We start from the raw sequence: 72,089 nt of genomic DNA on the forward strand, positions 1-72,089 counted from the left end.
AAACATTTACAACGACAAAGAGAAGACGAGGAAAAGACTGTAAGGACCTGGGGATGCGAGACAGATGGAGGAATGCAACTAGCCTCTTAGTGCCGATTCCTGGTGAGTGGCCCTAAAATGGACCATTGGCATCTTCTGTGCTGTCTCCACTCACTGCTCAGGTCTTCAGAGGTGCCACGCGTTCCCCAGATACTTGTTCCTTTGTCCCTTCAAGCACACAGCTCAGTTCTGCCACACCTGAGCTCAGAGGTAGCCCGTATGCCACACTATTCCCCCAGCTGTCTGCGAGCCCACCCAAGTCCAGGGTCCAACCTGAAGTGCACCATTGGCGACATGGGTTTCAGCACCTAGGAGATGCATCCAGTCAAAGTGTGATTCTAAGTGGTGCTTTATAGCCAGCTTCTCTGGGGACCTGCCCCCTCAGACTGCCTGGCACCACCTCAGGATTGTGCCCCTTCTGAGGTCCCGGACCCTGAGCTCGTTACCATACCGACAGAAAAGAATGGTTTTGTGTTCAGCTTTGAAAGAAGGCACACGAGAGCCATCTGGTGGTAATGCTTTCCAAAACTTAAATGACCTGCTGCCCCACATGGACAGTTTATTCTGGGCCTATGTCCACACTACTAGATTTTCACTTAAAAACGGCATTTTTAAATTAAAATGTTCTCCGTCCATGCCACTGTTTTTACATCGTGTACAAAGTAGGTTATTCCTCACTAAAATGAGCGAACATGAATATGCTCTAAGCTGTTCACCTACACTGGGCATGTGTCATCCGTGAAGGGACAGTAACGGTGCCAGGCCATGGAACTTAACATAACCCTGTAGTGCCTTTTGTGCTCGTAAGCAGCATTCAAACTGAACAAAATGCAATTGAGGTGCCTGCAGGTAAGCAACACAAGAAACTCCATGGAAAGCAACTCCTCCATGTCTGTCATGCTGACATTTATTTTATTTCTATGAAGGTTGACCAATCAATGAGATGCTGTAATGAGTAGGAACCAATCAAGAAAGGGCTATGCAATTGGCATGAACCAATCAGAGTGCGTTTTGAGTCGACATTTTCAAAGCTCTCCATTTTCACCCATCCACACTGTAATGCCGAGCCGGAATTTCAGAAGTTAACGTCTCTGGGGAACGTCTTCAAAAATCTCCATTTTCTGGGGTGGAAAACTCCGACATTGTGGGGGTGAAAGGTGAATATGGAGACTAGTGTCTGCCTTTTTAAACGAAAATGGATAAAGTCTGAAGGACCACCAACATTCCATTGCAGCAGAGAAAGATTTCTTTGTCCGGCCAACATGAAAGTGATAACCGGACCCCCAGTTACCATAGGGGATTTGGCACACTGGTGAACCCCCCAACTCTCAAAGCGATTCTCTCTGTCCTCTTCATGCCCTGTCAGTCGAGGTGGGCAATGACTCCCTCTTGTGGGTGGCTCATGACACAAATTACTTTTCACACAGAATCCCACCTTACACACTAAACATTGGGGGCTTGTTAGTTCATTGGTGGGTGTGTGCTGTCATTTTACAATGCATCTTTGTACAGTGAACACTTTTCCATCATAATTTTTTTTGTTTGTTATGTTATGGCAGCCACAGCTCAAGCTTATTAAATGACCAGCTCAGGGTCAGCGGCAGACATTGAGAAGTCCAGTGCTTTAGACTCTGCTGTTTGTAGTTTGAACATGTTACCTTCCTGTTCTTCATTCACAGACGTATGAGCAGCAACAATTTACAATGGCTCCATTATTTTGTGAATGTTCTGTATAATATTTGTGCACCTGTCCACACACACACGCACACACACACACACACACACACACACACCTGGGCGTCATTACATGCAAAGAGAAAAAACAGAAGAGCTACTGAGGGAAGCTAGAGGGCGCCGTTACGTCAGGCACCCGCACTCCACTGAGGCTGTGCTGAGAAAACAATAAAAAATACAAACAAAGGGAAAAGCAGAGAAGAATTAGAATGAGAAAGAGTCCATGATACAACTGTACAGTACTGCGGGAACTGTACCTGTGTGAGGCAGATGGCATAACAAGCAACTGAATTACAATGAACAACACATCATCTGAAATAAGCAACGAAATAAAATAAGAATCATTCATTCATAAAGCTCAAGATAAGTCGATGTATAGGTATCTATCTATCTATCTATCTATCTATCTATCTATCTATCTATCTATCTATCTATCTATCTATCTATCTATCTATCTATCTATCTATCTATCTATCTATCTATCTATCTATCTATCTATCTATCTATCTATCTATCTATCTATCATATAGTGCCTTTTCTATCTATCTATCTATCTATCTATCTATCTATCTATCTATCTATCTATCTATCTATCTATCTATCTATCTATCTATCTATCTATCTATCTATCTATCTATCTATCTATCATATAGTGCCTTTTATATCTATCTATCTATCTATCTATCTATCTATCTATCTATCTATCTATCTATCTATCTATCTATCTATCTATCTATCTATCTATCTATCTCTCTCAGGTAGGCTTGACAGTATTTTGCTGCCCCAGTTGTGCCAATGAGCTGCCAAACAGGAAGGACTGGTTGAACTGGGACGATCGATTGATGTTCTTAAACTAAAGCCGCTGTGTGATTCTCCTTCTTTTCCCGAGTAAAGTGATTCTGTTTGTTTAAACTTGGTAGGGTTGCAGCTGGATACAGGTTCCCATTTAATTGCGTGTAAACGTTTGCCTTATGAAAGGCACGATGCGACTTGGCCGGAAGAAACCTTCTCATTAAGAGCAGATCGCTGGCCTGACGCCCAGGTAGAGGTAGGCTAGGTTATTGCTTGTAATTAAAGAACGGTTTTATGCTCCATTTTCTAGAGAGAAGAATTGAACCTTGCTGAAAGGCTCTGCCTCCACCTATTTGCAGGAAAAAGTAGAAATATTTTGGGACATTTGTATGTTTTTCACCTTGGTGTGCTTTCTTTTGTTTTTGACTCTTACACAGAAGCTCCAGATGAATCTCCGACTTAAGGCTTTAATCAAAGCAGGCCAAGAGATTTGAAGGGCCGTTCATTTGTGTTGCTAACTCCTGGTGAGGAGGAGGTGGGGGGAGGATCTCGGGTAGTATGAGAGGAATGGAGCAGGAAATGGGAATCCTGATCTTTGATGGATCTTCTCTTCTTCTCTGTGTACCCCAGCCCTTATCTTCCAGTCCCATGGTTTCCCTTGTCAGTGCTATGCTGATGATATGCAGCTGTTACCTGTTGTTCCCTCCATAGGACCACACTGGATCAGCTAGAATCTCTACATATCTTGTAACCTGGATGAAAGAACACCACGTCCAGCTCAGCTTGGCAAAGATGGACCTTCTTGTTACCCGAGCTCATCTGTCTATTTAGCACTCCATTTGTGTCAACCTGGGGGTGGTGATCGATGACCAACTGTCCTTCACTGACCTCATTGCAGATTCACCCTCTCCATCATCTATAAGATCAGACCAAATCTGATGGAGTACGCAGCACAACTCTCAGTCCAGGCTTTGGTCTTGTCACATCTGAATTTCAGCAACTCTCTGCTGGCATGAGGGACATCACGTGTCACCAGGCCATTCCAGATGTTTCAAAATGCAGTGTGGGATGTCTGGTATTCATCTAATCAAATCTAATCTAATCAAAGTGATGGACAGTGAGAGATGTCCCACCAAACTTAACTCATGAGAATAAACATTTTAGAATTACTTTTTAGAGAAAGGAACCACCAGCCAGACTTTTATCCCATTGCACTGAATTCGCTGCAAGTCACGATCTCGTTAGCCATGCCGCTAGAAACGCGGGAGGTGGCGCTAATGATGGCTACACAAAATGGCCGCCAAAATGTTCAAAAAAATGTAATCAATAATGAGTCCCCCGAATGATGACACCTAGCAAGGAAAGCTGCTCTCCATCCAGGTTGCACTGTTATGGTCACATCCGTGCTTCTGCTTTTGGCACGTTAAGAATCTCAGTTTAGAAAATGTTATTTGATTTTAACTGAGTAAAAGAATAAACTTTTCTCTGCTTTGCTGTTTCTGGGGTCAAAACGTAAGAGAAAGGAGGACGAATTTTAATCAGAGAAACAGTCAAGCTGGGTTCATCCTGATGGTGACCACAAGCAGAGCGGCAGCTACATCTCCGTGGGACTTAATGGAGAAAGAGTCAATGGCTTGGGATAGCTGGATCTACGTAGAAGGGGCAAGGATCAGGTCACCATCGGACCCTTTCATGATAAAACACCCATTTCTCCATGAAAACATAGGACTAAGTAGTTTTCCAGTCCATCACCACAAGTAACGTATAAAAAGGATGATTTGGTGGCGTATCAGGTGTAAATGTTAGCACGTAGCCTGTAACCTAAAGCTCAGAAAAACACCAAGAAAAGAAAGATGGTTGATCACTCTGTACAGCAGCGTTTCTCAACCTTTAAGTATCTGCAATCCGAGTTTTCATAACAGTTTTAATCGCGCCCCCTTAACGTTTTTTTGAAGCCCTAATAAAATTTATTCCTATATTTTTTGCTGCCGATACACCGCTACAAGTTTAAAATTTCCCTACGAATAGTGAAATTACACCACATATGGCAACATTCGCACCCCCTTTTTTGTTACTTCTTGACAATAAAATGAAAAAGTCATCAGAGACTTAAAAGTGTGTCAGTTTCCTTTTCACTCTATGTAGGTCAAAGCTAATGAAGGGCTGCAGATAAAGAAGAATCAGCACTTTCTGCTGCGGACTGAGCCTCGGGGATCTCCAGTGAGCTACGGCACTGAAATCCTGCAGCTCCACATACGTGCCCGGCGAGGGAAGAGCCGAAGAATGCTCGGTCTGTTCATCAACCTGACCCTCACAGAACTCCCAAAGGTTTCCAGAGGCAGATTTGACAAATGCAAATCACTCCAGTTTCATGTTTTTCTGGAATCATGTGACAAGAGCCGACGATGGAGAAAAGAGAAAAGTGATGTCAAAGCTAAAGCAGTAGGCGACCGAAACTGGATTTGACCAAAGTCGTCTCTGGTATTTCTACTAGAATAACACACACTTACAGATAAGCGCCTTTGCATTTGAATTTCTTGTTACTCCAATTCCTGGTTACTGAAATTTAGAAAGAATTGTGACAGCAAACAGCAGGAGCTGAGACATGACGGGGCACCTGTAGTTAACATACGGGACACACACACATCGAGCCATCTATCCGTTATATGATCATTTTATCATCTATCTGTTTTATGGCGTCTGTCTATCAGTCCACAAAAGTATCTGTCTGTTTATCCACTGGGACCGGATGCAGGAATAGCAGGTCACAAAAGGTAAAAATTGGGACCCTAGCCGAGTCGACCCCGTTTAATGAACTGAAAACGTCCCACAATAAGGAACACCACTTGGGCATTGACTTCCTTGCTCTTGGGTACAAATGCAAACCAAAAATTGATTTGGCTCTAACTGCAGAATTTGGGGTCTATCACAGGAGGTCTGTCCAGTGGGTCGCTCTGGTGGTAAAAGACACCTCCTCCCATGCAGCCAGTTTTTTATAGCTGGTGAATAGTGATAACAATGCAGGTATACAGACAGACAATAACTTTGTATAATGTTAACGTTTACCCCCCCGGGTGGAATTGAAAAGTCACATAGTTTGGGGAAGGACCGATCTCCTCAGTCTGTCAGTGGAGCAGGACGGTGACAGCAGTCTGTCACTGAAGCTGCTCCTCTGTCTGGAGATGATCCTGTTCAGTGGATGCAGTGGATTCTCCATGATTGACAAGAGTCTGCTCAGCGCCCGTCGCTCTGTACGGATGTCAAACTGTCCAGCTCCGTGCCTACAATAGAGCCTGCCTTCCTCACCAGTTTGTCCAGGCGTGAGGCGTCCTTCTTTTTAATGCTGCCTCCCCAGCACACTACCACGTAGAAGAGGGTGCTCACCACAACTGTCTGGTAGAACATCTGCAGCATCTTATTTATTTATTTATCTTACCATCTAAATCTTTGGACAATGTGTGTCAAAACCCGGACACTGGGCCTGTGAGGCTTCTGATCCCCTGTGCCACCCCTTCCATTATTAAACCTGCTGAATCCAGATGTGGCAGCATCACATTGGCACAAGCCCAATAACTGTGGCTACCATCTCCACAATGGATTTCATGATTGCTTGATGTTGCTGTTTGTTAGAAGAATATCGAATGTCTCTGTCTGAAAGGAAGGTCACTTTTCACATGATATTACAGGGGCACGGGGCTGCGCTTGGTGGTGTTATTATGCATTCAAGTAGCCGTTAGGACTTGTTAAACAAGGACAAGCAGTGGTGCCGCCGGATAGTCAGCCATTCAGTGGTGCAAGGTGGAACTAAAACTACAGTACAGAGGAAAAGAAAATAAACACCACCTAGAAATGCCCTCCCTGCCTTCATGCCAGCCCCAGCATGTCTCTGTCCTCTGTCTCTCAGAAGCGTTTAAAATGTTCAGTGTAAAGGTAAACAGAGCACAGGTGTTCATCGACGCGCACAGAGACCCCCCCCCCCAAACACTGAGCCACAGCTTTCAATGATCACCTGGCCAATATGTCATCATTGAGCCAACAAGCCGAGGCCTTTGACAGATTCCTCAGTCGGGTTAGGGTTATGAAAAAGTCAGGGTTCCTATCAGCTCCGTCCACATTGCTGCAAGTTGAGCTCCCTGGTTTTGGTCCCATGGGTGCCCAGAAATATCCGGGCCATTGCCGCGGGCTGTTTCTTTACTAAGGACCCCTCATTTTTATCCTGTTGGAAAGTGTGTTTTTACCTGGTGTAACACAGCTAGGTCCATCCATTAAAGATCTGCACTTAAAAACATTGAATAATGTGAAAAAGTAAGTGCACCCCAAGAAATGTTTTTGTGTTTTTTATTTATTTATTGTTTTTTTTATGTGGATATATCTAGAGATTCTCTCCATTTAAACAATATCTTGTCACTCGTGTGCATTAGAGGGTCACCTTTCTGAGTTCCTCCCAGGTATGTGGTGTGCCGCTGCTGCTAACTGGCTTGTCTTACTTTACTTCCACAGTGCAGAGAAACCGCCCAGTGAGGGTAACTGACTTCCACCCCTTCCAGTCTCTGGGCTATAAGAACTCCACCGCCCTGAAGGAGGCGTCACTTCTTGAACGAGCAACCAGAGCATACAAGCTCCTCGATTACATAGACCAAGAACGATGACATCCTGTCAAGCCACGTTATTCGTTGGCAGCCGTTCTGTCTCGTTTTTCACTCCACTGAGTGTTTGTTTTGGGGTTTTTTGTCCTTTAAGGGACTGTGCTTCAAAATGTATTTTCTGTTGAGTCTGTCATTCCCTCAGATAACGACAATCTGTGGATAAAAGTGATCTAATATAAGAAACATCCATCCATCCATCCATTTTCCAACCCGCTGAATCCGAACACAGGGTCACGGTGGTCTGCTGGAGCCAATCCCAGCCAACACAGGGCACAAGGCAGGGAACCAATCCCGGGCAGGGTGCCAACCCACCGCAGGACACACACAAACACACCCACACACCAAGCACACACTAGGGCCAATTTAGAATCGCCAATCCACCTAACCTGCATGTCTTTGGACTGTGGGAGGAAACCGGAGCGCCCAGAGGAAACCCACGCAGACACGGGGAGAACATGCAAACTCCACGCAGGGAGGACCCGGGAAGCGAACCCAGGTCCCCAGATCTCCCAACTGCGAGGCAGCAGCGCTACCCACTGCGCCACCGTGCCGCCCCTATAAGAAACATCAAGAATTCAAATCAATATAAATGCAAATTTCACATGTGGAAAAAGTAAGTGCACCCCTCCATTTGTGGGTACCACAGACACTTCGAATAAGAATCAGCACAAATGATTAGACGCTCACGAGACAGGATCCTGGCTGAGCCTGTCCCACAATTAACTGAGCATGAGAAAGGTGCTCATATATAAATAAAATGTATTACTATTATTATTAAACCACCTCACACATTTAGCCTGCATCCACACTACTACATTTTATATGAAAATGATCCCCGTCCACGCGGGCGTCCTCGCATCATTTACAAAAGAATCTCCATTCACGTCCAAAAATACATAAGACATCGACATTTGCCCACATCGGCGAAATAATCCTTGAGCGGACGGTAGAATCACCAGCTACAGGATTTAGCACAAAACTGGAAATGATTTTCCATTTTGCGCACATAACTGTACAAAAGGCAGCTTAGATGCATATTGGTAAGCAACACAATAAACGCCAGGGAAAGAAACTTTTCTACATCTGCAATGTTGGAAAATGGTGTCGTCCATGAAGGGTGGCGAGTCAGGGAATGAGACGTTGTAATGAGCAGGATCAGATCTGGGAAGGACAACGGAATGAGCACAAACACGTCAGGATGGATCTCTGAAACCCAATCCACCTCATATTGTAGCGGTCCGGTGCTGCTAAGATTCACACCGTCGAGATGACGGCGATTTATTTATTTTTTATAGAGGATCCCAGGGATGTTACCAGCCTTGGCCAGACCCGCACACACTCAAACACAGAGACAAAATAAAGCACACTGGGAACTAACAATTAAAGAATATAATGAAATTAAATAATATACTGTAAATGAAAACAATAATACCACCCCTGTACCCCTATGGCGATATTACATTAAACATATAAACACCAACAACTCCACACAGCAAAGTCCATGGAAACAACACCTGATGTAATGAGAGATGACGATAGTGAGTCCAGAGATCTGCATGCTGAAAGGGAATGAACAACAGTCCTACCGGTACACACTGTAAGGGTGAGAATGGACAGATGGTTCAAGGGTGCTCCTTTTCTTGTGGGGAAGCCAATGAATCCACAATCAGTCCTCAGCACACAGGTAGACAGAAGACGATCCAGATCCCAAAAACGACACAATCCAGAACACAAAAACTAAATACGGCTTAACAGAAGGCAGTCCGACAGGTAAACGAAACACAAAATACAACAACAAAACACACTTTTTTCCCTTGGCCACCTGCCCTCCTTTAAAACTCCTTTGACCACCTTTGACCCCAACAGCAACCTGCAGAGACTGCTGGGAGATGCAGTTCTCACTAATAGTAGCACTGCTACAATATATTCTTGTTTTCTAATATAGTGAGAATGTTTTGTCAGAGGTGGCTGGTATTCTTGCCCGGCCAGGATCTCTCCCAAATGGTAGGACAGGGGGAGGTAGCTTATGAAGAGCATTGCCTCCCCTGAACTGTTAGTTGGTAGTCCCCCTGGGTTGCCACAGCTCCATGGATTCTTGCAGGGCATGCTGGGAGTTGGAGTTCACTACAGCCCGGTTGGGTGCCACAGGGATTGTTGAGCCCTTCTGTACAGGACTCTTGCCTTATCTGGAAGTATTCCTGGGACACTGGAAGCAGAATATAAGGGGCAGCCTCACCAGATTTGGGAGCCACAGTTGGGAGGAAGAGGGACGAAGCTCACTTACGAGATGTGGAGATGGAAGTTGCAAGTGGCTGGGAAGAAGAGAGAGCATTTGTGTACTGCTTGGGACTGTGGGTATCGGGCCTTGGAGGCTGCTCCGCGTCTGGATAAAGGGCTTGATTGGACGGAACTGGCGTCTGTGCCAGTCTGTTATGGGTTGGGGCGGCAGGTGTGCCCCGGGTCTTCACAGTTTATATGGCACCTCAAAAAAGTGTGGCATTGTAGTTTGAAAACAATTTTGTGTTTACAAATGTGGGGCACATTGGTTATTATTTTATATAGCGCCTTAAACCTATCTATCTATCTATCTATCTATCTATCTATCTATCTATCTATCTATCTATCTATCTATCTATCTATCTATCTATCTATCTATCTATCTATCTATCTATCTATCTAAACAAAAATGAGCTTCACAAAGAAGTGACAGTACAGTTCAAAAGAATTTAGTGCTTTCTAACATGGACATGTGATTTAATATGTTTATATAGTGCCTTGAACAAACATGAGTATCTCAAACAAACGTGGCAGTGCTCTTGGAGTGTTTTTATTTAATACTATCCATTGGTTAGTATGTTTATATAGCGCCCTAAACAGACAAGAGGATCTCAAACAAGCTCGGCAGTTCAGAATGATTTAGTGTTTAGTTAGAATTTGTATATAGCGCCTTAAACTGACACAAGGATCTCAAAGACATGTGACACTACAATTCAGAATGCATAGAGTTTTCTAATACAGGCAGGGGATGTTGGTAAGTATTTGTATATAGCACCTTAAACAAAAATGAGCCACACAAAGAAGTGAGATAGGACAGTGTGAAACAACTTAGTGCTTTCTAACATGGATATGTTGGTTAATATTTTAATATAGCGCCTTAAACAAACTTGAGCATCACAAACAAACATGGAAGGGCTGTTGAGAACAGTGGTATATTTTTATTTAATACTGTCCATTGCTTAGTATGTTTATATAGCGCCCTAAATAGACAGGAGGATCTCAAACAAACTCGACAGTTCAGAATGATTTAGTGTTTAGTTAGAATTTGTATATAGCGCCTTAAACAAACATGAGCCACACAAAGGAGTGAGACAGGACAGTGTGAAACAACTTAGTGCTTTCTAACATGGGTATGTTGGTTAATATTTTAATATAGCGCCTTGAACAAACTTGAGCATCACAAACAAACGTGGCAGTGCTGCTCAGAATGATGAAGTGTTTTCACTTAAAATGACGTGGCCTACAGGGGGCGCACAGCTCCCCAAACCTCACACAGACAGACAGACGCAGGACACACGTTTTTTAAATTCTTTCTTGGGGGTAACGCCTTTCCACCGTTTCTCACCTGCTAAGCTCGGTACACAAACACAAAGAGCACAAGACACGGCACACGGCACTTTCTTTTCTTCCTTCTTTTCTTTCTTTTCCTTCCTTCCATCTCCACTCCTCCTTGTAAGCTTCGTCTCCCTTCCTCCTGACTCTCGCTCCCTGAATGAAGTGCTCTGGATGTCCCGTATTCTCCTTCCAGCTGCACTTCCTGGTGTGGTGGACGTGCTGCAATAAGGTGTTCAGCAGGGCAGCATCCCCTGGTGGTGCCCATGGAACCCAACAGGGCTGTGCCAAACTCCAACTCCCATATTGCCCTGCAGGAGTCCAGGGCACCGGTACAACCCAGGGGGGCTGCCATCTAGCACTCTGGGGGGAGATAATGCCCTGTGCCCTTCTATTATACAGGCATCCCAACCATGTAAGGGCCCTGGCCATCTGCCACATTGGTTAGTATTTTGATATAGTGCCTTACACTGACATGCTTATCACAAACAAATATGGCAGTGCTGTCGTGTTTTTTTAATTGGGGTACACAGGTTAGTATTGTTATATAACATCTTAAACAGACACAAGTTGAAACTGCAGTTCAAAACCCTTTAGTGTTTTCTAATGTGGGTGCGCTGGTCAGCATGGTATATAGTGCCTTACATAGACAGGAGTATAACAAACAAGGGTGACAGTACAGTTTCAGGACGATTTCGAGAACTCAAGGGCAGCTAACAAAGAAGAAAATGAATTACGAAATGAATTTAAAAGGAGAAAGGAGTTGACGCAAATACAACTCTCAAGCTACACGACGAGAACAAAACAAATAGCTTAGCCTTGGAAAAAGAAGTAGAAGAATACGCATCACTGCAGGGCCTAACACAAAGGACCCCTTTCTTTAATCCTTTGGGGTCATGTTTTAGGTCTCCGAATGACAAATCAGTTTTCCTGAATTTTTCTTTTTTTATGATTTGCATTAAAACACCCCTCGTTTGATAGTGGAGTTCAAAACGATGCAGTGCTTTCTTAATGTTGCTTAAAACCTTTATATAACGCCTTGAATAGACACGAGTACATCATACAAACGATACAGTGCAGTTCAGAACGTCTTCTGTGTGGATACGTTGGTATTTTTATATAGCGCCTTACCCAGACATTAGCATCACAGACAAACGTGATGGTAAAGTTCAGAACGATGTGCTGAATTCGGAACAAAATGAACCGTTAAATGAATTTAAAAGGAGAAAGGAGTTGACGCAAATGCAACTAAAGGTACACGACGAGACCGAAACGATAGGTTAGCCTTGAAAGAAGAAGAAGAAGAAGAAGAAGAAGAAGAAGAAGGTGCATATCACCGCACGACCGAACACAAAGGACTCCTTTCTTTAATCCTTTAGGTCACCTCTCAGGTCGCCAAATGACTCATCAGTTTTCTTGCTCTTTTCATTTGTATTACTTTCATTTCAACGCTCCTCGTTTGTCGGCGGCTACGTGTACAAGTTCGAGGCCGTTGTGTCCCGAGCTCCATTTACAATGAGGCCCATTCAATGAGAAATTCGAAGGTGAAAGCGGCGGGTCTGTCGGAGTGCAGAATGTCCGTGGATCTCGCCGTCTTCTGCAGAAACGCCAGTGTGTTGCCTAGCAGCGCGACGGATGAAGGTGGCAGAGCAGAGGAGGGGTTTGGCACGAGGGGCGGGGGGCGGGATGCGGGGATGGGGTTTGGGTGTTTGTCGCTGAGAAGTGAATGAGGGCGCCGCTCTGTCACCTGACGCGCGCGTGTAATTCATCAGCTGCACACCTGGGAGAGCAGAGCGCATTCAACTCGCACTCCTCACTCGCAAAGTTGTCCGCTCCAGTTTCCCCGTCTCTGTCGTTGGCTAACGCGGACTTCAGTCCTCGGGTTTTAAGTAACAAATGGCACATCTTTAGGAAATTTCGCCTGTGAGATGAGTCCAGCTACTTAGTCATTAACTGAAAAAAGAGAGAAAGAAATCGCAAGAGGATCCAACTCCGCGCTCGCTCATCGTTCTGCTCTGCCGGCTCGAGCTTGCGCTTGCGCTCCTTTTATTCCCATCTGGCGCTTTCGAGTGGAGGAACCTCGGGCTCCGAGATAACGGATCGAGATAAGAGAGCGAGCTCGCCGCAGGTGATTGATGACTGGCTCTGCTCGCCTGAACTTCCAGAGATGGTAAGGGAGAACTTTTCTTTCTTTCTTTCTTTCTTTCTTTCTTTCTTTCTTTCTTTCTTTCTTTCTTTCTTTCTTTCTTTCTTTCTTTCTTTCTTTCTTTCTTTCTTTCTTTCTTTCTCGAGTGTCGGTATAATTCACATTTACCCAACTTTCTTTTACTCACCTATTTCTAAACTTAATATAGATGTTTTCGCACATCATGTTATTGCAATAAACACTTTTTCTGTCTAAACGAGTAGCGCAAAACATATTATTATTATTATTATTATTATTATTGTGTGCAAAAGCACGGCAGATTGGCTCCATCTTCATTTCCTTGTGTCTCTTCAAATATTGCCAGGCTCTTCATCCCGTCTGGCAGCTGCGCAGGGCTCCGGATCTTTCATCTGGTGAATGATTAACGGTTATTCCGCGGAGTATTTGCTTTTGATAAAGTCGCCCCCATTCTCTTTGTTTTTTTTTCTCTCTCTCCGTGATGTCCTTTTATTATATTATAAATGACAAAAGGCACTCGTGCCCCTCAGCTGAATTGAGAGCGCTTGTGAATGTCATCCCACCATCCATTTTCTTATACCCGTTTAGCCACCAGAGGTGTCCACACACCTGCTTCTGTTTGTTTTCTTCGTTTATTGAGCAGTATGCGGGCTTCAATGTCAAAGCGCCTTACCGTTTATAGTACAATCGCGTGTGATGTCTGATGATATTACCATAATAACCGACACGGTTTCCCGTTTGTTTCCCGGGGTCAAGTGAGTGGGCAGATCTAAAGACGGAGTGAGGGTATCAACTGTGGCAGCCTGGCATCCCGTCCGGACTCCCCTTCAGTAAAGAGAATAAAACTCTGCATCTGTTTGTTATAAAGTGATCATCGTTATTTTTTTATCCTTTATTTAAAAATATTCAATATACTCAATCCCAAAAGTCAAGGTTACACGGCCGTGTTTCAGTCATGCACACTGTACAAACAGGCAGTGTTAAATAATCACTCGATTCCAGTACAAATAAGGGAACTGTCGTCAACCGAGGGGACACGATGTCCACAAAAGAAATGTTGGGGCACCAGCCCGGTGGCCCCTTTTAATAATCTCCTTTCCTATGACTGTTAATTGAGATGTACCCACTGCCAATGGCTTATGTCATTAATCCATAGTGAAGGTGATTCGGAGTGGCACCGTGGTTGGCATGGCTTTATCACAGATTCAATGATCCGGGTTCAATTCCTAGCCGAGTCACTCTGTGGAGCTTTCTTGTTTTCTCCACATGGGGCAATCTTCTAGAAGGCAATGGTGACCCGAAATGAGGCAGATATTTTTAAGGTTTCTTAAATATTAAGACCCAAAACTAAAATAAAATCAAAGAAACAAACTCAACAGCAAAGCCCCACTCAATCATAAGAAATGTGACCAACGAGAGGAGACCCCTCAGTCCATTTGTCGCTCATTTATTTAACTCATAGCTCAGCTGCCCCAACATCTCATCCAGAGCCTTCTTAAAGGTTTGTCCATCAACTCCGTGTCTCGGTTGTTTGTTCCAGATGACCACCACCCTTTGGTTCCTGACTTCGGTCTGTAATTTTCATTGGTGTCCTCAGATACGAGATTCACTGTTACGCTGTAAGAATTCTGCTGGATCTCCTTTATCGATGTCTTTGAGGATTTTGAAGGCCTGGATTTAGGTCCATGTGAAGTCTCCTCTGCGTAAGACTAAACAGGTTGAACTCCTCTAGTCTGTCACAGTTTACTTGTTCTGTCAACATAGGGTAATGTTCTAGAAGACAGTGGTGACCCAAAACAAGGCAGATATTTGGAGGTTTCTTAAATATTAAGACCCAAAACTAAAATAAAATCAAAGAAACAAAATCAACAGCAAAGCCCCACTCAATCATAAGAAATGTGACCAACGAGAGGAGACCCCTCAGTCCATTTGTCGCTCATTTATTTAACTCATAACTCAGCTGCCCCAACATCTCATCCAGAGCCTTCTTAAAGGTTTGTCCATCAACTCCGTGTCTCGGTTGTTTGTTCCAGATGACCACCACCCTTTGGTTCCTGACTTCGGTCTGTAATTTTCATTGGTGTCCTCAGATACGAGATTCACTGTTACGCTGTAAGAATTCTGCTGGATCTCCTTTATCGATGTCTTTGAGGATTTTGAAGGCCTGGATTTAGGTCCATGTGAAGTCTCCTCCGCGTAAGACTAAACAGGTTGAACTCCTCTAGTCTGTCACAGTTTACTTGTTCTGTCCACATAGGGTAATGTTCTAGAAGACAGTAGTGACCCAAAACAAGGCAGATATTTGGAGGTTTCTTAAATGTTCAAAATCAAAACTAAAAAAAAAATCAAAGAAACAAACACAATAAGAAAGCAGCACTCAGTCACAGGAACATAAGAATTGAGACCAACGAGAGGAGACCGTTCAGTCCATTTGTCGTTTGTTTATTTAGTTCAATTCATCCAGATTCTTCTTAAAGGATCTCAAGGTTTGTCCTTCAACTCTGTGTCTTGATAGTTTGTTCTCAAAGACCACCACCCTTTTCTTCCAGCTTTCAGTTCTTAATTTCCACTATGGAATTCACCGTTAAGCTGTAAGAATTCTGCTGGATCTCCTTTATCGATGCCTTTGAAGATTTTGAAGGCCTAGATGAGGACTGCATGGAGTCTCCTCTGCTAGTGACTAAACAGGTTGAACTCCCTGAGTCTGTCACAGTACATCATGTCCTTAAGTCCCATGATGCACTTGACTGCTCTCCTCTGCTCCTCAAATGCAGATCTGGATGAGGTCCCCATGCAGTCTCTTCTGCTCGAGGCTAAGCAGGTCTAATTCTGTCACAGTACACCATATCGTCAAGTCCTGGGATGCTTCTGGTTGCTCTCCTCTGCCCAGCTTCATGTGCTGCTATGTCTTTCTTGTGCGACAGTGACCAGAAATGCACACAGGACTCCAGATGGGGTTTCACTAGTGCATTAGTTAGTCTGAGCATAACCTCCCTCAAATTTGTTTTCAACAGTTTGAACAGCATAACCTAACATATTTTAATCACTTCTACACAATGTTTAGATGATGAAAACGACATGTGAAAATGAACCCCAAAATGTCCTTCAGAGGTTGTTCCCTATGGAACAGTGTCTTCCATCTTGGAGCCGTGGATGTTCTAGCCAAGGCCCCGTGTCCATATTAAGACATACATCCCATCCAAAGATACCCCAGGCACAATTTTGGAAGAGGCTTCAAGTGTTTCATCCGGGGTCCTCTTCACGTGATGGTGTTGGTTGCTATGACTGGCTGTTCAGTAGCCTTGTGATCTGAGTGACTGCTGATGGCTTTGTATCACGTTCCAGAAGGAAGAAGTGACAAACGCGACTGTACATGATGGCCGAGCTCTTTAATGATCCTGTTTGAACTGACCAGCTGAGTGCCAGTCATGCTCTGCCTGAACCGTCTTTAATGTGATGTGAACATTCCATTCTTTCTCTAAATATTTGAATCGAAACCAAAGCATTGCATCAATGCACACTAACACCTCGGGTGGCACAGTGGTTAGCATGGCTACCTCCCAGATCCAACCATTGTCTGGCACTTGGTCTTGTGGAGTCTTCACATTCTCCCCTTGTCTTAGTGGGTTTCTCTTCTACCCCCCTCCGAAATGTGCAGCCTACCTGGCAGCCCCATATTAGCCCACCTGAATATGCAAGTTAAATGATGAAGTGTGAACTACGAGTCTGCAGCATTCTCATCTTCTTATCATTTATTTGGCAGACGCCTTTATACAAGCCGACTTACAACATTTTAGTCCCCGTCGGTTGCGTTCCTTTTGTTTATCCAGTTCCAGTACAGGCAGGTCACTCAGTGTCACTAGTGGGAACTCACAACATCAGGGTGTGAAGTCCAACACTGAAAAAAGTATAACATTGATGTTGTTCAGTCAATGTAAATTTTCTCTTTCAAGCAACTTAAGATTAGTCATTTAGTGTTGTAGCTTGAAATATTTGGTTTCAGATCTCAATCAAAGTAAAAAAAATTGTTTGTACCAAAGTAAGTTATGGTGGACGGAATAAACATAAAAATCCTATTTCAGTTAACCTAATATTTTAGGTTGTTCATGTGCTGTGTGAGGGGCCGTTTGTATTTTCTTCCGGTCAAACTTCCCAGCATGCTGGCTTTCCAACTGCCAAAAAAGAAGAACACTTTCCCGAGTGGAGTGGACGTGGTGGCCATACAGGTCTGGTCATTTTCAGCAGCAGACTTTTATAACGGAGGATTTCTGGTAAGTAAACCCTGTTTATCAACTGTTAACTTTAAGTATAAGAACTCATAATAAAACGTACTTTCAAGAAAGCTGTAGAAATGTTTAATAATTTTTTGTTGTATATTTAAGATTTACACTGCAAAATGCTTATGTATTTGCACTAGATTTTAAAATAAATGTAAAAAGTACAGCATTGGAATGTGTTATCATCTTTAATAAAATCCCTATGTGCGTCCAGGTGTCCGTGTGTGGGTGTCTTCTGGTGAAGTGCGCATGCGCGGGGCACGGTGCGATGCACGATATTACTGTCAGAGAAAATTACAGGAGTTTTACGGAAATACAAACCAGTATTACTGCGAGAGGAAAGTAAAGGTACACAATACAGTGACGCATATTACAGCCACATACAAGCCAGTATTACTATCAGAGGAGATTAAAAGCATATTACCGACGTGCACGCCTGTATTACCGCCAGAGAAAATTAAAGGTATATTACGGACGTACATGCCAGCGGACGTACAAGACGGTATCCTTCAATAAGGGAGCGCACAAAAAGGTGAGCCTCAAAAGATCTGCACCTTTGTTGCTCTTCACATATTCCAGAGCCATTTTAACTAAATTATCTACGAACGCCTTTATTCGCCGCGCTCAATTGAGGTCGCCCTTTTGAAGCTCGCCTTTTTGTGTGCGCCCTTATTGAATAGAGCCGTACAAGACAGTATTACTGTCACAGAAAATTAAAGACACACAATACACGGCGGCAGCCCACGAAGAACGGTCAGCTCAGCAAGTAAACATCAACAAAAGAAAGGCTGAAAGAATGCGACCAACAAACAGAATGAGGTCAAAGTCCCTTGCCGTTTAATATCGACTGTTCCTACTAATGTTTATGCACTACTGTTCTAGCGCCCATTATTGTAACGGGCTAAATGACTAGTGTTGATAATATTTCTAATAGCATAAAAACAGGTTATGACCAATAAACCATTTTAAATTGTAACACCTTAAAAAAATACATTTATTTCAGTATAAAACAAGTGAATTACACCCAATCAGTCTAAATGATTTGCCTCAACTTAAAAATTGTAGGTTCAATTAGATAAAAAGAATTATATTGGTTCAGATTGAAAATATTAAATGTGAATCATTACCTTCATTATTATAAGTTGAATGGAGGTTATACTTTTTTCAGTGAAGGCTGTAACCGCTGCCTCATCTCAACATCTAACACTACTTCTCCATTTGAAGGTTGTGGCGGTAGCCCAGGCCTTTCTGTCCGCAGCTGCCGATTCCAACACTTCCTGAGGTATTCCCAGGCATTCCCGAGCCAGCAGAGAGTTATAATCCTTCTTGCGTGTCCTGGTTTCAGTGCATCTCTAGGAGCCTGGTGGTGATCCTCATTTCCGCATGCCCAAACTCCCTCCTCTCAATCCAGAGGAGCAGTGACTCTCCTCTAAAACTCTCCTGAATGTCTGAGCTTCTCACCCCATCATGGATTGTCAGCCCACCCACCCTGCAAAGACGCCTCATTTCTGCCACTTTTACTCAAGATCTCGCTTTTTGGTCATTATGCCCAGCTCTTGACCATAGCGGAGGACAGGCCTGCAGATCGACTGGTAAACCGAGAGTTTTGTCCTTAGAGTTTGGCGCTTGCTCCACCACCATGAACTGAAACAGCTGGCACTGATGGAAGAAGGGATAATGAGATCTGCCACTCTCTTAACTGGAAATGAATGTAACATTAGAAGAATAAATAAAACTAGCCGACGCCAGCCATAGCATAAGACGGTGTAAGAATAGGAACGGAAAATGGTGAGATAGGAATTCAGAAATCAAGAAGAAATAAATACTTCTTGAAAGACGGAGTTGTGAATAGGTGTTTTGGTGGAGACGACAGATAATGAGTCGAAAGATCTAACCGTAGAAAAAGTCACGTACAACTGACTGCGGCTGAAGACTGTTGTTGCAGATCAACGCAAATCTTTGCAAACATTTGTCCTTGGGACTTGTTGATAGTCATGGAGAAGGCGAGTCTGAGTGGAAATTGTGTCCGTTTAAATTTAAAAGGGAGATTGGTGTCGGAAGGAAGGAGAGAGATTCTGTGAATGAAGATTGTTTCAGAATTTTGGATAGCGATCAGTTTGCACTCAATAATATTTGTATGTATTCGGGTAACGATGAGTCTTGCTCCGTTGCAAAGACCTTTTGATGGCATAATATTTCGGAGGAGCATAACTACAGCTCCCACCATCAGATGAATGATATGGGGAGACATGGCAGTTGGTGTGAGGGTTTGTAAAAACTCCTGTGGGTACGTTAGTTGATCATTAGGATCGTCACTGACTACTGTATCTGCACTCTTGAAGGTCACTTGTATAAGATCAACAAGTTTGTTATTAATATCTAGAGAATCGTCGTTTGTGACGCTCAGTATTGCTCTTGGAGCAAGTTCTTGGGGAGTCACAGTCGAGAAATTAATATCACCGTAAAGTTGAGCAACTGGGTTTTGTTGTTGTGGTAAACATTGAGAAGGAAGTTCTGCCATTAGTTTTGTTGCATGTATCTTGGACTTCCTGGAAATGTGGACGGTAATCTGATCATTTCGCCTACACGCACGTTGCTATTTTCAACGTTTGCTTGCAGTGCGTCTGTATTCAAACATTGTATTGTTCCACGCGCAGATCTTGTTGATGTAATCTGAGATCGTTGAGACGTACGCCCTCTGTTATAACATACGCATCTATAACGTACTGTTGGAATAATTTGTCGCTGGAGTGCAAAATAATAAATGTATTTGTCATTGCTAATCTGTATGCGTAAAATTGGCATTGAGCAAGCCTTATTCGCTTGGCGGATCTTTTATCGGGAACACGTTGTAAATCTTTGTTCCAGCCAATGTCTCTGTAAGGGAATAAAAGTGGGTAATCCATAAGATGACGTTGTACAAAAACCCATTGACAGAGAAGATACTGTCATTTATTTTATAACAAAGGCTTGGGAAACAACCGTCACAGTATAACAAAAATAGCAAGGTGTATGGGAGACCACAGGCAGCGTGGGGAAGGGTTTGGAAGAAGACGAATAAGAATCGAGAAGTGCCATGCCAGCTGTGTGTGGGCGGGACCACTTTTGAAGTGGAAGCAGGACGAACCAGAAGAGAAATATATATAAGAGATAATTTAGAGTCACTAATCAGACTAAATGATTTGAAAAATTCACCTAAAATGGAATCAGTCCCCAAAACATCTGAATTAGCACAAGTCACCTGATTTCGGGGTGTGTATAAGAAATGTAATGATTTACATCATGAGGGTGGAGTACGTAATTAAACACGAATAGTTGTGTCACCTGCGGTGGGTTGGCACCCTGCCCAGGATTGGTTCCCTGCCTTGTGCCCTGTGTTGGCTGGGGTTGGCTCCAGCAGACCCCCGTGACCCTGTGTTCGGATTCAGCGGGTTGGAAAATGGATGGATGGATAGTTGTGTCACATATTTAAAGTGTTAAAAAGTGTGCCTTAATTTAAATGTTTAAAGTGCATATATTCTCAACTGTACTAGAAATTGGTCATAATTTACCCTTTGGTAGAGGGCTAGTGAAGGATCTAAAATCGAAAATAACCTCATATTCATAATCAGTGACCATGAAATAGTCTAAAACGACACCCCACTTGCTTATGTTTGAAATTTGTCATTTTTAACCATCTGGGAGTGGCTTGTAGGGGGGATAGGACCACTGGTAATGAATCAGATATCAAAAATACGATCATATTTACAATCGGCAACCTCAAAACAATGTCAGATGACTCTCTACATGCCGATATTACCCATCCCCATTTTTATTTTAAGTTTTGTGAAAAGGAGTAAATTTTACCCCTCATATTCCTTTATGGGGGTCCATTGATGTGGCATGCAGATCTTCAAGTCCTTCTGATCCTCTTTGTCACAGACACTTATTCATTTACTCTTCATCATAAGGGGGTTATTATCTGTACAAATTATGGTCCAAAAATGGCCTAAAAGTGAGGGTTTATCGGGTCTAGAAAGCCAAAAATCGGGGGGACACCAGGAAGCCAGATATCTTGTGTAATTAATCATCAAGGTGGTGGTATATCATATCTGGGGGTTTTCTTCTACTGGTGAGTCAGGAGACGCTGGATGAAAACAAACTCAAGTGATTTCCAAGTGTTCAGAGGTAACTCTGTTGTGAGTGGTCTGCTGCCCCACGCTGCCAGAGTCTGCTCCCATGACGCTAAAATGAATGAAGTGGTTGGAGAATGCAGTCTTACGTTTTGGACGTTTCCACCTTTGCCTTCACCAGGTTGGGGTTGGCACTCCTACATTGTCTCAGAATTAATTTTTATTGTGAATCCACGCCGGCGCAGTCCTTAACCTCCAAAGAATCACCGACGGCACACATCTGAAGAGTTGACAAGGTTACTAAAGAACACAGAAATGGAAATTCATTAGCACAAGAATAGCATCATTAGTTGAATTAATTTGGCACTCCACCTGAAATATTAAAATTGCCTTGAAGAAGTAGGCCGCTGCTAAAGGTTACTCGACACAAACCCGATTTTATATGAAAACCAGATTGCACTTGGGATGTGTCCTGGAGGAATACGCCGAGTTCTGTCAGCTTCTTAGGGGAAGTCAGAAAAATAGGAAAACCCAAAGACGCAGTCCTCACCTGAATGTGTCCAGAATGAACAGGAAAAGAAAAATCGTGCAGGGATTGTCTGATTTATTAACAAATATACATTGGGCTCAGAAATTCTTTAAACCCTTTCACTTTTTCACATTCTGTTATGTTGCTGTGTTGTGCTAAAGTCGTTTCAATTCAATTTTTTACCTTCATCAGCAACCCTCAAAACCACAGAATAAAGCGATAACAGGATATCAGGATTTGGACAAATGTATTATGTGGGGATGCCTGGAGGATGAGAAGACCAGCAATACCTCCCCTGGGACATGAAAGGGCGCTTGGATGAATCCGGAGCCATGGACTGCAGCACTTCTGTCACACCAGGAAGTGCTGCAGAAAGATCATCAAGGAGAACATCCGAGGACAATATAAAAGGGGCCGCATCACTCCATTCTGGGAGCCAGAGTCAGGAGGTGGAGGACAGAGCTTGTGAAGGGAGGTGTAGAGGTGACAGAAGAGAAAAAGAGAAAGAAAATAGAGAAAAAGAAGAAAAGGAATGAGTTATTGTTAGTGATTGGAAGACTGTGTAAGGCGCTGTACTAGGAAAGAGATCAAGAAATAAGCGTGGCTTTTGTAAGTGTGCCTCTTGTGTCTGTCTGTGCCGGGTTAGGTGGCTGGCACGTCCCCCTAGAGTCATCACAATTAAAAACAAAAAAAACAAAAATATCCCATTGGTATTCTGACCCGTTGCTTTGGTTCAAGAGCATCCCACTATATTGATCTCCATTGAGATGTTTCTACACTTTATTTGGAGTCTATCTGTGGACAAGAGAGTGGCTCCTGTTTGAAAAAAAAGGTTATGGCAATAAGTCGAACCACCAAACTCCACGTCACAGCTGAAGGACACAAAGTCAACTGAATTCACCTGTCAGGGTTGAACGGCGGTGTGGATGAGGACGTATGCTGAAGGACGGGTCAAGCAGCATCAGCCTTCTAGCAAATGTGTCGAGTGTGGCTGTCAACACCGATAGAACGCATGGTAAAGTGACAACTTTACAACAGCATGAACATTATGACTTCTTTATGCTCCTTTGAGACTTAGAAGATAACAAAGAGCGTTACTCATCATCTCAACATGTTCTACCAACGGTGCCTATGATGAATACACGACATCACCTACCTTGACTGCATCACCAACAACAAAGTACTCTGACAGCATGGCCTGCCCAAACTAGACAGAGTCACTGGCCATCGAGTGCACCCGACAGGACACAACCACAGAATCCCCAAAACAACCCTAACCCTAACTGGAAACCAAGAAATGGACAAACTAAATCAGGGCCATCCCTTCAAGATCTGGAGAGAAACCTGCTGCTGTGAAGACTTCAGAGCAGTTGATATCGCCGATTGCGATCGTTGGAGAAAACTTGCACCACAAGGAGTACACCAACAGTTCTTTTGTTCCATTTCAGACACGGGGTAAAGTAATTATGATCAGAGGACCATTTAAATCACTCAAATGACAGAATTTTAATGTCATGTCGATTCTCACACTTTAACCTTGATTTATTAGTAGTAATAGGCGGAGTGGTGGCTCTGAGGCTACGGATCTGCACTGGCAATTGGAAGGTTGCCGGTTCGAATCCCATAAAGGCCAATAGAGACTGTGCTGGGCCCTTGAACAAGGAAGGCCCTCAACCTGCAATTGCTGAGCGCTTTGAGTAGTGAGAAAAGCGCTATATGAATGCAAAGAATTATTATTTATGAATTTTTTACAGAAGGTTAAAGTCTCTGTAATTTGGTGAATTTCAGCAGGTTTCTCTCCCTCTGCCTGAGGAAGTCTCTCTACAGCGCGTTGTTCAATGACAGTGCGATCCTGCAGCAGAGCGTCCATGCTCATGTGACCTCGACTTGAACTAGAATAATGGCAGAGCGCTGCACTGTGCATGTTCAAGCTACCCATAAGCCATTGCAAATGTGTTGTATTGCATCAGCTTCGGTCTGTTGTGTTTACCGTGTAATTTTCAAATTGCCTTTACTTTTTGATTTACTGTCGTATTTGTGATTTTCTTCTGGAAATCTCATGAAAAGGTTTACTGTGTAACTTGATAATCTGCCAGTAAGCTTAACATGCATCACAGGAAAATTAATGGAAGGAATTATTAAGGACAAGATTGAGCAGCACCTGGCAAGAACAGGACAGTCAGCGTGAGGTCAGAAGAGGGAGGTCGTGTTTTACTAACATGCTGGAATTCTATGAGGAGGCAACAAAAGGATCTGATCAAAGAGAAGCAAATGAGATTGATGTGGACTTTCAGAAAGCATTTGATAAGGTGCCACATGAGTAGTTGGGCATCAAACTAAAAGAAGTGGCAGTTCAGGGTGTGGTTTGTGGATGGGGGCAGAATTGGCTCAGATGCAGGAGGCAGAGTGTGATGGTGCAAGGAACCTCATCAGAATTGGCTGATGTTAAGAGTGGTGACCAGCAAGGGGCAGGGCAGGGGTCACTGCTATTTTTAATATCTATAAATGATTTAGATAGGAATACAAGGAACAAACTGGTTAAGTGTGCAGATGATATCAAGATAGGTGGATTAGCAGATAATTTGGAACCCATTATATCATCACAGAAGGACTTGGATAGCAGACAGGCTTGGGCAGATTTGTGAATGATGAAATTTAATGTCAGTAAACGTAAAGAATGACATGTAGGAAGTAAAAATGTGAGGTTTGAATACACAATGGGTGGTCTGAAATTGACAGTCCACCTTATGAGAAGGATTTAGGAGTTGTGATGGACTCTAAGCTATAGACTTCCAGACAGTGTTCAGAAGCCATTAAGAAGGCTAACGGGTTATATAGCACCTTGACGTGTGGAGTACAAGTCACAGGAGGTTCTGCTCAAGCTTTATAATGCACTGGTGAGGCCTCATCTGGAATCCTGTGTGCAGTTTTAGTCTCCAAAAAGGACAAAGGAGCACAAGAAAAGGTTTAGAGAAGCGCGACTAGGTTGATTCCAGGGCTACAGGGGATGAGTTATGAAGAAAAAGAGCTGAGCCTTTACAGTTTAAACAAAAGAAGATTATGAGGTGCTATGACTGAAGTGTTTAAAATTAGTAAGGACATTAGTCCAGTGGATCGAGACGGTGACTTTAAAATGAGTTCATCAAGAACACGGGGACACCATTGGAAACTTGTGAAGGGGAAATTTCACACAAACATTAGGAAGTTTTTTTTTACACTGTGATATGTGGCCGGTCTTTCATCCCGGCCAATACCCCCAGGCCACCAGGTGGAGCCCTCCCTGCAGCATGGAGGTGCCCCGAATGCCAGCAGGGAATCCTGAACAATGTAGTTTTTATCCCCAACCCTGCTGGATACCTTGGGGCCCGCTAGAAGGCGCTGCAGGGAGGAATAAAGACTATTTGCCTTACACCCTGGAAGTACGTCCTAGTCACATGGACAAGGGGAACGATGTGCTTCCGGGGTGAAGAAAGGATTTTTATCTGACCCGGAAGTGTTCCAGGTCACATTGACAGAGAGGGCGAAACACTTCCGGGTCAAGGTCTATAAAAGGATTGTGGGAAATCCCAGACGGCAAGCTGAGTTGGGAGGCAGAGTGGCTAAGCGTCTGGGAGTGGAGGATTGTTCATTTGATTATTGATATATTGGAGTATAGTGGAGTGGAGGGTGCTTTGTGCACATTTATTATTATAATAAATTCATTTTGGACAATTTTCTTTTATCTGGTGTCTGACGTCTGGTCTGAGGGTTCAAGGGGTCGACAGTGCCTCTATCTGTCACAACACAGAGAACAACAGACACTTGGAATAAGCGACCAAGTCATGTGGTGGACAGTAAGACTTTAGGGACTTTCAAAATGCGACTTGATGTATTTTTGGAAGAAATAAGTGGACAGGACTGGCGAGCTTTTTTGGTCTGAATGGCCTGTTCTCATCTGGAATGTTCTAATGATCTGTATTTGAGTCAATACATTAAAATTAAAGATTCAAAATTTTGCTTACATTTGACCAGGGGTTAGTGGTTCCCCTCTCCCTTTTGGCTGCTTTTCAGGCCTCTTTTGAAGTATCCCGGTCTTTTCGCTGTTGATCACAACATATTTTATTTAACGTCATGTTTTCAGACCCACGTGACCCAACTCAAGGTCATACGGAGCTGGATGGAGCCGATCCCAACAGCAATGCCAGGATGGGGACACCAGCCCATTGCAGGGCCCATAAATGCCCACACCCACACTAGCTCTTTTATTAAATTTGGAATTGATTTAATTTTAGACAAATTAACACCATTTAGGTTAATTGGCAGCTCTAAATGATTTAATAAATGTTCCCTAATGTTACATTAATTTCCTGTTAAGGGAGCTGCAGACTAAAGGTTAATGCTTATTCACTTCACTCTGCTATTTTTCTAGAAGACATCACAACAGAATATTAGCGGAGCAGGATGTTATTTTCCAGTTTATAATTATGAAGATAACACTTCTGACAGAACGCTTGGTTCCATCTTGAGCTGCATGCGCGTGACACACAGAGTCACCGAAAACGTTCATTCTGCTTTATACTGTATGTTCATGGCTGGTGGGCATTAGTCGTTGTTATGTAAACGTGTCCATTCACTTTGTCACATTGTGGCCTCTGCAGAGCTAAAAGGAAGCAAAACATTTCTAATAAAGGGCCATGAAATCAAAGGTGACTGACAAAAATAGCGGTGGGAAGAGAAGGTGACTGAGGGTGACCCAGCAAATCGACGCCAAATGAGAGCAGCTGATTTAAACCGGTCGAGATTTACACTCTGACAAGATCAGATCTTCTACTTTAAAAAGTGAACGACAGAAGCAAAGCCTACAATTGGCAGAGTGTCCAGTGAATAAAGATAAATTAAAGGAAGAACAGTGAAGGAAAAGCAGGCAGAGTCAGTCTGGAGAGATAATTGGTGGGCTTGTAATATTCCCATTTCTACCACAATCTCCCATAAAGTTGTCACAGATTAATTGGAACTCTGCCCCATCCCATTTTAGTTAAGTTCCCCTCATCCTTTCCTTATTTGTTAATTCATTTCTTCTCTTCCTCTTTCGAAATGTTAAACCCATGAAGTGTCGCTTCTTATCTCTCAGTTATGGCAGCTCCCTCAGGACTAATATAAGAGGCCGCTCAGTCCTCGGTTCTTCACGGTGCTGTTACATTGATATCTGACCTGACGCCATAGGGAGGCAAAAAGGGGTGTGGTCTCCTCAACTGAACTGCCCCGCCCCTTCAGTTTTCACCTGTGTTCTACTCTATCAGTGATCAGATAACCACACTGGCCGCTGATTCACACAACACCCATAGAAGGCTTTCTGCACAATATGGAGATGATGTTTCACCAAGGCAGAGGGTTTACAAATGGCTCGAGGAGTTCAAAAATGGTTGGACAAGTTTTATGTATGAATTAGGAGCAAGACGCCCGTCTGCCTCCACTACCGACAACAACATTGACCAAGTCCATACCATGATACTGACAAACTGATGCAGTTTTTGGCCCTCAGGACACCTTCATCCCATACAAGTCCTCACAGGTGGCGCAATGGTAGTGCTTCTGCTTTGCAGTAAGGAGACTGTGGAAGATTGTGGGTTCGCTTCCCGGTTCCTACCTGTATGGATAGCGCTTTGAGTACTGAGAAAAGCGCTATATAAATGGAATGAATTATTATTATTATTATTATTATTATAACAAGATCAGAGTTCGCCGTGCTTCTCAGTGCAAGCAGAGAGCAGAGCAGCCATGTTTACTCCTAGTAAACAAGCTTGAGACTTTTGCACTGTGACCACAGACACGCTGTGTTCCCAAATGTGTGCTGGGAAAACTGTACAGCCAACCCAAACTAAAAAAGTCTGAATGAGTGCAAGCTGCCATATTTCAAGATGTTCAAAAGAAATTTAATGGTTTACTTCAGGAGGTAGAAGTTCATAGTAAATAAGAATTCTTCTTCTTCTTCTTCTTCTTCTTCTTTTGGCCACTCCTGTTGGGGGTTGTCACAGTGGATCATCTTTTTCCATCTCTTCTTGTCCTAGTCACCTTGCTCTGTCACACCCATCACCTGCATGTTCTCTCTCACCACATCCATAAACCTTCTCTTAGGCCTTCCTCTTCTCCTCTTGCCTGGCCGCTCTATCCTTAGCATCCTTCTCCCAATATACCCAGCATCTCTCCTCTGCACTTGTCCAAACCAACGCAATCTCACCTCTCTGACTTTGTCTCCCAACCTGAGCTGACCCTCTAATGTCCTCATTTCTAATCCTATCCATCCTCGTCACACCCAACGCAGATCTTCACATCTTTAACTCTGCCACCTCCAGCTCTGTCTCCTGTGTCACCGTCTCCAGCCCATATAACACAGCTGGTCTCACTACCATCCTGTAGACCTTCCCTGTCACTCTTGCTGATACCCGTCTGTCACCAATCACTCCTGACACTCTTCTCTACCCATTCCACCCTGCCTGCACTCTCTTCTTCATCTCTCTTCCACAATCCCCTATACTCTTTACTGTTGATCCCAGGTATTTAAACTCATCCACCTTTGCCAACTCTACTCCCTGCATCCTCACCACTCCTCTGACCTCTCAATCACACACATGGATTCTGTCTTGGTGGTCCTACTGACCTTCATTCCTCTCCTCTCCAGAGCAGATCTCCACCTCTCCAGGGTCTCCCTACTCTTGTTACAAATCAAAATGTCATCCGTAAACATAACAGTCTGCAGGGACTCCTGTCTAATAAATAAGAATAGTCACCTTAAGTATTGAAAATGTTAAAATGTGTGTTTCAATTTCAATTTTTAAAGTCTAAATATTGTATTAGAAATGTGTCATTCTCACTCTTTGAAGGAGGTCCATAGAGGGCTAGATTCCTAGCGTCTCTTTCCTAGCATTTGTCGCACACAGTTGCAGAGTCTGCTGTTCTGCACATCCACCTCCACTTGGCTCGATCCAAAGCATCCTTGGGGGGTGGCATTGATGCATCACCTATCTTCTTCTTTCTTTGGTCATCTCCACAGTTATTGCCTGTCAGGAATTAAGGCATAGTGCCGTTTTTTTAAACTAAATTGTCAATGCTCTGCATCACGTGGCCATAGCGTCATAGCCTTGCTTCCCATATGTTCTTAATTATCGGAGCAACTTCCATCCATTGGTGTACATCTTCGTTTGGGACACCATCCCATTGCTTGAGGCCCAGTGACCATTGGAGCATCTCCATCTAAATAAAATACAGGACTTGCTCATGTTTCACTGTCACTAGTCAACATAGTGGCAACCGGGCAAACAATGGACTTGTAAATCTTCTCCTTTAGGCAGATGGGCACAATAGACTCTGATGACCTGCAGCCTCTTAATCCAAACAGCGTTGGATTAGATCCCCAGTTAATGATCAAAAATCAAAAATCACCTCATATTCATAATCACTGAAATCAAAATAGTCTAAAATGGTACTCCATGTGCTTATGTTTGACAGCTGTCATTTTTAACCTTCTTAGAGGAGGACCACCAGTAAAGAATCGCTTCTCAAAATTCTGATAATATTCATGACCAGCTACCTTGAAATAGCATCAAAGAACACCTTTAAGATCCCACTGTTTCCAAGTTTTGTAAAAAGAAGTAACTTGGACCCCTTGTATTCCATTAGAGGGTAAAACCCTGTAGTCTGTTGATGTGATCCACACAACCTCATGTCCTTCTGATCATTTTTGCTGAAGACACCTATTGGTTTACTCTTCATCTTAAGGGTGATCCAATATAATATACGGTTCAAAAATGGGCTAAAAATTAGGGTTTTCCAGGTCTAAACGTCTGAAAATATAGAGGGAACTCCAAAAAGTGTGACGTCCTTCATTACTAGACATCAAGATGAGTTGAACGGTATATCACATGTGGATTTTTCTGTACCATTGAGTCAGAAGGCGCTAGAAAAAAAACCTGATAGGATTTCAAAGCATTCAGAAGTAATTCTGAATTACTTGTTCTGAATGTTCTTGAATGTTTTGGAATGTTCTGAAAAACAATCACAAAAGTGTGGATAATTATCAACATACCCTCGCACACTGACAAAAATCTAAATCTCTCATTTAGTTACTGTTGATCTTCTAATTGAAATGCTCTTCTTTTTCAGGCCACCGTGTAAACCACACCACGAAGTATGAACCATGAAGTCACCCAGCTGCTCCTCTAGCCATCTGGACTTGTTTCCCGATAGTGACTCCATCTTGTCCCTAGAATCAAGCGTCTTCTGCAGTGAGACACATCTGAACGAGAACCCGTTGGACGTCTTCATCATAAACGTAGGCGGTAGCAGATATGTGCTTTCTTACGAGGTTCTCTCATCCTTCCCAGAAACTCGGTTAGGTAAACTGGCACTTTCAGCACGAGATACTATGCTAGAACTTTGTGACGACGCAAACTTTCTGGACAATGAATTTTTTTTCGACAGAAATTCACAAGCTTTCAAATATGTCATAAATTATTACAAAACGGGGCGTTTACATGTCATGGAGGACCTCTGTGCGGTGTCCTTCCTGCAGGAAATTGAGTACTGGGGCATCGATGAGCTGAACATCGATTCCTGTTGTAGAGAAAAATATTACAGAAGAAAGGAATTAAGTGAAACCCTTGATATCCGGAAAGAGTCTGAAACAATCGAGAATGAAGAAGATGACTTTTCTGGAGTCGTTTGTGAAGCACTGAGGCAAAAGCTTTGGGATGTTTTGGAGAAACCAGACTCCTCCATGGCAGCAAAAACGTTTGGAACGCTCTCCGTGGTTTTTGTCATTATTTCCATTGCAAACATGGCTCTGATTTCGTTGGATTTTAGTACGCTTGAACCCCCCTTTCTGGATGTTCTGGAGTATATTTGCATATCTTGGTTCACAGGAGAGTTTGTTCTTCGATTTGTGTGTGTGAAGGACAAGTGCAAATTCAGCAAGAGCGTAGTGAACATTATAGATCTGATTGCAATTTTACCTTTTTATATTACGTTATTAGTTGAGAATCTTCACGGAAGCTCCACTGAACTGGAAAACGTTGGGAGGGTTGTTCAGATCTTAAGATTGATGAGGTCGCTGAGAATGCTGAAGCTTGGAAGACACTCGACAGGTAACAGACGATGCATTTGCAAACTGGGTTGAGGGCTGGGGCAAAGGTAGTTAGTTATTTGAAGTTTTCACCTTCAATATCAATGTTGAATGTACAGTGGATTGGGAAAGCAGTCAGACCCCTTCACTCTCTGCACACTTTATTATGCTGTAGACTTAATTTTCAATTAATAAATTTGCCATTTTTGCCCATCGGTCTACACACAGTATCCCATAACGAGAATGTGAACACATGTGATGACAAAGGTTTGCAGATTTATTAAAAAATCAAAAAGTGGAATCTCTCTTTCATCAAAGTATTCAGACCCTTCATTTAGAACTTTGTAGAAGCCCCTCTGAAAGCAATTCCAGCTTCAAGTCTTCTTGGTTAAATTCTGCAAGCTTTGCCCACCCGGATTGGGGCAGTTGATCCCAGACAGGTCCTCTCAAGCTCTGTAAGAGTGGATGGGAAGCATCTGTGGACTGCCACCTTCAGGTCTCTTCACATGTGCTCTGTGGTGTTTAAGTCTGGGCTTTGAATGGGCCACCTGAAGGACACGCAGAGAGCTGTCCCAAAGTTACTCCAGCATTGTCTTAGCTGTGTGCTCTGTGTCATTGTCATACTGTAAGGTGAACAGTTGGCCCAGTTGTAGGCGGTGTGTACTCTGAAGCAGGTTTTCTTTAAGGACCCCTTTGGATGGGGCTGCATTCATCCTTCCCTCAGTTCTGATCAGTCATCCTGTCCCTGAATCCCCACAGCATGACACTTCCACCACCGCCACCACCACCATGCTTCATGATATTGAGAGGAGCAGTGCCTGGTGTTTGCAATGTTTAGATTTCTGCCCAGAGAGTTTACATTTTTCTCATCAGATCAGAGAACCTTTCTCCTCATGCTATCAGGGTCCATTAAATGTCTTTTAGTCTAGAGTGGCTCCTGTCTAATCCCTCTACCACAAATGCCTGATTGATAGAGTGCTGCCACCCTATAGACGGGTTCTCTCCTCTCTCTGTTAGAGTGACCATTGGGTTCTTGTTCACCTCCCTGACCGAGGCCTTCCTGCCCAATGTAAGAGAACAGACAGACCACGATAAAGAGTCGTGGCACCACCCTGGTGACCTTGTATAATTGGAATGCAGCTATGAAAAAGAAAACAAGCAGTAATTCCAGGCCAATGGACACCGGAAGTGACATCAGCAATGGCACAGCTGTCAAGTATCCGGTCTGCAGAGGGAGGAAGAGAAAAGGCATTAGAACACAGCGCCAACCCCTGGAGCGGCGGGTATCTACAACCACTACAACACCCTTAAGCTGTCCCCCATGCACATCCACGTGACACCAGATGGCCAACTCTTGTGAGAGTCCTGGTTGTTTTAAACTTCTTCCATGTCACCATTCTTGAGGCTTTTGCTGCTTTGGGAACACTTCAAACTTTAGAGATGCTTTGATCCTTATTCCCCGATCAATGCCTCACCACAATTTGATCATGGAAGTTTACAGAGAGTTCCTTGGACTGCGTGACTTGGTGTTTGTCGTGACATGCAGTGTGAATTGTGGGTCCACATGTGTCTTTCCAAATGGCGTCCAATCGATTCAGTTTGCCACAGATGGACGCCAATCAATTTGTAGAACTGAAGCAAACAGGAGGCACCTGAGGACACTCTGGAGTCAAACCGCAAAGCGTCTGAATAATTCGAGGAAGGATAGGTTTCAGTTTTTGATTTTTTAATAAATTTGAAAACCTTTCTGACAACATGTTTTCACTTGATCATTATGGGTTATTGAGTGTAGATTGATGGACCAAAATGGCAAATGCATCCATTTCATTTAAAAGGAAATCAACAACACAATAAAGTGTGCAGAAAGGGACGGGGCCTGAAGACTTTATGAACCTGCCGTACGTGTGCCCATCTCTCACACTCTTCCCCAGGAGTATTTCATATTGAATTGTCAGTGCCCTCAAGAATCAAGATTTGAAACTTTTTGTTAGATTGATATGAAGTTCAGCACTTGTGTTAGTGTTCTCTGAATTATTGAAATAGAGTTAAACAATTCATTTTAACAAATAAAAGGCAACGTCAACGTCATCCACTGAGCTGATGGCTAATAACACATTTCATTACAACTCAGTTCTGCGTTTTATACTCATTACAGCACACTTGGAGGGAATGGCAATGCCAGTAGGGGGCGTGATATTTGGTCTGTAATTGAACTGAAAAGGCTTGACATGCGGCGAAGCAGAACCAGAAATCCACTAACATGGCAGAGAAACGCAGAGCACAATTTACAGGGGAATTATGAAGCTGAGAAGAACACAAAGCAGTGGAAAAAAATCTAATAATACACTTAAAAGGTCTAAACGAGTAACTGTGCAGATAAGTAGTCCTTAAAATTTGAATATGTGTTCCTTCAGGCATGTATTTGTCTAATAAAAATTGATTGTAGCAACAGCTTCCATGGTGATCAGCGACTAACAGCACTTGACTGTGCATTTAGTACATGAAGCTAGTCATCAAAAATATCATCAAAAATATTAGCATCCCAATAGAAAATCATATCTCTAAATATATAAAATCCAATGTCTGTCTGTCTGCTTTTCACGAGAGAAGTACTTCACGGATTTAGATTGGGTTTTTAGATCACAGTTTTATTCACGCGAATCCGAAAGACAGGCTGTGGGCCAAGGGGAGGGGGAGGCGGAACCTCAAGAGTGGGGAGCGGGGGCCTCCTCACTCACGCGCCAGCCTCCGCTGGAGTCACCATGTGTTGGAGCGCACCTCACCTCCGCTTAGCTAGCGAAACCTGTTTGTTCGGCGGACATTATTATCTAGAGATTGTTAAGGAGTAACGTTTGACGTTTTTGAGAGAGAGATCAGAGCTCCGTGTGTTTTAGAGGGTCGCTGCTGATTGGCAGAGATATCACGGCCATGTGCTCTTCTCCCTATGCGGGGGACGCTCTCCCATCAGAGGTGAACACGATCAGATGCGGTGCCAATGTCTGACCTTCCGCTTGGTCACAGATACCTTGACAACTGTTTACATTTTTGGCAAATATATCACAGCTCCATTCTCACCCCTGATAGCAAAACCAAAAATATTGTATATCCAGAGGCCCTCAGATACAAAAGCCATCAATATCAATTATTCTCAATACAAATCATTACATTTTTTAAAAATTTGTAATTGATTTTTAAAGTTTATCCTGTTTTATTACTATGCGGGCAGGGCCGCAGGGGACAGCTAGTTTTATATAAAATTAGCCTAAGTACCCAGCGTTGCCCGGTTATATCTGTAGAATGGGATAAGGAAAGAAAGCAAAAGTCTCTGTGTTTTTTTTAAATGGCGGCCCTGTTGTTACTGCTAGCTGTCCCATCTGTCGTCCACACTGCCACCCCATCAGTGTTTCTGCTGAGTTGACTCTTTGTTCTTTACAGGTCTGATTGGACTCCAGTATTGCAATAACTCCTTACTGGGGTGTAACCATGAACTCCGCCATGTCCAACTCATCCTCCTGGTTCAAGGTGAACAGTTTGTAGTTGTTAAATTATGAAGGAAAGCAGACAAAGCAGAAGTTAAATAACAACCCTTTGATTCTCTTTTATGTTGTGCTGCACTTTCACTCTTGATCAGGCCTCACCCAACACATCCCTGCAAACGGGTGCAATACTCCTTTGTATACCACCATAGAGAGAAGCAGCACACGATGTCACCCGGGTCAGTAATGTTAAGCTCTGGCCATTTTGTCTGCTCGTCTAGCTTGAACCAGCATGTGGCACTAGTGTGTACAGCAAAAAAAAAAAAAAAAAAACACTGGGACCCCCAGGGTCAAAATTTCAAAATATTGGATTCCAGAATAGTCTGTCTTGTCCATGTGGTCCTAGTGAGCAACTATGCAAAATTTGGTCCAGATTGGTCAAAAGGTGTAGGAACAGACAGACAGACATTCTGTCTAATAAATAAGCAAGAAAGTTTGTCTGTCCTTAAAATTACTGGAGTTTACCTCAAAGAACTGTGCTGTTCACACGGCCAGCTAGACGTGGCTTGTTAAAGAGTAGGATCAGGAAAGAATTTACATGTTCCTTCTCCTAATGGCAAAACGAAAAATGTTCTGAGGCACTCTATAAGATTCGTAGCAACTATAATCTGTTATTCGTTAATAATGGCAGTATGACTTTTGAGCAATATTCAAATAATAAATTCATTGCTAAATAATACATGGAAACAGTTTCACTTTTGACCAACCTGAGCGACAGGCAGACATCCCTGCTAGTTTTATATATAGAGATGTTCAAATAATTTCATAACAGCATTTAATTCATTCATTTATTCATTTTCCAAACCTGCCACATCAGACCTCAAGCATGTAAACTTTAGATAGATAGATGAATGAATTGTACCAATCGGACACTGTAGACTGAGAGAGAGAGAGAGAGACACTCAGCCCCAAAATGATTTTTAAGTCTGGAATAAATCTGAGATGGAATAAGTCCTTCATTTGTCAAAAGTTTAATAATAATCCGTTGCACTACACTACTGTGTACCTCCTGCTCCGACATATTGATTACAACTAACAGGAAGGGGGTAAAGAGAGCTAGCACTACTAAGGACAACTTCAAACATGCACGTGTTTGTCCAATGAGTCATGTCTACCTATAAGAACAGAGCATGAAACTTCCTGTTTATAACTGAACGCCCCTCATAACTGTCAAGCAGCACAATAGTATGCAGTGCGGCAAATTTGATGTTTTGTCAATTTCAAATTTGAAACGCTACATTTCACCAAATAAAGAACACAAGTAGTGCCAGGACTCTCCGCCTCTATCTACCATCACAGGGCCTATGATCTTGATCCTTGATCCAAACATAGCGTATGTCGTACCGCTCTGCTCCCAAGTATTTATAAGTACATACGTATATACAGAGAAATGTTTCTACTTTCTTTTTTCTTGTAGCTTTAAATGCTGAATTCTGCTTTGTCGAGTTCTTTTTAATTCACTGTGGACTCTGCTCTCTGAATTATATCTGTGGTCTGGCACTTAATGAGAAGTTGAGCGGACGCTGGAGGACAGAACACTGAATGCTAAAGGGCAGCAGCTTCTTCAGTGCTACCAACGTCTTAGTAAATAATGGCTTAAATAAACAAGGATAACACATTAAAAATTTATTCCATTCTAACACACAATAAGGATCGCTTCACTCCGGATGGACCTAACATTCATTTCTGGACTGACATACTGAAACTGGCACATGGCAGCTTGCTGAACTAAAGGAGAAGTCTGGTAGTTATTTCTTCACAATCATGGCATATATTAATTGGCCACATGAGGCTGCATTGTGAAGACTCCGGCATCCTTCACCTCCATTGTAAAGCTCAAGAGCAGGCTAGTGATTACATAAAATTCATAAAGTTAGCTTCTCAACTTGTCCGCACCTCCCACTTTCAGGCAGGGTTGGCCTCCTCCATTCTGCTGCACACTTCCTTGCCCGATAGCCTCTTCTTAATTTGATCCCCCTTTGTGGAGTTCATCCACTTTCCACCGTCCCAACCCCTCCAGCTCTGGGATTCTTCTCCCCACATTGTTTCCTTCTCTTTTCATTACATGTCCAGACCACTTGAATGTTCTTTCACGTGTTCTTCTAGTCAATGGGTGGAAATGCAGAGGTTCGGCTGCAGCGTAGTGTGTGATCCCCTTCTCAGTGTGTTCTTCACAAAGGACCCCAGAAGGGACAGACTATGCTCTCTTATGTGACAATATTTATTATCTAACATCTCTAAAAGTGTGATCAAAGAATTAAGGCAAATGTTAAAGGAAAGGTTTTGAAGACCATGGTAAGATCTGAGATGATATAGGGAGCCGAAACATGGGCAGTTAAGAGAGTGCAGGAGAAGAAGTTGGATGTGTCAGAAATTAAATGTTGAGATGCATGTGTGTTACAAAGAAGGACAGAACAAGAGACGAGACCATGACATGTAGAACAAAAGTGGGAGAGACATCTCAAGGTAGTACAGGATAGAAGACTGAAGTGGCCTAGACGTGTGATAAAAATGGGAGTGGAAGTCTAGTGGATGAGAAGGTGAGGGAGGCCGAAGAAGGGGTGGGTTGATAAAGTAAAAGAAGATATGAAGGAAAAGAGTCTGACTGAAGAGGAGGTGGAGGGAGAAGGTTAATCAGGCACCTTGACCCTACAGAGAAGCAGGCAAAGATAAAGAGGCAAAAGAAGAAGTTTTCAGATATCCTCCATGCTTACCATCATGACTGGATGTAGTCCACTTTTTGTACTGGTTGTCTAGTGGTTAGGAGATGACACCTTCTCCCCTTTGTAAGTGGGCTGTTCTCTATAGAAACTGAACGGCCGCTCAGAATATGATGGATTATAGGTGTGTGTGTGTGTTTGAGTGTTTCCTGTTTGTGTCCTGCCTCCTTGAGACCCTGGAACGGTTTATGGCGGCTAAGGGAGTAAACAGATGGACAAGAGAGTGCAGCCATGACTACAATACATAATCACAGGAATGTGCTGCTGCTTTGTGCTTTTAATTTTTATGTTCTAAAAAGAAGTGTCTGTCCGTACATCCATCCTTCTTTGTAATCTGCTGATCCAGGGCACAGGCTGGAGTCTATCCCAGGGCAATCATAGGCAGCTAAGCAGGAACCATCCCTGGACAGGACGCCAGTCCATTGTAAGGTGAACACACACACAAACACACTCACTAGGGACAGTTCAACAATGGCAATTCACCTGACTTGTATCTCTTTGGACTGTGGGAGGAAGGACCAGGAGGAGACCCCTACAGACATAATGGAGAACATGCAAACCACATCTAAAAAGAAGTCATAAGGATAAAGTATTCTCTATTTGAAAAGGTACAGATAAGGGGCCAGCTAAGCCACAGAATGCAGATGCAGCTGAGGGTCCATGATCACACCGAGGCCCTGTCCATTTTGATGGAAATCTCAGTACAAAACAGAGCTGCCAGACTACGTTTGATTCAATTCTTTGACAATTAACAGTACATTTTAATTGCTCATTTTTCTCAGTGCCAAGGTAGAAACCCACGCACATTATGTGTAGATTTTCTTTTTTATTATTAACTGCTTATTTTGAATGTTTTGCCAAGAGAACAAAAAAAAATATATATATATATACTGAAACCATTAAGGACAAATGTTGACTTTGAGAAGTCTATCAGCTGCAGTGTTATGTAAGATGGACTCCAGGCACTTTAGCAAATTGCCTTTGGTAAGGAAAAGATTCATTAGTGAGGAGATAGGAGGCAGCGCATAAGCGTGAGATGATATGCTGGGCACTTCTGGAAAAATTTGGCTCGGTCGCCACTTTTAAAAGAGATTTGGTTTTACTGTCGGTGCCTCAGAGTGGACGCTCATAGATTTGGACACTGAGGGGAAAGAGAGGCTGAGCCAGGAAGAACCAAGAGATGAAAGGACAAAAGGAGCAGGACACAAATACAGTAGTGGTGTGGAGACAGCAGTGCCAGAACGAACAAACAACTGATAGACTGTGTTGGTTTGTTTGGTGAAGCAAAGTGAAAGCATGACACTCTAAACATACTGTAGTTATAAATCCTTAGGCCGAAGGACCCACTCACACCGAAACATTTTTCTAAGTGTTTTAACTCTAGAGCAGAACACTTCTAAACAGCTTGTAAAGTTATGTGCCATGACTTTCAGTGACTCTTTTGACATCTCTCACTGGCCACAAGCAGGCTGAAACAGAGTGGAACAAGGTGGCCCAGTTCTTCAACGGCTTTCAATCATTCTTGTCAGTCCTGCCCTCTCCCATCACCAGCAAGCCCCTGCGTGCAAGCTGAGAAGGTTCCGGAATCTCAACTGCCATCCAAGCTCTGCGTGACCTTCCCTTACAATGACATCACACCTGTGGTCTCCATGCCCCATTCCACTTCCTGGACTGTCTGTTCTCTGACGATCAAGTGAGGAGAGAGCTGTGGGAACTCTGCACAAATTAAGGCTGTGGGGCTGAATGGTGCTGAAAACATGTTAGCTCCATGGGGTCCTTTAGCACCTGCACCTGTTACAGAAGGCTCCGCGGTTGTGTTGTCCCAATGCCAAAGAAAGGGCATTCCAGTGAGGCCAAGGACTTCAGACCAGTGACTCTTACTTCATACATCATGAAGAAATTTGAAAGGCTGGTCCTGTAACAGCTTGACCCCTGGTCTCAGAACATCTTGATCTTCTGCAGTTTGCCTAACAGACACAGACAGGTGTGGAGGATGCCCTGATCTCCGTGCTCCACAGAACCTACTCTAACTTGGACAAAGCCGGCACAACAGTCAGGCTCATCTTCTTTTAATATCCCAGTGCCTTTAACTCCATTCTGGTTCATTGACTGTTGAAAAAGCTCAAGGCTATGCATCTTGATGTCTCCCAAATCTCCTGGATCATGGACTACCTGACCAACAGACAGCAGTTTATGAGGCTCAGGGACTGGGTGTCAGAAATGGTGGTGTGCAATAGTGGAGAACCACAGGGTCCTCACAGGTGGTGCAGTGGTAGTGCTGCTGCTTTGAAGTAAGGAGACTGTGGAAGATTGTGGGTTCACTTCCCGGTTCCTCCCTGTGTGGATAGCGCTTTGAGTACTGAGAAAAGTGCTATATAAATGTAATGAATTATTAATTATTATTATAGGGAATTATCCCATCTCCTTTCCTGTTCACTCTACTAAATGGACATCCAGTATAATACCAGCACTAGCTACTTACAGAAATTCTCAGATGAATCCTCCATCATAGGCTGCATTAATAATGGAGATGAGTCGGAGTGCAGTGGGTTTGTGGAGATCTTCAGCACCTGCAGCTCAACATCAGCAAGACAAAAAGAGTTGGTGGTGGACTTCTGATGTGCCAAAGAGCCGCTGAGACCATCCAGGGTGAGGACGTGGAATTAGTGCAGACAAACAAGTACCTGGGGGTTCACATAAACAGCAACATGGACTGGTCTGACAACACACTGGCATTGTACAAGAAGTTTCCAGAGCAGACTGTACTTCCTGAGGGCACTCAGGTCTTTTGATGTATACAGCAATCTACTGAAAATGTGCCACCTGTTTGTAGTTTGCAGTGTATTGTTCTACGCTGTGGTCTCCTAGGGAAGCAACTTGAGTTCAAAGAATGCACAAGGCCTGAACAAACGTATCAGAGAAGTCTGCTCTATCACAGGGCTAACCCTGGACACACTGGATGTTGTTGTGGATAGATAGATAGATAGATAGATAGATAGATAGATAGATAGATAGATAGATAGATAGATAGATAGATAGATAGATAGATAGATAGATAGATAGATAGATAGATAGATAGATAGATAGATAGATAGATAGATAGATAGATAGATAGATAGATCCTGAGGGAAATGAAAAATCCCCTCCATCCCCATCAGGAGGTGCTGTCTTGGTGCACATTTAGCCACAGGCTCAGTCATCAAAATGAACTTCAAGAGTCCTTAAGAAGTGAAGTCCACTTTGGCCTTTCATGTACATCACCAGCAAGCAGTGTGTTGTCAGACCAGTCTAGTGTGCTGGTACTTGTAGCTCTGCACCACTTCCATATCTCCCCCCCACCAAGTGGTCACTGGTCCCGAAGCCCACCACCAGCTCTTCTGTCCTCAGTTGCTGGAGGTTCTCCTTGCACCACAACCTTCCTGTACTCTGACTCATCTCCATTATTAACGTAGCCTATAATGGTTTTCATATGAGAAATTCCGGTACTGTGCTGGAAGTCTGTGAGTAATGGAGTTCAAAATAACGCTAAAACTTTAACAATACCCATACAAATAAATCAAATCAGAAAAAATGAAATTCCAGAGAATAAGAAATAAAAATTTATGACAATAATAAAATATTTACGCAAATACAAAAAGCAAATTGCACACACTGAAAAAGAAAAATAACATTCAGAGGTTCAAGAACTCTGATTTGGGACAACTGGGGTGAGGTTACGTGGTATTAGTCCCATTAAGTTTGGCCCTGCTGGTAATTTCCATTAAAAATGTCAAACTGATAATGGGATACATATGAGAAGAGTTCTTATTTACGGTAAATGTATCACATTTTAGATGTCACAACACTCGTAACATCACTTAACTCTAAACCATTTCAATAGAAACAGAGGCTTTCCTCTACAAATCTGGTTCAATGCACCGCCCAAAATCTGCTTGTCGTTTATTGAATGGCCTTAAACTTTTAATATTCCTCTTCTCATCATTTCTGGTCCCAGTTTACACAAACTCCAGAATGGTAAACTGACTATGAAATGCTGACATTTGAGAACATTGTGACTTCAGTTAAAAGAAACAGCCAAGACACAAGAACACCTACCAATTATTGCCATTTTTCAAGCCAATTTCATGGCAGAGTCCACAGATGTAATTGCCCATAATGAGCGTTGATAAAATACAGCTCCTAATAGCTGGCATCTCCTTAATGGCCATGAACAAAAGTTGTAGAATATTTTTCAAAAGCACATATTGGAAGTATTTGTCTTATTCTGACAGAATTCCAAATGACCTTCTATTACTGGATATTTTTAGAACTTGCTTTCAGGTGACACGGCAAATGGCACCTTGAAGTAGCCAGGCAGTATCAGCTGAAAGAAATAATAAATGGCAAATAGTGAAGTGTTGGGGACTGGCCGGAGACCCCAATTAATAAGAAACTGAAAAATTTAAATCAAAGGGTCCAAAAATAGTATCATGTATGGCAGGAATCCAATGGCCTTTCCCTTCAGGCTTTAGTAGCAGCTCTCTACTGTACTGTGGAGTCTCCGTTCCCTCTGGATGTGGGTCCTTCAATGAATGCCAGCTTCCAGCATCTTCGCTCTTTAAGTAGCTTGCTGGTTAGAACTGGCAGGTCTTCCACAGCAAAGCCAGAAGTGATATCAGGGCACCTTGTGGGACGCGTCGTTTGCTCTGCAGTTGTTAGCAACCAAACTTCCTCAGGCACCGATGGTGATGCGCTTACCTTCTAAGAGCTCTGTGGATGCTTCTGATGTACATGCGTGTGACATGGTCCACTGGCATGTCCCAGAAAATGAACAGGAAGCCGTTGCTGGTGATAAAACCTACAGCTTATTGCACAGAAGTAAAGAAGATACAAGCAAACCAAATATAGGACAGCACGATGGCCCACCTTAGTGTTTTTACTGAAATAACTGAGATTGTGTGTAGTTTGTATGAATTTGAGAGTTCATTCTGTTCCTGGAGGCTTAAACGCATTATCAGTAGTATAAATGTAGATGGGTCAAAGGGCAGTGATGTTGAGGACAATGTCTTGGTTACCATCAAAGAGTGAAGTTGAGGGAGAAACCAAAATGGATACTGCTGGGCAGACTATGCACACTTTAGGTTAGTCAATCCACCAAGTCAAGCTAGTTGGCAAATCCCCTTTTAAAATTCTTCCTCTTCTTTCCTTTTCCCTATGCTGAGCCCCCACAGTGCAGGTGTAACTCTCTGTTCCATCGTATTCTAATTGCAGCAATTATCTTATTACCCCCACCTCCATCTCCTGCATATTTACTACCACATCTTTCCGTCTGGTTTTTGGTCTCCTTTTCCTTGTTTCTCATGGAAACTCCATCTTTAATCCTCTCTATAGCGGACTATTTTCCTCTCGCTACCATATGTGTCCAGGCCAGTGGAGTCTTCTGTCCATCGTTTAATCACCCCACCTAACAGCCATTTTCTCCCTCGGTTTTGCTCACCCTCACACATCTGCTGCAGCATTTTCATCTCTTGAACTTCGATTCCTTCAGTTTCCCTTCTAGTTGTTCCCAGTTTTCTGCACGATATGACTTTGCTGCACTCCCTACAGGTTTGTGTCTGTTCCTTTTTAACCTGGCCACCGTCTTTTGTCATAGAGTATTCCGTTTCAGGTAAGAAAGACTGAAGTTTTGAGATAACGGTTGTTCTACTCACTAATCATGGCACCGGAGAAAGGCGACATGTTGCATATTCGTGAATAAGAGCTTAATCTGATTCTATTCCGTTTTCTCAAAATTTTCCATGCTACTCTGATTCTCTGCTTAATTTCTGCCTCTAGCTCACCATCACTTTTAACCATTGATCCTAAGTACCAAAAGGATTCCACTTCTGGTATCTTCACATAAGTCAAGATCATCTACAAAAAGCATCGGTCATGGAGGCTCCGTCTTCACGTACTTGCTGACCTCAACAACCAGGGGCACAACGTCGACCCCGATGTAATCCGAATCTCACTCTTCTCCTACCGCTCTGTCATCCTCACTTCAGGACATGTATCTTGATGAGTCTTGTGTACTACTCAAGGACTCTTTTCCTTCTTACGCTCCAGCAGGTCTATCACAGGCTTAGTCCTCATTAACACGGACAAAATTGAACACTGTTTTCTATTCAGATTTCTTTTCCATATTCACTAGCATTTTTAGATTGTCATTGAAATGCCAAAATAACGTGGAAATTCCTATTTTGTCTCCCGTGAATGACATTTGTTTATGTACTCAAAGCAAAGTAAATCAAAATGGTCAAAACGTACAGAGAACATCGGCCTTGACACTGCTAATGTTGGCTATTTTGTGTTAGTTCATTTTTTCCCAATTTTCTTTTCGGTACGGATTTGCACTTAATTCGTGGGTTTTCTACCCCAAAGATTCTAGTTGGTTTTCCACTTTATGGGTTAGTTTGGATTTTATAAAATATTTTAAAATGTTTTTCCGCCGACATGTTTTGAGCTTCTGTTTTTTAGGGATGTGTCCTCTGAGGTTGTCATCCATCAATTGTGACATGACGGGATAAACATTCACCGCATATTCTTATCCATATTCGAGTTTACGGTTTCAAAAAACACAACTTTACTGTTACCTTATAGTTAGCAATCCACTAGTGAAATAGCCTGTTTTGGATTTCTTCAACTTTGTGTCGGTTGCTGTAGTTATTGATCTCCCGGATTTCAGTTTGCATCTTTTGATCAGATCCTCTCTCCTGGTTACCTTTAAAAATCCTTGGCACTTAATTTGCAAAGCACGACAGCCAACTGGTGACTCTAAACTGGTCCAGTGTAAATGAATGTGTGTGTGTATGTGTGTGAGTGAATGGGCCCAGTGACGGACTTTTTATGGTTGGAGCTACAACCTATGGCTGTCCCACGACCCTATAATTGAAATAAGCACAAGGGGAAAATGTAGAAAACAACTAGTGAAGCTATAATTTCTTCCATGTCTTCCATGAGGGCAAGTATGGAAGTTTCCAGCACTAAGGTTTGGTGTCATCGGTTTCCAAATGATGTCTCCTTTAGTGCTTGTGCCAGGAGTGGACAAACATCTAAACCAAGGCTATGAGCCACCATCTCAGCACCACCATCTGATTTTGTTTCATTGCTTCAGCCATGATATGAAATGAGTAGAATGCTTCATCACGACTTAATCGATGTCACGCCTCGCCAGTTAATTTGTTATGTTACAATGTGGTCGGTTTCCCATTTTAAACAAAGGTACAAAATTATAACATTTCAATTTTTTATTTTCTGCAGGTCTTAAGTCACTGGGGATGACAATCGCTCAGTGTTATGAAGAAGTTGGTCTGCTTCTGCTTTTTCTCTCAGTGGGAATATCCATCTTCTCCTCTTTGGAATATGCTGTAGAGCACAATATCCCCGACACAACTTTTACAAGCGTTCCCTGTGCATGGTGGTGGGCTACCACGTCTATGACCACGGTGGGATATGGCGACATACGGCCTGATACCACATTGGGCAAGATTGTTGCTTTTCTGTGCATTCTGTCAGGAATTCTTATCTTGGCTCTGCCAATAGCCATCATCAACGATCGATTTTCTGCCTGCTATTTTACACTGAAAGTAAAGGAGGCAGCACTGAGACACCGGGAGGCCCTGAAGAAACTGGCGAAAAACTCCTTTTCTGACGCCGCCGTGAATGTGAATTTAAGAGACATTTACGCACACAGCATCATGGAAATGTTACGACTGAAGAGCAGAGAGAGGGCAAGCACCAGAAGTAGTGGCGGTGATGACTTGTGGTGGTAGAATTCGCTGGATACATCTGAGGCAAATACTTTGTGTTAGGCATCAGGAAAAGAATTTTGGGATTTCAGCAATTAAAACTTCAGGAGATTTGGGACTCATAGCGATGATGATTGTAATAATGTACGTATAAAATGTTTTCTTCTCCGCTCTCTCTCTCTAATGTTGCAGTGATTGTTGATGAGCTTTAGGAGCTGAACGCTGGTATTCATGTTGCATTTCTCATCCCGGGACATGAGACGGACTTTGATTGTCGAAAACTCAGCGCCTGCTTTTTAAATTGGAGGAAACTTTTTATTCGAGTATTAGCCAATGATTGTCCCGAAGCAAACAGCAGTCCATTACGATGCGGCAGGGCAGTGGTCTATGTTCCCAGTCCTGAGGGATGCCTCTACCCTCAGGTTTTCATCCCAACCAGTTTTCCATCAGATTGAGCTCATTGTTTAATTTGCTTGACTTTCTTTCCTTCTCTTATTCAGCATTTAGAAAAGAGCAGTCGTGTGAGACATTCCAGGTCCAAGGTTTTTAATTAGGCTCGGTTTATATAAGAAAACATGACATTTGCAATCTCAGTTGAATCCAATAACAGACAGCAATGAAATAAAACAAACACAAAGAGATAAGACAGGTTCAAATTAACGCAAGAAATTGCAAAAAATCATATGAAAAGTGGATTTTTTGTTAAAACTATTTCTAGTACATTTCACGTAAAACGGGCACATGATACGTAAGAAAACACCATATGCTTCTGGAATTTATGTATGATTATCTCTGATATTCCTTATTAAAAAGAAATGTGACACTGGGGAGAAAGGAATTCCTGGAGGGATTTGTTTTCAGAGTTTTCAGAGCGACTAACCTCCCTGATTTACTAAAGTTAAATTCAGCGTGTAGGGGATGTGTGTCATCAGTAGAGATGATCGTCGCCCGCTGACACACACTTACCAAATCGTCGACGTCAGCCCCAATAACTTTAGCAGCATGTTTGGTAGTCTCCTGGAGCTTTGGGAAATTCTGGATTGTCAGACCACAAAACCAAGCAATGAAGCCGAAAGTGATGACAGATTGGATCACACTGCCAGGCGTCTGTCCACTTTAACTCTTTCAGGGCTGATGTCGACTTTTGTCAAAAGGAGGACTTGACGATGGTAATCAACTGTAAAGTGTGACAAGTACCAACCGTTATGTTTTAGTTGGACTCTCGTTGCTAGAAGGAAAGTTAGCTTCATTCGTTTGACCGAGATTTCCTGGGCTCGTGTGAGTAGCATGGCGCAAACAACGGCAAAAATGGCACTGACATAATGGCGAGAGATCAAAGCGAATGCGTAAAGCAAAATACTCCATGGACAAAGTTTTGCCCGTTATCTCTGAACTGGACTACGACTTACCGGACTCAGATTTTGACATAAGTGATCGAAAACGAATGTGAGGTTCCAGCTTCAGCTGACTGGTCCCCAGCTAATTGTGGTGCTGCCACGCCTACGGCATCGCTTAATAATGATAAGAGATAGAAACCAGATTGCAATGCACTGCGACAGTGACCGCTACTGCTGCCCCAGCCTCGTTAAGACAGCCTGGCAGCAAGCTTGCCACCCATTCTTTTCAAACTGGCAGCTGCAGCATGCAGCAACAGACGTTTTATGTTGATTTCTGTGTGAAACCATTGCTTTTCAGAAAAAACATTCAGCCCTGAAAGAGTTAAAAAGTCCGAGTTTACGGAGGGGACATGAGTGCTGATTGCATGTTTTTTTTTTCAATTTGTATTCCAAGGAAGATTGTCATCTCGGTTAGTCTCTAAGTATTTCTCTTCATTCACTATTTCTACCTCCTCCACCAGGATGATGATGGGCGAACATGCAGATTTCTGTCTCTTAACGTTAAATCTCATTTCTTTGGTCTTTTTGCATTTACATACACACACATAATTGAGTTAAATTCAATGACCCGGATAAGGCAGAAAACTGATTTCTTAATAATCCGCGTTTACATCTTCTGGAGTTCTCCTTTGGCAAAATGCTCGGATGTCATTAAAATTTGCAAAACAGAGTTAAACATCATCGTCGAGCACTTTGGTTCCCGAAAATAAGTATGTTACCTGTGATGAATATCTTGTGTTTTACAAATATGTTTAGTCAAACTGTCACTTTATTTGTAGGTTTCTGTTACCAGGACACACATGTGGCAAACCGTTTTCTGCTTGGCTATACAATCGAGCCCTGCAAATCTTGCATTACAACCAATGCTGTTGGAATAATAACAGTACAGGTAATTTTACTTCACTAGATAGGATAAGTGTTGCGTTACATTACTTGTTACATTAAGAAATAAAAGGATTATGTAATGTGCGTTACTTTTAAAGTGTTAACTTACCGCTCTCAAGCTTGTGCTACTGAGCTTAGAACTGTTCGTTCGGCTCATCAACACAAATTTACTGATTTCTATTTCAACCAGGAGAAGGAATAATGTGACCGCCTGAGCATTTGACCCTGGAAATTTATTTTGTGGACGCCTCTATCTGCGCTGCTGAAAATGTTTGTGAAGCAAATACATGTGACAGGCTGACAGAATGCAGTAGACTACAAAATTCTTAACAGCAATCCAGTTAAGGGTTTAAGTGCCCACACATTTAGATTATTCTTGAAGAAATCTATCTCTGTTAATCAGGTGCCACAGGTGGCTGGGGGGGGTGACCCGGCTGGGACACCCTGGAGGACCGGAGGGAGGCTTACGCCTCCCCCAGACCACGTGGGGGCGACTGCCTCGGTGGCTATGGGGACCACAGGTACAAAGCTTTGAAGCTCAACCCTGTAGGGGCCTGTGGTCACTGCCTTTGGAGCCCTGGATCTCAGCACTTCCGCCACACCCGGAAGTGCTGGGGGGAAGAGGATCGGGGACACCTGGAGTGCTTCCGGGTGTGCAGCCGGCACTTCCGCCACACTGGGAAGTGCCGGCAGAAGATTGTCAGGAGGCACCTGGAGCACATCTGGGTGATTATAAAAGGGGCCGCCACCCTCCGTTTGGGGGCTGGAGTCGGGAGGTTGTGGGACGAGGTCTTGGAGGAGGCAAGGAGGCGGCCTGAAGAGAAAGAGGCATAGTGTGTTGTTCGCCTGGACTTTTGGGGACTTTGGGGCTTGTGTGCACTTTATTGTACATATTATGTATAATAAATGTGTGTGGGTTGAACCATCGCTGTCTGCCTGTCTGTGTCCGGGCTGTATTCCACACAGGCTTCTCAGAAGCCAATAACCTGATTTCTCTAACCGGAGTAAGAGTTTACATGGCATTTTAGAAATCAGGTTTCTGTCAATAAGAGGGTTACTGAAGCACATATAAACGTGCTAATTCAGATTAAGATCGTTTTTATTGCACCAGTTTACCAAACAGTCCAGTTGATTTAATTAATGGTGTACATCCTCTGAAGATAAGTGTCCTATCAGCATACTTGATAATAGGGCAGTGTGGTGATTGTTCTTTCCCAGGTCACTTGTGCACAGGGTCAGTTATAATGGTGTCAAGAAACATCCCTGGGGACTGCCTGAGTTTGAAGGAATGACTTTTGAAAAAGTACCCTGAACTCGGACTGTTTGTGAACAACTTAACAGAAAGTCCTGAAGCCATAAAGTCATAAACGGTTTAACATTCATTCTGTTCAATTTCTCAATCGGTGTGTGAGGCTGGATGATATTGAATGCTGAATAAAAATCCAGAAAGAGGACCAGGCTTATCAAGAAAAGTGCACATTGGACAGACGGTAACCAGCAGAGCATCTTGCACACTTCTGGTTGTGTTGGGGATTACCATACTTTCCAAGCCAAAAAAATAAAAAGAGAATAGTGGAGTGCAGGTCCCCCATGTAGTTTCTCTTCATATGACAGCGTGTCAGCGTTTGTAATTACTCCCATAATGTGCACTGTGTGAGGACCATTCATCTACGGCATTGCCATGGCGGGTTTATCTTACGTAAGTTAAGAATAAAACGGTGGATGTGCACTGATAAAAAAGTAAACCTGGTTGGAAACAATGGGCCACAGTGTGAAAACCCTGGACAAAATAATAGCTCTGTAAGATCCACCCGGACACCCAGACAGGTGCCTTAAAAGCAGACATGCCCTGCAGGTTTGGTAATTCTGGATAGCACAGTAGGCAGACCGGTGGTTATCTTGGAAGGACTTTGTCATCTGTCATTAAAACGTTTTTCCCCCATTGGAATGGGTGTGAGTGCCACGGATCTGTAGTCATTCAGACTGCTTGACTTGGAGAGACCTTAGGAACTGCGGTCATGACTGCAGGTACAACACCACAAGACAGGGACCAGCTAAAAAATAAATGAAAAACCGGAGAGAGCTGCTAAAGGCAGGAGTTTAGGAGCCAACCTGATACACCATCTGGTCCCACTGCCCTGTTGATTCATATTCTTATTCATATTCATGTAGAGATCAAGAATGTCAGTTAAATAATAATGATAATAATAATACTTTGCATTTATATAGCGCTTTTCTCACTACTCAAAGTGCTCAGCAATTGCTGGTTAAGGGCCTTGCTCAAGAGCCCAGCAGAGTCTCTTTTGGCATTTACGGGATTCAAACTGGCAGCCTTCCGATTGATTCCGATTCTGCTCAATTGGCTACATGTGGTACCCCGGACAGACTCTCCTGCTGTGACACAGTAAGATCAGGCTGGAGGACAGCGGCCATGCTGGAGTCTGATGGTTTATGTAGCTACCTCAGCTCCTTTGGTTGGCTGCTGGCTTGGCTGTTGCTCACAGGCAAATGTCCAGACTCTCAGTTTTGGTCCTCATCATCAGGTCTTAGCTTCAATGGGCTCTCCTTGGTTCCACACATTCGCTTCCTTAGACTGTTAGCCAGAATTATTGATGCTGATCTGGATGACCTGGAAGAAGTAGAAACACAGGAAATATCCTGTACATGAAACATCTAACATCAGTAAATCAGAGATTTAGTTAAACACACACAAACAATCATCCCCGGCGATTTCCTTCTCCCTGGTGCCGTATTCCTGCCTAATGATTTATGTTGCTGGTCACAGAGAACCAGGAGTGAAGAGGAAAACTGGGAGTGAGCAAGGACCGTGGCTCTTCTGACATTGCTCTCTGACTAAAGTGTATTTTTGAAAATACGAGTTAACTGAATATTGTTTTAAATAAAAATATCATTTTGATGTTGCTTTTTGAGTTGTAATTGTTTTCTGAATTTCTTTGAAATATTTTGATAATGTTAACCTTTCTATGTCTTAAACGTGAGTGAACACTGTATCTGTGAATGTTGTTTTACGACGTGTAATCAACTTTTATCTTGCTTTGTTCTTCTTTTTGTAGAGGCATTGGAGTAAACTCAGTTTTTTCCTACAACATGACTAAATAAAAAGAATGACTGTTATACGAAAATAAATATACTTTTTGAATAAACTAGTCAGAAACATGAAAAAGTGTTGGTGTCCTGGTAAGGATGAAGCATTTAATTGGGAGAAGCTTTGATAAGCGACCTGGGGGAGATTAAATGAAAGGATAATGGCCTCTGTGTGTAAGTATAGCCTCGGGTCACGACAGATGAGCTTCCTTGGGCATTTCCTGCTCAAATGACAGTCAACTTCCTAAGACGCGGAGGTTTATAGCTGTAGGACTTTGAGGGGAGGAGTCTGGAAAGAGTGGAAGTGATGTCACAGTTCCTTAGGACTCCTGAGAACAGCAGCAGAAATGCTAGTGTGACGGAAGTGCAACCTTCCTTTCCAACCCCCTTCACGGCGTAAATCAGTCACCAAGCTCACAAGTCTGACTATATGCACATATACAGTGTATATTGTCACAAAATTTAAAAGAGCCACAGAAAGGTATGGGGCAGACACCGTATGTTATTCCCTGGCTGTACAATGGTTAAAGATTTGTACTGATGTGAACAGATTGGAGTCCAGAACAGAACTGAGGGGATAGGGGAAAGGTGGCGGCTTTAAAGGCCAGTATAGGACGTAACCTCAAAGGGGCCGGAACTGGAAAGGGTCTTCATCCATAGGCTCGGACCCAGAGATGACGTCAAAGGGGTCAGAACCGGAACTGATGTCATCAGGGCCAGGTGGAATTTTCTGTGAAAAGTCTGCAGAAAAGCGAGAAAAAGAGTCCGTGCACGCCGTTACCTCCCGGTCTGGCTCGGGATTACTCTCAGCCAAGCCCTTTAGCTGCCTTCCATGCACACGTGTGAGACAATATATATAACTACATATTTTAACAGAAATATGTGTTACAGGAGAGCCTACAAGGTTCTGAACGGGTGGGTGCCATGTCATTAGAGAAGAGGGAAACGCAGTCGGTAACCACTCTTCCTTTCTCCCTTACAGAGAAGATGACCAGTAAAGATTAGTCATCAGATGGCACTTCCTTACCCAAACTGAAAGCTTCGTCCTTCCTTCGTGGACGCTATTTAAATGATGATGAACCTCACTTAGAACCCAGAGACTGCCTCAGTAGGTCCTTAAATTGAGTTATAGTCGGACAGTCCTAACATTGACTTCTGCTCTTCTTTCTTTGGTTTATAACCGCCAGTAAACAGGACCACAGCTTAGAGCCCAAAATTTCATGTTGTTTTGCTGTCCTTCCTTTCAAACTATATATGATGTTAATGGCGAGAGGTTAAATATGCCTCCTGAAAATGCAGCCCGCTTATTTCAGAAAAGTAAACCCAGGTACATATAAGTTACAAACATTAAAATATTCCTTAAGTTAGCAAAGAATTATTTCCATTTTCTTTAAAATTGTTCTACACCAGCTTCTTTCAGTTGACTACATTTGTATTTATTTATTTGGCTGACGCCTTTATCCAGGGTGACTTACAACATTTATGGTACAATTGGTTGCATTTCTTTGGGTTTTTCCAATTGGAGCCCAGTTGGTCAAGTAACTTGCTCAGGGTCACACAGTGGTGTCAGTAGTGGGATTTGAGCCCACAGCTTCAGGTTTTGAAGTCCAAAGCCTTAACCGCTACACCTTTAAATGTTATTTTAAATAATTATTCCACTATTGAAATAAATGTCTGACCATAAAATGGGTACTTGAAGCACTCTGTTTTTACCTTTGGGGTCTTAAATTTAAATTGGTCAACAATCACACGCTGCTACAATGGCTTTATAGACAAAAAAGACCCACAAATTCAAGACTTCCTAAATGTTTTATTCAATTGCAGCTTTTTAACTTTTCTACTTAACATCATCTCCGTAAGCAACATGTTAGCACAGACGTCTTTTCCTAACTTGTAGTGCCAGTTGTAGAGAGTCAGTCGCTTTGTTAAACGAGTGAATGAAGTTGAGGTGACGCATTGCGCTGCACTCTCACTTCTTAAGGTCGGTTCACTTACAGTGAAAATACGCTTTCACTCAACTGTGGCCATGCACACGGCTCATATCTCATGGCAATTAAAACCGTTGTAAGCGACTGATTGTCTACTACAAGTAGTCCTTCCCCAGGCTGGTGTTCTTGAGTCTTGTAGTCCATTCATGGAGCTGGTGACTGCGCCCCTCGGAAGCTCGACAGCCCTCCAGGTGAGTTAAACATCTCTGCTTGATTTTTAAAGACTCCAAAGTTGTTTCTATGAGTTCATCAATAAAGAGGGATTAAAAGAACTGCTCTAAGGTTTTAATAGTGAAACTCTAAACACAATACATGACAAAATATCTGTGGCTCTTCACTGCTGTGATCACCAAGGTTAAAAGCACCAAAGTCATAGTACACATTCTGAAGATGAAATATTCGCCTCAACATCTACAAAAAAAATTATGTCAACCATACTATATGGCAAAACGCTTCCTTGAAAACACTTGGAAGAGCGCCTGCAAAAAGAGTTCAGAAAGGTCTGGAATATGCTTGAAAAATGCTTGCAAAACACCATTAAAAAGCATGAAAAATGCCCAACAAACATTGGAAGTTTACAACACTCAAGTGTGGATTGGTCCCTAGAGAGTTTAACCAACAACATCTTCTGGTTAACATCTCAAGCTTTGGTGTTTTTGTTTCATTTCTAATTTCTGGTTTTGACCACAACCTTCACCAGTCTGTTCCTCTCGTGTCTCCCAGTCCTACTTCAGATAGTTTTCTGCCTCCTTTCTTTATTGCTAATTCAACCAGTACTTTCATTACAAACTATTGGAGTTGACCTCTAAATACAAATTCAGTTTTAGAAATACCTTTTAATTTGCATAGAAAATTGAATAATACAATGCAATTCCTCCTCTTTTGCTTTCCTATGGATCATTTTACGTATAAACTATATTTTTGTATTGGTTAATTATTGATGTTGTCTCAAGTCTTATGGGACCCCAGTAAAGATACTTGTGGCTTCCCAGTTAATGAGTTGCCTTTAAAGGGAAGCCAAGTGACAGAGAAAGAGTAAAATACGACCAACGAGAGGAAACATTCACTGCAGGTTAGTGACATCCGCAGAAACGCCTTGCGGAAATGAGTCTCACCTCGCGCTCTCGCAAAGAGGGGCTTCAGGATGGAAAGGTTTCTATTGATTTCTAAAATGTAAGTGACCTGAATGTGGGGCTGGTGATCTGCAAATCCTGAAAATCTTATTCAATAACTTTGTAGGAGTATAATAAATTCGTCATTTTTAATTAAACTTATATGAAGTAGTAGGTTCTAATGTTGAAGTGACATTTGATATAAACAGCAATTTATGTATAACTTGTTTATTTATTTTATTAAATACTAAAAACCTAAATAGTTTAATTATACATACTATATAATTAACAGTTTTTTCATTGTTATAGCTGCTGCAAAATATACACTGGATAACCAACACCTACATTTCAATATGTTACAGAATTTTCAATATATTAGCATCTATGATCTACTGTATACTTGTGTCAATTCCTTTTCTATTATTTCAATATTTTGGGTCTACTAGGAGACATACGCCATCTGAAAATCTAAATTGCATTTCTTTATATTAATTATTATCTTTGTGGTGAAGTTTTAACATTAGCATCAGACAAATACAAAGCATCATCATGATTTCCAAAGAAACCACAAAACGTCACCGTGAGTACCACTTTGCAGCTTGGGTTGCTCTAATATGGTGACGTCATCCATTCTCAAACGTGAGCTCCTACTCCTAGTTGGGACACTTTGTAATTGCTTGTCATGTCCTACTCTGAGGTTGGCCACACTCATCCTAATCTGACTTTTAATACACTTGTTGGGAGTAATTCTGAGGGGCTTAATAAATACGGGCCCTGATCTTTCTTTTGGTGGTCAGGGCGTGGTGGGCTCTCGTTCTTGATGCTTTTTATTCTCATCATTTTGCTCAGGTTATGCTGGCTATAACCCTGCAAGTCAGCACCTCCTTTGCCATTTTTGATGATGATGCAGTCACTTCAGGCCAAGGTGCTCTGCTGGCTAAGACTTTGGCCGTTGAACTCCATGGTATGTGAAAACAGATGATTTTCAAGTCAAAAACACCTTTTTTTTGTGGAACTGGCCCTAAAACACATGTTGTGGTTGTGAAACTCTCTAGTGAGTTGTTTGGGGTTTTAAAGGTTTTTATTGGGTGGCTCCATAAAGACACGTCCAGGTTTACCTGCGCTCTTTTCTGCAGGTGGGTATCGGGTGTCATCTGCACCACATCAGTAAAATCTATTTTATTTGCAGTGAATTTATAAAGGTGGCGCAGTGGTAGTGCTGCTGCTTTGCAGTAAGGAGACTGTGGAAGATTGTGGGTTCGCTTCCTGGTTCCTCCCTGTGTGGATAGCGCTTTGAGTACTGAGAAAAGCGCTATATAAATGTAATGAATTATTATTATTATTATTAAAGTATTCACAGCTTTTCACTTCCTGCACACTTTATGTTGTTGCAGATTTCATTTTCAATGGAAACATTTGCATTTTTGGCCCATCAATCTATACTGTACAACCCATAATGACAAAGTGACAACATTTTGTCAGAAAGGTTATAAAAATTTAAATTTTTCATAAATATGGAAACGTTTCTAAAATACGTTAAATATCCAAACACCGGTCAGATCCTTGTTCTTCAAAGTTTTCAAAAGTAAAATGATGTCAGACTGTGGTGCATCCAGTAGAAGAATGGAAGGCCACTTATAAATGAGCCACTAAAAGTTTTGTGATGCTTAACACTCCAACTTGGAGCATAATTAGTGAGACTGTTATTTTGGAAATGATTGAATCAAACGTAATTATGGTGGGTTTTATTTTCGCCTTTAGGTGTATGTGTCTCATTAAAACACAAAGTGCATTATTAGTTCCTCGGGTGAAACTGCACCTTAATAATTTATCATTCATGAAATTGTAATTACATGTTCAGTTTCGAATTTAAATGAGTAAAGTTCACATAAGCTTGGTGAATTGGTAACTGGATTGTGCTGAAATTCCCCGATTACAATAATACTTTGACCATCACTCTGGAAATACTCCAGCATGTCCAAAGTTCCAGCCAGTCTAAGACGAAATGCTCTCGTCACTTTCTATGTCCCCATTTTCTCTTAATAAACGTCTTTTGCTCTATTTTGTATATTCGTATAACGCATTATTTATGTGAATGTCCTGAAGCTCCCTAATCACCTAGTCCTGTCAAATTAAATAGCAAAGGAGAATGCATCTATTAAATATTTGAATTCATTGACTCTCATTTCTTTTTTATCATAGCTAATATGGAGAGATGAAAGCAATTTCTTTTAGAGTAGATTTTAATTATAAAACACACTGAAGAAGAACCGCATGCTTAATTTCAAAAATAGACAAACATTTGCATAGTTCAAATAAACACTCCTTCAGATTATAAAGTATTGTAAAAAGTCATTCACTGATACCCGAGATTAGACAAAAAGTGCATTAGAGAATTGATTTCCATGGAAATGGGTGACGCAAAAACTCTAAAACAGCGGCACCCATTCACCAAACAAACAGGCATTAATACTGATGGCAAAATATATATATACTAGACATTAAGCCCGTTACAATAACGGGCACTAGAACAGTAGTCCATAAACATTAGTAGGAACAGTCTATATTAAATGGCAAGGGACCTTTTACCTCATTAAATTTTTTCCGTAAAATGCCTGTAATTTTCTCTGACAGTAATACTGGCTTTGCTGTCCGTAATATGCGTTTAATTTTCTGTATTTAGGAAAACCCCTTCAACGACTGACACTTTACACTTTACCGGGCCAAGCTTCTTAATCGCAAATCTGACATCCTCAGAGTGAACACTTGCACAACAATGGGGAAGCTGGATTTTTCGTGTTTTATGTTTTAGGTCTTACCTCATTTATCAAAATCCGATTGGATCGGCCGCACGATATTTTATAGGTCCCGCCCTCTCTGTCTTGTGTGACGCATCAGGTGGCCTTTGAAGCATCGCACCTTGCCCCGCGCATGTGCACTTCACCAGAAGACACACACACACGGACACTGGACGCACACAGGGGTTTTATTAAAGAGGATAAACTTTTAAATAACATGTTCAATCAAGAAACTAATATCAGGCACAGAGTTACTGTTTATCAGACTCCCAAAATATGTATAACATCATTTAAAAACAACACTAAGAATGTAAGACAAATGTCAGTCATGACAATAAAATAATTTGAATGTGAGCATCAGTAGGCTTTGCCCTAGGGACCAAGATACCTGAACAATTCGATATGTGGGATATGGCCGGCCATTCATCCCGGCCAATACCCCCAGGCCGCTACATGGAGCCCTCCTTGCAACGTGGTGATGCCCCGAATTCCAGCAGGGCATCATGGACTATGGAGTTTTAATACACAGCCCTGCTGGATAATGTCGGGGTCGCCAGGGGGCGCTGCAGGGAGACACAGAGACGTTTATTTTCCATACAGCCCAGAAGTAAATCCCAGTCACATGGTTGGAAGAAATAAAGTGCTTCTGGGATGATGAAGAAAAGAAGTTTTTACCTAACCCAGAAGTGATAGAAGTCACATGGACTGAGGGACAGAAACACTTCTGGGTCACGGACTATAAAGGACTCTGGGAAATCCCAGGCGGACGAGCTGAGTTGGGAGGCAGGGTGGCTAAGCGTCTGGGAGTGGAGGATTGAGTATTGGTTATTGTGGATGTATTGAGTATTGTGGAGAGGAGGGTGCTTTGTGCACATTATTATTGTAATAAATAATTATTGGACTTTTTATCTGGTGTCTGACGTCTGGTCTGAGGGTTCAAGGGGTCAACAGTGCCCATATTGTCACAGATAACATTTCAGTAATTATTTATTACTCTGATGCTGATCTTTCTGATCATAAATCAGGTCATTGTGATAGCAATTGACAAGAAGAATTCATCATGAATTGCAGAATTACGGTATCTGAGGGCTCCTCTCGAGTGCCTCTTTCTCTTTCATGATTTGGCTCAAAGTCTAATCAGCACATTGTCATTCATAACAAGTTTCGAGTTTAGTTTTTTTCCATCCAGCTGTTTTAGCTGTAGGCTGTCCTCAAGAAACTGTGACACACACACACACACAGAAAGACAGACACCCATCATCAAGATAGGAATTTTTTTTTGGTACCCTAAATTGTTAAGATTTGCTGAAAAACGAAGATAACATTTTTGATGAGTCTAAAGCTTTCGGTCCTTCGTCATAGATGATAGGTTATGGTGGGGGAGGGCGCAAAGCAAAAATAAAAATGATCTCTTAATTTCTCAATTTTAGACATGTGAAATGTTTCAAAACTCCTAAAACTACCCTAGAAATGAGTGAAAACATCTTTTTGCAGTGAAATTCATCATTGAGTTGTTTAAAATAGTCACAACAGACAACAGCAATAATTTTCATGTTGCCGTACTACAGTCACACATTTTATTTATATTTTTTCTGTTCCTGTTGATTGCCATTCTCTGGGTGTTTTTGCGCTGAACAGGCAGAATCATTTTGAGCTGCTTATCCCAACTGCCACACGAACACCAAGAAAAGTGCTGAACATCCTTGTTGAAAACTTAATAAATTCTTTGTACACCAGTTTTTAAATTGTCACTTTAAAAGTTATTCTAAAACACAGAGGTAAGCTCATTTTCTTCAAATATTTTTAGAAATCCACCATAAACATCCATCCATCTATTTTCCAACCCGCTGAATCCGAACACAGAGTCACGGGGGTCTGCTGGAGCCAATCCCAGCCAACACAGGGCACAAGGCAGGAACCAATCCCGAGCAGGGTGCCAACCCACCGCAGGACACACCCACACACCAAGCACACACGAGGGCCAATTTAGAATCGCCAATCCACCTAACCTGCATGTCTTTGGACTGTGGGAGGAAACCGGAGTACCCGGAGGAAACCCACGCAGACACGGGGAGAACATGCAAACTCCACGCAGGGAGAACCCGGGAAGCGAACCCGGGTCTCCTAACTGCGAGGCAGCAGCGCAGTCCCCACGTGCAATCGAGGCACAGGATCCAATAAACAGGGAAATAAATAAATAACAAGGAAACAGTAACACTCAGAAAACTCCTTCTGCAATCAAATGTTCTCCTGCTTGTACTTCCTCAGAGTGATGTCACGCTGGCCCCGCCTCCTGGGGCGCCACCCACAATACACAAGAAATACAAGGACGTTTAAAGAGACAGAACATACTTAACAAAATGACAGACATACCATGAGAATAAGACACATAGTAAATATTAATTAGCAAAAAAACAGCCATAAAACGCAAAAACAGACATAAATACCGAAACACAAAGTCAGAGAGTAAACAGTAAGATTGGAAGCTAGAAATTTAAGAAGGAAATATGTGCAAAGTTTAATAGCGTTTTTATCCAAATCATGGATACGCAATGAATCTTTGCACCGGATTTACGAGGGTCATTCAAAAAGTTTCCACACTTTTATATTCTCATTGGAAACGGTGAGGGTGGCAGGAGTAGTAATTGGTCGTGTTGGGGAGTGTCATGTGACTAGTTCTGTTTGGCAAGCCACTGGCTGTCCTTGCAGTTTAGCATCAGAGTTGTCACCCTGTGGTGAAGATGGCTGCCAAACTTTGAAATCTCACCAAAGAGGAACAGCGTTCTGTCATACATGTACGTCATTTATGTGTGCTCCATATAGGGATAAAGTTCTCTCTCTCGTAGTGTCATCTATGAGTGGATTGGAATGTTCGAAAATGGCCGTACTATAGTGTGACGGATGCAGAGAGCGCTCCGGATGTCCAGCTTCAGCCACGACCACGAGGAATGAAGAAAGAAGCCTGATGTGAAAGCAGTGGTGCATCATGGGCTATGCGCTCAACCAAAAACATTTTTTGCTGATGGCATTCAAAAGCTGGTACGACGCTGGGAAAATGCAATCGCAAATGAAAGTGCTTAGGTAGAAAAGTGATGTCATTTGTTTTTGAAATTCTTAATAAACAGAGTTAAAAAAAAAGTGTGGAACGTCCCTCGTAAATAAGGCTGGGCTAATAACGCAGGGTGCGGTGATGTCTGAAACAACGTTCAGTAGCGACCGGGGGCAGCATTGCCAGTAACGTGAATCATAATATGGTGGTGCCCAATTGCAAAATAAAATAATGTTGTGGCACAGCAAATTAATGAATCATTATATTCAGGAAACATTATCAATCCATCCATCCATTATCCAATCTGCTATATCCTAACCACAGGGTCACAGGGGTCGGCTGGAACCAATCCCAGCCAACACAGGGCGCAAGGCAGGAAACAAACCCAGGGCAGGGCACCAGCCCACTGCAGAGGAAACATTATAACGTAAGGAAAGCACACAGAAAAGTTCTAGGGAAAAACCAACCCTAACCCTAACCCTACACGGATTTTCGTTCAAAAGATTTTATTTTAAAAGAAAACAATTCTCAAAGTGAACAAATCATCAGAGTAAAAATCCGGAGAAGGTGGCCGCTCATGAGTCAGATATCCGTGCGGGAGTATGGAGGGCCTTGTCTTTGAGAAGAATGGCAATCCTGACGCGCTTGGCTAGCGGCGCGCTGCTCACAATGGCTATTGTTCTTCCTTGTCACTTTGAGCGGGTGCCCGAGTCTGAATGGAGGAGGTTCATGTTACAATTATATTTGATATAATTAGAAGATCATCTTGCACCGTTATGTCCGCGAAACACAATGAGAGGCCTTGAGGACTGAACATTGGAAGGCGTCTCGCTCAAACGTATTGTCTGTTTTGTTGTTTCTTGACAATTGTGTTGTTATTTCCTTATGTAATATAAGCTCTGCTATCTGTTTTTTTTTATTTGTAATTGGTGCTATGAAGATTGCAGCGGGTTTCTTTTAAAGAGTTGGATTGTGGGATGTGAATGTTGCTCTTTCCATTGCTTTATAATTGTCTCTCATTGAGGTTTATCGAGATGTGATTGTGTTATCTGGTACAGAAGATCCTTGTTTGGAGTTGTCATGGGTTGTTTTAGTTTGGTTCAAAGTGGATTATTGTGAAATGAATTGGCACAAGTGGCCATTAATGCCTAATTGATCTTAAGTGGGTGATGTGATCTGGTGAGATTAAAGTCGCAGGGACTAAACTGTACCCACGCCACAATTCTAATTAGGCCATTTAGGACTGAAAATGCCCCGAGGATATGTGTGCTGAGGTCTTCATGCTGCAAAGGCCCCAGTTGAGTATTTACTGTAATTTATATTTGTAGATGTAAGTGTCAACATGGTGGTTACGTTATTCATTGACGTTCGAGGCTCTTTGTCTGCCTGGCAAATTCTGAAACATGTCAGCTGAGGAAAGCTTGATTGGAGGTTAGCATTCTCATTCAGGTCCCTGTCAAAAATCTACCTTCACATGTTTAAAATGAAGAAGATCATCTTTCACTTGCACAAGGAGGACTCCAACGTATTGTGCGTTTTGTTGGGTTTTTTTGACAAATGTGTTGTTATTTACTTGTGTAGAATATGCTCTGCTGGTTTTTTATGTTTTGTAACTGGTGTTGTTAACACTGCAGCGGGTTTCTTTCACGAGGTGCACAGTGGTGTATCACGTTACAATTACAATTACAGGCAACAGATAAAGGGCAACGATTGAAAAGAGACACCTCAGGGTTAAAGCTGAGCAAACTGAGGCTATTTGTCTTAACCAGCAGCAACAAAGCCCCATCCACAGAAGACATCCACCACCCAGCCAAATCTTAAAAAGTGTGGAGCACTGGCTCGCCACACAGGGGGGTGAGGAGACACTTCACTGTGAGGGAAAGAGAAGAAAATTAATGTTCTGCCATAGCAGACTGAATAATTCAGGTAATTCAGAAGATGAAAACAAAAAATGCTTCAGAAAGCATTTGATAAGGTGCCACATGAGAGGTTGGGCATCAAATTAAAAGAAGTGGCAGTTCAGGGTGATGTTTTTAGATGGGTGCGGAATTGGCGCAGACACAGGAAGAAGAAGGTGATGGTGTGAGGAACCTCATCAGAATTGGCCGATGTTAAGAGTGGTGACCAGCCAGCAGGGGGCAGTGCTATGGCCGCTTCTGTTTTTAAAATCTATAAATGATTTTGATAGGAATATCAGTAACAAGCTGGTTAAGTTTGCAGATGATACCAAGATAGGTGGATTAGCAGATATTTTGGAATCCGTTATATCATCACAGAAGGATTTGGATAGCAGACAGGCTTGGGCAGACTTGTGGACGATGAAATTTAATGTCAGTAAATGTAAAGAATTACAGATAGGAAGTAAAAATGTGAGGGCTGAATACACAATGGGCGGTCAGAAAATCGAGAGTCCACCTTATGAGAAGGATTTAGGAGTCATAGTGGACTCTAAGCTATCAACTTCCAGACAGTGTTCAGAATCCATTAAGAAGGCTAAGAGAATGTTTGGTTATATAGCGCCTTGATGTGTGGAGTACAAGTCCAAGGAGGTTCTGCTCAAGCTTTATAACACACTGGTGAAGCCTCATCTGGAGTCCTGGGTGCAGTTTTTAGTCTCCATAAAGACATAACAACACAAGAAAAAGGTCAAGAGAAGAGCAACTCTGATGATTTCAGGGCTACAGGGAATGAATTATGAAGAAAGATTAACAGAGCTTGCAGTGGGCCGGCGCCCCGTGTTGGCTGGGATTGGCTCCAGCAGACCCCTGTGACCCTGTAGTTAGGATATAGTGGGTTGGATAATGGATGGATGGATGGATTAACAGAGATGAGCCTTTACAGTTTAAGTAAAAGAAGATTAAGAGGTGACATGATTGAAGTGTTTAAAATTATGAAGGGAATTAGTCCAGTGGATCGAGACGGTTATTATAAAATGAGTTCATCAAGAACACGGGGGTACAGTTGGAAACTTGTGAAGGGGAAATTTCGCACAAACATTAGGAAGTTTTTCTTTACACAAAGAATGATTTAGGGACTTTCAAAACTCAACTTGATGTTTTTTTGGAAGAAATAAGTGGACTGGCGAGCTTTGTTGGGCTGAATGGCCTGTTCTCATTTCGAGTTCTCTAATGTTCTGATGTTCAAAAACAAAATGGAGAATGCAGCAGAGTTGAAACCAAATAGAAAAAAACGATCTTTCGCCAGACTAGAGACGTGAGATAAGAATCAAGACCTCACAATAGGAAGGAAGTCGAAAACTGACGAAGAAAATATCCTTTTATATCAGCACAAATACCAAAACGGTGCATAATATGACCCTTTCTAGGATCAGGCCGCTGACGGGAGCCTCTGGGACGTTATCTCTATATACAAGATAATATATAAATGATACAATTATGATATGATCAGAGGGGGAACCACCCACCGGAGTTTTCTTTTGCCTCAGTGTCAAATCCTAAAAATGAACCAATAGAATCGATTCGCTTGGTTTGAAAGAAAGCCCATCACTACTCTGCCCGAAACATCTCCTTAATCTCATTATGAACGTTGAGGGTGGTCCTGTAGTAGTATTGTCATCGTAGCCCCAGATCGTCCCACAAAACTCATATAAAAATAATTCAGAAAAACAATAAAAAGGAAAATATACTTAAGTCAGGGAATAAAGGCTGGCTGAGACAGCACCTGCCATGACAAATAGCCCATTGTGTCGTAGTAGTAGAAAACTAATTGTTTAGTCAGATCATTTTTTCTGAATTATCTTCACACTGACTCAAAGGCCGTTTGTATCTTCTTTTGTGTCATTTGTATTTTTTTGCTCAACCTTTATTTGGTCACACTGACAAAGACACAAGATGGGAATATATTATAGAAATGTACTGTTGTGGTACAAATTTTTTTAATTAACATTTTATGGATAAAAAAGGTTTGAATCCCATGGGTTAAAAAACCAGATGCATACTTTTAAAAGAATGAGTTAGGCAATTCAATAAAAAGTGAAACAACCAATACAATTGGTAGCTAATTCCTCAGCAGTAGGCCAAGGCATGGCTCATTTTTACAGAGGCCTGAGGAGAGTCCCACAGTTGCAGTGTCAAGGGGGCCCGTCCCCTTGGGCTCAGCTCATAAAAAGTAGGGAATGTAACTAAGAGTTAATAGAGCATTCATAACAATAAGGCCGAATTAAGACCACAAAGAGCGAGTGAAGATGAGTGACTGGAGGAGATTAACCTTTTAAGCAAACAGACATCAGGAGATCACAAGACTGAAGTGTTTAAAACTAATGAAAGAGTCAGAGGACACCAGCTGTTAGTTTAAAATTAGTTTATCATAAAGACAGAAAGTCAGTCAGTGTCCAACCCGCTATATCCTAACACAATTATCCTGGGGACAATTTAGGATCACCAATGCACCTAACCTGCATGTCTTTGACTGTGGGAGGAAACCCATGCAGACACAGGGAGAACATGTAAGCAAACCCAGGTCTCCTTACTGCAAGGCAACAGTGCTAACACTGTGCCACCGTGCCACCCAAGACAGAAAGTACGAAGGGCAAATTAAAACAAAAAATCTTCATGCAGACGACACCTGAAAGAAAACAACCAAAACAGAGAGGTAGATTGTCGTAAAGTGGGGACTTTTACAATTTGAGGTTGAATTTGGAGAAATCAGGTGAGCAGGATTGACAAGCTTTGTGGGCCTGAATGTCCCCTCAATTTCTCTCATGTTATTGCCAAGAGTTCATTGCTTTCTGCCGAACGACAAGTAATTAACCTGCAGTTCAGACGCTGGCATTGCAGTGCACGTCACCCAATTCGCCATTTCGACTTGAATAAAGCAGCAAAGGTCTTTTCCACTTTTCATTATTAATTAGGAGATGACAAAGAATACAAATTGTTATTTTTAGTTGTTTTTTTTTTCCTGTTCTAGGAAACAGGTAATAATTACCGTAATTTAACTGCTAAATCTAATTTTCCAGTACAATAGGGACAGGTAATGCAAATGGTGTCATTATGTTTTGCATATTCAAAGCTGATTTGAATACTTTTGACTTACTAATTAAATTTCACTCCCACAACTGCTTTGCTCTCTACATAATTCCTCATTAGCTTTCTCCTCGTTGTTATTTATTCTTCTAAAATGTCACTGCTTAAGTCGACTACCTTTAAAATAAAGAGTACATTATTTTCCTTCTTTGTAATGCACCCTGTTTGTTTGAAGTGGCACATTATGTGTCATTTTCATTCATATCGTTATCGTTAGGTGCTTGTGTAATGTCATGATTATCTTTTTTAGTTTTCGATTTCAGCTGAACTGTGCCTACATTATTGTTAATTGTCCAACCCAAGCTTGTTATCTTTTATTTGTATTGCTTTGGAAGGGAGAAAATGACCAGATGTCTACATTATATGATCTGATGTTTAGCCAATTCAAGATCTGTATAGAATAATAGAAAATATTCAATAGAATTTTATATACAGTCGTGGGCTGTACAGTACCCATCACAATATGGTGGACCACCAAAAACATTAACCCAAAATAAAAGAGATCTTCTTGGAGCGGTCTCTCGTTATTGTAATGTTATCTTGAAAGGAACATCTCCACGTATGGATAGGTGGGATCATGAAGGGCTTAGCCTGCCCCTCAAGACTGCTGCCTAGCAGGACGTGAGAATACTGAAGGGGTCCTGATTTGTGTATACGGTTGTGTATAGAAACGAGGGCAATTTCATCATTTTTTGTGAGTTTGCATGTAATGTTGTAACGGCCGACCCCTTTACTACACTACCGAGACTATTGCCTTGGCTCACCTGAGGATTCTCAAGATTATAACAAGCCGTACTCTATACAGATTATCCTTTTTCCACCAAACTACGAAATAACAGGCACTACAAGTCAGCAATGTAAAATCAAGTGCAGATATATTGACAGTGGATAAATCTATATATACATACACACAAGGGCCGACAACTGCTCAGTACTATATACAGTGCATCCAGAAATTATTCACAGCGCTTCATCACTTTTTCCACATTTTGTTATGTTATAGTCTTATTCAAAAATGGATTAAATTCATTTTTTTTCCTCAGAATTCTACACACAACACCCCATAATGACAACGTGAAAAAAGTTTACTTGAGGTTTTTGCAAATTTATTAAAAATAAAAAAACTGAGAAAGCACATGTCCATAAGTATTCACAGCCGTTGCTCAATACTTTGTCAATGCACCTTTGGCAGCAATTCCAGCCTCAAGTCTTGTTGAATATGATGCCACAAGCTTGGCACACCTATCCTTGGCCAATTTCGCCCATTCCTCTTTGCAGCACCTCTCAAGCTCCATCAGGTTGGATGGGAAGTGTCGGTGCACAGCCATTTTAAGATCTCTCCAGAGATGTTCAATCGGATTCAAGTCTGGGCTCAAGGACACTCAAGGACATTCACAGAGTTGTCCTGAAGCCACTCCTTTGATATCTTGGCTGTGTGCTTAGGGTCGTTGTCCTGCTGAAAGATGAACCGTCGCCCCAGTCTGAGGTCAAGAGCGCTCTGGAGCAGGTTTTCATCCAAGATGTCTCTGTACATTGCCGCAGTCATCTTTCCCTTTATCCCTTTATGCCACCACCATGCTTCACTGTAGGGATGGTATTGGCCTGGTGATGAGCGGTGCCTGGTTTCCTCCAAACGTGCCGCCTGGCATTCACACTAAAGAGTTCAATCTTTGTCTCATCAGACCATAGAATTTTCTTTCTCATGGTCTGAGAGTCCTTCAGGTGCCTTTTGGCAAACTCCAGGCGGGCTGCCATGTGCCTTTTACTAAGGAGTGGCTTCCGTCTGGGCACTCTACCATACATGCCTGATTGGTGGATTGCTGCAGAGATGGTTGTCCTTCTGGAAGGTTCTCCTCTCTCCACAGAGGACCTCTGGAGCTCTGACAGAGTGACCTCCCTGACTAAGGCCCTTCTCCCCCGATCGTTCAGTTTAGATGGCCGACCAGCTCTAGGAAGAGTCCTGGTGGTTTCGAACTTCTTCCACTCACGGATGATGGAGAACACTGTGTTCATTGGGACCTTCAAAGCAGCAGAAATGTTTCTGTAACCTTCCCCAGATTTGTGCCTTGAGACAATCCTGTCTCGGAGGTCTACAGTCAATTCCTTTAACTTCATGCTTGGTTTGTGCTCTGACATGAACTGTCAACTGTGGGACCTTCTATAGACAGGTGTGTACCTTTCCAAATCATGTCCAGTCAACTGAATTTACCACAGGTGGACTCCAATGAAGCTGCAGAAACATCTCAAGGATGATCAGGGGAAACAGGATGACACCTGAGCTCAATTTTGAGCTTCACGGCAAAGGCTGTGAATACTTATGTACATGTCCTTTCACAATTTTTTTATTTTTAATAAATTTGCAAAAACCTCAAGTAAACTTTTTTCACGTTGTCATTATGGGGGGTTGTGTGTAGAATTCTGAGGAAAAAAATGAATTTAATCCATTTTGGAATAAGGCTGTGACATAACAAAATGTGGAAAAAGTGATGAAGTGCTGGGAATACTTTTCGGATGCACTGTATGTGCACACAATTCACCACTATCCCAAAGATACCAGTGAATGATTATATATATATTTTTTATATTATTTATAGGAACACACAAATCAACTATAATAATTTTTACAACTCCACACAACACCGGACATCATCTTTAAAGATTTGGTGTCATAAAACTATTTATCTGTGCCAACGTAAATTAGAACTTCAGATAAGCAGTAAATGGCCAGCCTGTATTCCATGTCTGTCTGTCCTTCTGTGTGAAACAACTCGGCTCCCAGTGCGCTGATTATCTTTATTCTTCAAGGATATTTTTTGGGACAGCTCAATTTTTCTTTTAGACTCAAAGCCCCCTGCTGCCCACCCCTGGGGCGCACTACGCACCTGCCACTTCGTGTCTCTGCCGCTTGCGTTGTGAAGGGGGGGGGGGGGGCTGGATGCACGCTAAGGAGATGTGGACGGATCAGTTGCTGGTTTGCTGCTAATGAGCTGCGTGTTCTGCTTGTCGCACTTCGCATCAACCATTTAAAAGCCTGCACAGCAGCTGGCCTTCTGTCTCACTGCCTTGTCTCGCTGGACGTCAAAGTGTCTTCCGAGAAGATCACGTCTCGATCCAGGATTTTTTTACTATAACAGAGAGATATCTCTGCACTGTACACACTTTAGAAATTTCCAACTGCCCCTTTGAGAAGCAGTGGCAAACTGTAAACTCGACCATCTTAAAAACAGAAACATTCAGTAACTACAAATGAGTTGAATGTGTCATTTTTACTTAATCATTGAAACCCTGACTCTCATGGTAAAGGAAATCCCGAGTGTAGAGGAGGATTTGTAGAGTAGTCATCTGGTTTTGCCTTTTGGGAAAAAGATCTCCAATCTTTGGATTAACATCTTAGCTTTGGTTTCTTGTGTTTAAATGTCTGTGGATCGATGCTTTCCGACTGCTCCTTTGGGCTTTAATTTAATCCAATCGATTTCTCTCCTGCCAAAATGTCATTCCAGTTATTTGGAGTCACCTCTTTCACTTCAAATGATTGTCACAATTAAAAAAGGTAAAGAATCATAAACTTTGTTTATGCCAAGATAAACCGAAAAAGTATAAAACTGCAATTCTATAGCATGAGTGCCCCACAGTTTTAGGACTCGTCTCTATTTCTAACGCAGCACAGTCAACATAAATGGACATCAAAGACAACACATCTGGGTCGACTATTGGGATATTGTAATATGAGAAACAATTTAAAAATGTACCATCTAACATGACACATTATTTAAGTACGCCTTTTATGCCTTTATTATGTCAAAAGAAACAATTCTGTGATTTGTTTTATGATCTCTCTGCTTTATCGGTGACATTTTTATTTTAACAATATACTTGTTGAAGATGTTTCCATAAATTAATTCACCTGTCATGTCTGCACTTTTTTTTTTCAACTTTATTAATGCCGACAGATAGACTTGTGTGCCGTATTTCACAGTAATCAGAGCTGTCATTCGGGAGAAGGTGATTCTCCAATATTGTCATGACGGAAAGTGGCAGAGCTATTTACCTTCAGATCGAACTTCAATCTTACTCACGTCAGATTTGTCTGTGCGTCGGACTGAGTAAGTTCTGTGAAAATAGGAATTATTTATAAGGTGTGGAGAAATGGGAGAAGATGGTCATATAATAATAATAGTAATAATAATAATAATAATAATAAAAATAATAATAATTCATTATATTTATTTTCTCTCTACTCAAAGTGTTTTACATAGAAAGAGAGAAACCACCCCACCTACTGTATGTGTTGCACCCACCTGGATGATGTGACACCAGCCATTATCGCTCCAGCATCCTCACCACACATTAGCTATAAGTTGGTGAAGGTGAGAGAGACAATTAGAGACTGGGGGTGATCAGTGGGCCAGGATGGATGAGGCTGTGATGGGCAATTTAGGCAGGACATCAGGAAACACTCTGCTCTTTCTGAAGGATTACCAAGAACCTATAATGACCACAGAGAGTCATGTCTCATCCTAAGGACTGCACCATATTTACAGCACTCTGTCTCCCCGTCAAGGCACTGGGATATTGGGATCTGCACACAGACCATACAGTGAGCGCCCCTCCTGGTCTCACCAACACCTCTCCCAGCAGTAGCCCAGGCCTTTCCTAGATGGTCTCCCATCCAAGTACTGGACGGACCTGAACAGGCTTTGCTTCAGGTGGATGACCTGTTGTGAAGCGCAGGTGGCACGGCTACAGTTAATGTACTGTGGACACCAGGGGGCGTACAGCTCCCCAAACACCCAACACAACAGACACCAGAGACGTAAGTTCAGCACAACACACATTTATGCAGCTGTGGGAAACTCTTTTGTCTTGTTTCCCACCTATGCAGCACCAGTACAGTAAGCACACTGACTACAAAGACTTTCTTCCTTTCTCTCCTGTCTCTATCTCTCTCTCTTCTGTCTCTTGTCCGCCTCCACTATTCCTCCCACAAGCTTTGTCTTCCACCTCCCAATTCAGGCTCTCCGAATGGATTGAGGTGGCCACTTTTGTAGAGCACCAGGAAAGGCTCTAGGTGTTCCACAGTCTCCTTCCGACCGCACTTCTGGGTGTGGTGGCAGCCCTGCAAAGGTGGGCTCAGCAGTTCTCCATGCGAGGAACCACACAACCCAATAAAGAACCATAAAATGCCATTAACAAATGAGGATTTTCAACAGTGTATTCGAGCCGAGGGCAGAGGAGCTGTTGTGTTGCTGCCACAGGGGTGTCTCTGGTGGTACGACGGGACTGGAACTGGAAAAGAAACTGGGCAGGACAGCTACTGGAAAGGGTCAAACATTGAGCTCTGAGTTTCAGTTTAACAAATATTTTGTCTTAGTGGTGTGTGTGATGGGTAATTGAGATTTTCTATGATCGCCACACCACTTGTCCCGACTACTGTACCAACAGGAGTGTGCAGTCGAGTGAGACATGTAATACGTATTTATAGCGTTATTTCTTTTTGTCAAAAATTATGGAGCACTTACCTTTATGGTGATGTAAAGTGGTGCATAAGAAACAGCAAGGCAGCTGCATAGGTACCCTCTTTGGTTAGAGGCGCACCAGAGGCACATGTGGGTCACGAAGTCCTACGGGGCCATATGAACATCTGTATACTCAAACCAATGCTGATCTGCCAATGCAGACTAAAGGAAGCAGATTTGACTTCCAGCAAAGAGAAAGGCAATACGAAAGGTCGATTGTCAGGAAGTCGTCAGAGGATGAGATAAAGGTCCCAGGAGTAAAGTTCAGGAGTTCTTACCCGAGAAGAGTGTTGAAGCTCATACACCTCTGATTTCATCAATTTATTGAGAGTCTACCACAATGGAGTGTGGAGTATAGCAAGCGGCGCAATGTGTTTTCTTATTGGAAGGAACAAGATAAGCATTTCGGGGTGGGGGGGGGGGTTGGTGGACAAAACTCCATTGCAATATAAAATGGCACTGCGGGTGCTGGAGGTCATCTTTCTTATTATGACCATCTGACCATTGTATTGAAGAGAAGGAAGTGCAGTTCCTGCAGTGCAAAGAGGAGGTGGTAGCTGTTGGGGTTTGATTTTGGTGAGTTGTCTGAGTAGGTTTTGGACTTTAATTTATTTCAGTCTTTTTTTCTTGTGTGTCATTACCCAAACTGCTCTGATACCGATTGCATGACACAGATCTTGGAGTTTTAATAATAATAATAATAATAATACATTTTATTTATATAGCGCCTTTCCCATGCTCAAGGCACTTACAGAATATAATAAAGAACGGCAGAATATACAGTATATAGTATTGTACAAACCAGATAAATAAATAAAGAAGATTAAGACAGTAAATTCTGAAAAAACAGACAACATAATTGATGGTCTAGCACACACATACAGGTTACATTGGCATCTTGACAGAGATGTAAACTGAGAGAAAGGTAATAAAGTCAAATAGAGCTAAAAGCCTTCCTGAACAGATGAGTTTTGAGTTGTTTTTTAAAGGAATTCATGGAGTCAGCTGACCTGATTAATTTTGGTAGGTCATTCCAGAGTCTGGGCGCTATACAGCTGAAGGCCCTGTCACCCATGGAGTGTAGATTAGTGTGGGGTACAACAAGATTACCAGAATCAGAGGACCTTAGTGGGCAGGCAGGCACATAGTGATGGAGAAGGTCACTGATGTAGTTTGGCGTGAGGTTATTTAAGGCTTTGTAGGTTATTAGTAGGATTTTATATTCGATTCTGTAGGACACAGGGATCCAGTGAAGACGGAGCAGGATGGGTGTGATGTGCTCGCTGCTGCTGGTTCGAGTAAGGACTCTTGCAGCTGAGTTTTGAATAAGCTGGAGCTGTGATATAAGATTAGAAGGGGCACCTGCCAGTAGGGAATTACAATAATCGATGTGGGATGTGATAAAAGCATGGACAAGTTTTTAGCATAATGGACAGCTGTACTACACCATATTTTTGTCTGAGTGTTGTATTTCCGCCCTGGTTTATCTCGGTCATGAACTATTAGATGTCCAAGCACAGTCTGTGCAAGAGTTTGGATTGTTCGGATCATCACAGCCTGTACACCTTTTTGTCGGGTGTTATTTCTCAGTTTTGGGTCACCTTGTCACATCCCAGTATAAGGAGCTCTTACATTTGTGAATGAAAAATGAGATCAGGAAGTTTGTAGCGGGGCTACATAGTTAGTGTTGTTAAATGTCAGTTCTAAGTGTGTCTCATTTCCATTGTCCCGTTTGCTGTTTGTGTGTATCAGTGAATGCTGTCCCCGTAAAGGGGGACGGATGATGGAAGAAGAGCACAGCCTCTAACCTGGAAAACACCTATTCTTAATTAATAAATTACAGCCGTCACAAGGACTATTTAAGTAATCAGAAAGGAGAGAGAGAAGAGAGGAGAAAGGAGACCATTCGTTTTCAACCACGTATCAACTTACTTGCTGTTTTTCCACATACGCGCCTTTGCACCAGTTTGTTTTTCATTTTGCCGGACTGCTTTCATCCTTCATCTCCTGAGACCCCGGGGTCGATTCGCCATCCACCATACGCAGAGGAATCCCATTTGCCGGGAAATTCAAACGACTCATTTACCACTAGTTCAGTCATCTGTATTCAGGACAGTTTTTATAACCGGACTCAAGTTCACAATCATTCAGTATATCATTCATTTTTGTTATTCGT

At 42.4% G+C, this 72,089-nt stretch overlaps 1 protein-coding gene across 1 annotated transcript; it reads left to right on the forward strand.

The window, feature by feature from the left end:
* The first annotated feature begins 12,524 nt into the window (after positions 1-12,524).
* On the forward strand, positions 12,525-50,226 carry kcnv1 (potassium voltage-gated channel modifier subfamily V member 1). The gene is made up of 4 exons (XM_028790926.2): positions 12,525-12,990; positions 30,042-31,021; positions 44,534-47,706; positions 48,270-50,226. Exons 2-3 carry the CDS (start codon positions 30,076-30,078, stop codon positions 45,043-45,045), a joined length of 1,458 nt encoding a protein of 485 aa, XP_028646759.1. The 5' UTR covers positions 12,525-12,990; positions 30,042-30,075; the 3' UTR covers positions 45,046-47,706; positions 48,270-50,226.
* The last annotated feature ends 21,863 nt before the right edge of the window (positions 50,227-72,089 follow it).

This window comes from Erpetoichthys calabaricus, chromosome 13 (assembly GCF_900747795.2).
Source record: "Erpetoichthys calabaricus chromosome 13, fErpCal1.3, whole genome shotgun sequence".
NCBI classification, from domain to species: Eukaryota; Metazoa; Chordata; class Cladistia; order Polypteriformes; family Polypteridae; genus Erpetoichthys; species Erpetoichthys calabaricus.

Excerpts from the sequence above, each read along its gene's own strand:
- kcnv1 (XM_028790926.2), top strand. The coding sequence starts at position 30,076 with ATGAAGTCACCCAGCTGCTCCTCTAGCCATCTGGACTTGTTTCCCGAT. Across the intron at positions 31,022-44,533 it reads GCTTGGAAGACACTCGACAG|GTCTTAAGTCACTGGGGATG; the intron begins GTAACAGACGAT and ends TATTTTCTGCAG.